Source organism: Equus caballus, chromosome 22, assembly GCF_041296265.1.
Source record: "Equus caballus isolate H_3958 breed thoroughbred chromosome 22, TB-T2T, whole genome shotgun sequence".
NCBI lineage: Eukaryota > Metazoa > Chordata > Mammalia > Perissodactyla > Equidae > Equus > Equus caballus.
This window is the reverse complement of record NC_091705.1, coordinates 34,553,500-34,623,805: the sequence shown is the minus strand read 5'-3', so window position 1 is coordinate 34,623,805 and position 70,306 is coordinate 34,553,500. Positions and strand designations below refer to the sequence as shown.

At 50.8% G+C, this 70,306-nt stretch overlaps 3 protein-coding genes across 4 annotated transcripts in view; 1 reads left to right on the top strand and 2 right to left on the bottom strand.

Moving 5' to 3' along the window:
• R3HDML (R3H domain containing like) overlaps positions 1–4,863 on the bottom strand; it is a 7,934-nt gene extending 3,071 nt beyond the window's left edge. Inside the window, exons 1-4 of the mRNA XM_014735275.3 lie at positions 4,606–4,863; positions 1,878–1,996; positions 1,619–1,751; positions 270–385 (exon numbers count right to left, since the gene is read on the bottom strand). Of these exons, the coding sequence (XP_014590761.2) occupies positions 270–385; positions 1,619–1,751; positions 1,878–1,996; positions 4,606–4,863 (626 nt within the window). The remainder of the gene's footprint in view (positions 1–269; positions 386–1,618; positions 1,752–1,877; positions 1,997–4,605) is intronic.
• A 15,336-nt stretch (positions 4,864–20,199) lies between these two features.
• On the top strand, positions 20,200–26,219 carry FITM2 (fat storage inducing transmembrane protein 2). Its single transcript, XM_023626611.2, has 2 exons — positions 20,200–20,889; positions 22,891–26,219. The coding sequence occupies exons 1-2, from the start codon at positions 20,717–20,719 to the stop codon at positions 23,504–23,506; spliced, it is 789 nt and encodes a 262-aa protein (XP_023482379.1). The 5' UTR covers positions 20,200–20,716; the 3' UTR covers positions 23,507–26,219.
• Positions 26,220–37,673: 11,454 nt separating this feature from the next.
• GDAP1L1 (ganglioside induced differentiation associated protein 1 like 1) lies at positions 37,674–64,477 on the bottom strand. Of its 2 annotated transcripts, XR_002802913.2 has the most exons (7): positions 63,995–64,477; positions 57,207–57,399; positions 56,042–56,215; positions 50,691–50,788; positions 49,762–49,876; positions 38,427–39,082; positions 37,674–38,328 (listed from the first exon to the last, which is right to left on the bottom strand). XR_002802913.2 is itself a non-coding variant. In XM_023626609.2 (6 exons), exons 1-6 carry the CDS (start codon positions 64,172–64,174, stop codon positions 38,739–38,741), a joined length of 1,104 nt encoding a protein of 367 aa, XP_023482377.2. In that variant the 5' UTR covers positions 64,175–64,477; the 3' UTR covers positions 37,674–38,738. The 2 variants fall into 2 exon arrangements, 1 of the variants encoding a protein (XP_023482377.2); XM_023626609.2 differs by having other exon boundaries at positions 37,674–39,082.
• Between the last annotated feature and the right edge of the window lie 5,829 nt (positions 64,478–70,306).

Below are 70,306 nucleotides of genomic sequence, written 5' to 3'. Positions count from 1 at the left end.
TTGTACTATTGACTTCATCAGGGAGGCTGCCTATCCTCCTGCCTCGGTCCTCTGTCTATCTCCCTAATCAATTCTGAAACATCAGAAACTTCAGAAAAAGGATTATTAACCAACTCTCTAAAACTACCAAATTGTATGGTATTGAGGTTACTTAGAATGGAGGAAAGTAGGGTGTCGTGTGTATCCTCCTTTTCTTTGAATTCTGCCCACTCCACCTCAGGGTCCACCCTCCTGCCCCGGCACCCCCTCTGTCTCGGCCCCGTACTTACTTAATGACGTAGTTGCAGACCAGGTACACCGCGTGGCGCCAAGTGCGGCCCCAGACCTTGATGCTGCCGCACGTGTGGAGGGCACAGCCCAGCCGATTGGAGGAGGCCCACACCATCTGAGAAAGGACCGACAGGGGAGGCTGTGAGAAGAACTCAGTGGGGCCCAGGTTCCTCGGGGCTGGGAGGCTCCTGGGCTTGGTTCAGGGTGGATGCATTAGCTGAGGTCTTCCTGGAGGAGGCATTCTATATTGCTAACTAATATTTCATCTTATCATGAGTGATATATGCTAATATTTTCTATACCATCCTATCAGATTTCTTTCTCTTTTTTTCCTTAGTGATCAGCATTTGAAAATCATTGTGTTGGAAGTGAAAACACAAACTTTGGAGTTAAACAGCCTAGGATCAGAGTCTCAATGTCACTGGCTGTGTGACTTTGACCAAGTCACTTAACCACTCTGTGCCTTAGTTTCTTCTTTGGTAAAATGGAAGTAATAATATCTCATGGATGTCAGGAAGGACATTTGGTTTAGGTCTCACATTTCCTGGAGGGTCTCAACTTTAGATTTTGACATTACCTCCAAATGAATCACAGAGACACCGACAGGACTGAAAGAAGACATCTGTCATACAATTGGAAGTTTCTGCCTATTTCTTGCAACATTATATTGCATGGTGTTTTTGCGTATAAGTGTTAGCATATTCAATATTAGCACTCAAAATATACTACATTTTTTATAACCTCATTTTGGCATTTATTTTTTTAAGATGGTAGGAGCCTTAGAAAACAGAAAATACTAGAAAACGTTTGGACCTATTGGATTCGAAAGCACTCTTGAACTTGTCAGACCGCACATCTTCATTTTGGGGTCAGACAATCTGGTCAGCCCACCTGCGACGCTCAAAACAAGACCCAGGTCAGTTCAATTCAACAGGCACACGGCCTTCCGGGAACATGCTTATTACGTAAAGGGAAGTCCACAGGAGCCTCTTGTTTTCTTTCTTTCTTTCTTTCTTTTTTTGAGGAAGATTAGCCCTGAGCTAACATCTGCCAATCCTCCTCTTTTTGCTGAGGAAGACTGGCCCTGAGCTAACATCCGTGCCCATCTTCCTCCACTTTATATGTGGGACGCCTACCACAGCATGGCTTGCCAAGCGGTGCCATGTCTGCACCCGGGATCTGAACCTGCGAACCCCAGGCCGCCAAAGCGGAACGTGTGAACTTAACCGCTGTGCCACCGGGCCGGCCCCTCTTGTTTTATTTCTAATTAGTCTTCCACCACATTCTTTTTATTCTAAGGTACCAGGCTTTGTTCTCCCATCGGTCCATAGTCCCAACAAAGGGGTACCTGGGTGTAGTGGGAGCAGACGGGCCCACTGCAGCGCCAGGGGCAGCGCGGGGTACAGTCTTTCGGGGCCGGAAACAAGTAATGGCGCTTCTCTGCAGACCAAGACTTCACGAGGTCTACCACCGAGCGGTACCTGGGGAGGCAGAGGAGACAGAAGATGCTGGGCGGGAGAAGGGAAAGCCACTCTGCTGCCAATTTGCTCAGTGACCTCGTTGAATGACTGAATGACGGAGTGAAGGGAGGATGGAGGGTCGCTCACCGGCCAGAATGGATGGAGAGGTTCTGGCCCACGTATCTCATCAGCTGTGAGGGCCCGTGAGCCCAGATGCACTGGGTGGCCCAGGCCTCGGCAGACCTGGCCAGGCGTTCATCCCAGACCTGGGGAAAGAAAGGTCATGAAATTCCCCAGGGAACAACCACCACCGTCTCAACAGTGTAGAGATGCACATACACATGGCGCCATTACTCCCCCATCTCCTTGGAGCCCTGCCACAGATCTCTTCTGCAAATTAAAAGACCGAGGCTCAGAGAGGCCAAGGTCAACAGCAAGTCCACACCAGAGCCGAGATCGGTACCCAGCTTGTTGACTCCTAGTCTGGTGCTCTTTCCCCCTCACTGGACTTCAAGCCTGGGGCTCTCTGCTCTGAGTGGAGTCCCAGGGTATTTGTCCAGGCGTTCTCAGCAGTCTCTAGAAATGACTGAGTCCTGGGGAGATGGGAAGATGACTGACGTCTTATTTTATTTGTTGTATTTTTTAAATGTGTTTATTTTAACATTAAAAATTTTAATTCAAAATGGTTTTTTTGAATAGTGAAACATGCACAAATTTAATACATAAGCTGTTCAAAAGAGGAAAAGTGGAAAGCCTCTCATTTCTGTCCTCTATTGTCCTTCCAGCCACCCTGCCCCCAGAGGCAGCCATCACTGAGTTTCCTGTGTCCTCTTCCAGAAATACTCTATACTTGGACAAGCATATATATATAGTTTGTACAAGTATACATATGTAGTTTTATATATAATTATATATGATGTATAGAAATACAAATATCAAATAATTATACGTAAGATACATAATTTCTTTTGACAAGTGGCAGCATGCCAGACATTCCATTCTGTACCTCCGCTCTTTTCACTTACAAGACAGGTTATCTTAGTGATTATTCCACATCAGTACACAGAGAATACCCTCCCCATCCTTCTTACTGGCTTCATAATTTTCCAATGTATGAATGCCCCAAGTTTTATAGCCTGAAAATCATCACTTAAAAAAATACTAGTTCCCTTCTCCTCTGACTTCCTGGGACCCTCTGAGATACTATTTGCTCATTCATTTCATTTGTTTATTCAGCAAATGCTGAACAACATTTCTAGGCACCAAGGACTCATGGTCTAACAGGGAAATGAGACCTTAAACAATCACTACAATCCTGGTGGGTGTGAGAATGTGAAACAGGGAACCAGAGCTTTCTTGGGGATATGAGAGAGAAAGGGCTTCTTGAGCAAGGCGTGTTTGCTCAGATTCCTGCCCCGAGGGCAGAAGCCAGCTAGTGAAGAAGAAACGGGGGTCCCAAAGAGAGGTCAGAACACCTCCCCAGGGTCGTCTGACTCACACTCTTTTAGGGAATCCAAGGAATGTTTCCTTCATGCTCCAGAGGGCAAAACTGAGGGAAGGGCCATGCTAACATGAGACCCACACTCACTGACCCTCCCTGGGGTCCCTGGTGAGACATCTAGCTCTCTCTGTTCCATACTACATGCAATAATTAAACACCTGTTGGGATGAGCGCCTTGCACACACAACTGGTGCTTAATAAATGTGTCATTGTTTGAGAAATACAGGGCCTTCCCTGTGCAAGGTGCTGTGTTAAAAAATGAATGAGTCAGTCAATGGACGAATAAAGGCCCTCCCCACGTCCACTGCCTCCATTCCGGTTCCTCCCCCCCGCGCCCCTCCCCCACAACACCTTATCACTACCTGACACTATTCTCTATATTTTGTTGTTGATGTTTGTTTTCTGTCATCCCCACTGAAACATAAGCTCCATGAGGGAGGAGAGCTCGGCCCTCCTGTCCTCGGCTGTGTCCATGAGGCTTAGCGTGGCGCCCGGCTCTGAGCAGGAGCTAGTCCATAAGCAAATGGACCTGTTGCAAGAGGATTTTCAGACTGTTGAGTAGCACGCTCTTGTCTGGAGGGGGTGGACCGGCCGGCAATCTCTTTCCCTAAAGGGATCTGTGGGTGGGCTGGGAGCCTATCTCTCCAGGCTGGTTTGGGACAATAGTCTGAGGGAGGAGCTGTGATGAAGAGAAAGTTTCCCTCCTCCACTCTGGCAGTCTGGCTTCTGGGGGGCTGGGGTGAGAACCCCCGGCCTGTTTCTTTGATGGAAGACATCCCAGCTTCCTCCGCTAGTCAGCTGCCTGTTTTCCTCTGTCTGAGACCCCCAGGTACAGTCCCTACCGCTCCAAACGCTACCTCCACAGGCTTGCTGAGGACTGTCCATCCCGATGTGTCCATCAAACTCCCGGGGCAAAGAGACAATGGCACGGAGAGCTCCAGCCACTCATCCCCTGCAGGTCCCCAGTGGGGAGCCAGAACTGCTGGGCAGCATATTGTGTTGGTTAGGACCACAGCCTTTAGCCGCAGGCAGAGCTGGGCTGGAATCTCAACGGGGTGACCTTGGGCAAATTCATTGTCTGCATCTCAGTTTCTTTATTTGGAAAGTGGAGATGACGATTCCTACCTTGAAGGAAAGAGGAGACCCGCCTAGATGCTCCATAAATAGCAGTCCTCTGCCCCTGCCTCCCAGGAGGACCTACGCAACCACCTTCATTTCCTCATCTGTAAAATGGGCAGACAAATTCCTGCCCTTTCCACAGGGCCCAGACAGACACCCAGATACTGGCTGGTGGGGCCAGGCTGGCGGTGGTCCAGCCCTTCCAGGTCACACTGAGTTGACTGGCATATGCCAGAAGAGGCACCAGGCACTCACCATATACTCCATGTTGGCAGCAGGTGGGTGCACGCTGGCCCGGAGGTGGTTGTGATAATCCAGTAAGGCACTCATGTCCCGGGCAGAGATGTGGCGCTTCCGCCGGTAGCGGGGCACCCCCAGCCCGCTCACGGGCCACACAGCTGTGCCCTCGGTCCGGGCCAGTGCCAGGGTAGCATCGGGCACCAAGGTATTCACTGTCTGGCCCGCCCAGAAGAGCAGGCCTGCCAGGCCAACGGTGCCGGGCAGCAGGGACATAGCTGGCTGGAGAGGTCACGTGTCTACCTCGTGCAGTCAGAGCTGGCTGCCTGGAGGGGGTGGGCATGTGGGCACCAAACCCTGAGTGTTTTCCAGCATTGCCGCCCCAGGGGATGCTAACCCTGGGAACTTGGCACAGACCTCCTGACTCAGCTCTGGTCCAGGTGCCCGACACCCCATCCTCCCCACCTCAGTGGACTGAGTGGATTGGGCAGCCCAGACAGTGGCTAAGCCGGACCAGACCCTGGAGTGAGACGGTGCTATCGGGTCAAAGCCAGGACTCCATCCCGCCAGCCCCGGAGACAGACACCAGGCCTCTCCCGCCTGGACACCCTCTTTACCGATCCTGCTCCAAGCGGGCTCCGTCCACCCTCTCAGCGGGGCAGGGCCGACCTTCCCCAAGGCATCGAGCGGGGGAAAGAACCAGAGGGCAGAGAGTGAAAGATTCAGAGAAAAAGAGGCAGAGAGAAAGAAAAACGAGAAACTGAGAAAAAGAAAATGAGAGAGACTAAAAAACTGACTGAAAAAAAGAGATACAGAGAGAAGGAATGAAAGACATAGACAGTAGGAAGCTGTAAGAGAGACTGAGAGACAATGATGGGGGAAAAAAGAGGAAGCACATGGGAGAGACAGAAACAGCGGTAGAGAGAGAAAGACAAAGAAAAAAAAAGAACAGAGAAGACGGAGAGAGAAATAGAGCTGAAGAGAAGAGGCAGAGAGAGGCGTGCGGGGGACCAGGCAGCAGGCTCCCGGGGGTTGCGTACCCAGGACGGGCAGCCCAGACGGGTGGCAGGAGGTGGCTGAGGAGGCAGGGACCTCTGCAGACACCCCGGCCTGCCTGGCAGTGCGGTGATTTTAACGGTCCCTTGGGAGCTGATGGCATCTGACGTCCCGGCCCCACAGCCCCCTCCCCTTCCAGCCAGGCCCAGCATGGACCGGAGGCTCCGCCTGCCTGTCTGTGGGCTCGCCTCTCCCCCCCTCTCACCGCGCCTCTGCTGTTCCTGCGTCCACCTGGAGTGCGCAGGGTTGGGCTGGGCTGCTGGTCAGGGTAGGGATGCAGCAATGGCAGGCACTCCAGGATGAAACACCACCCCCTTGTCAGGAGACCCCAGATCCAGAGGCTTCTCTCTGCCTTCCAGACCCCAACATATTAAAGCCACCTTTCATCTGAAGATTATTTTCTGACTGTTTTCTCTACAAAGCTCTCCAGCCTCAGAGCAGGCAGTTAATATGGCTCCATTTAATGAGGCCTACTACGTGCCAGGCCCAGGCTGAGTGCTTTACACACACACAAGCTCAGCCAACCCTCAGAATCAGATGTGATAGGTCCCCATTTTATAGGTGAAGAGACCGAGCCCCAAAGAGGTGCAGGAATAAGCCCAAAGTCAGCCAGCCTGTCTGCAATAGAGCCAGGATCCGCACCCAGGTCTGAGCCCAGGGCCCTGTGAGTATGTAAAAAGGATGCCATTTTTGTAACCAAACCAATCTAGATGCACAGGAAAAAAGCCCGGGAGGATATCCACAATCAACGCCGTGTAGCCTAATTAGTAATTAAACCTGTGAATCTGGGCTCAAATCCCCATTATTTCACTCACTGAGTGCCCTTGAGCAAGTCACCCAATCATTTCGTGCCTCATCTATAAAATGGGAGTAATAATGGCACCCACCTTACAGCATTGTTTTAAGGATTAGATGAACTCACATCTGTGGACCGCTTAGAACAGTGTATGCTTTGTGTGTGCGTGTGTGCTTGTTTGTATACATGTACTTGAGTGAGTATGTGTGTGTTTATATGTATTGTGTGTGTAAGCAGATGGGTTCATGTATGTGCATATGAGGGTTCGTGTGTCAATCCTCACGTATGTGTATAGATGCATGCATGAACACGCAGATGTTTGTGTGTGTGTGTGTGCTGTCAAAGCCCAGTTGGTCTCTGAGTTGCTGAACTTCTGGGTTAAGAAAGAGTTTAATTTCCTCCTCTCTGATTACTTGTATTCTCCGCAAATAACAAGCAATACTTTTCTCATGGGAGGAGGCAGACTTACAAGAAAGGTGTTACAAAAAAAACCCAAAGTTGAAGCGTTTGCAACCCTCCAGCCTCCTCTTCCAGCGACCTCCAAGCATCCCCAGGCAGCAGCCAGTCTCAGGGCGCCAAGCTGAGCCCTGGCCCAAGTGGCAATGCAGGGCTGGGGGCTGGAACTGGGCTACCGGAGTGGGGTCCTCCCCAGACACATGGAATTCCCGCCCCAGGCGGCCGCCCTGCCTCAGCCTCCGCGGCCCAGACAGTGCTGCTGCCAAAGCACACACCTTCCCGCTGGAGCGGCTTTCCCCAGCCCAGGCGGCTGACCGCGGGATGCTGGGGCTGGGGGGGGGGGGGAGGGGGAGGTGGGCAGCAAGGGATGGAGGCTGGCGTCCCCAACCTCTACAGGGCTTTCCCATTACACCAGAGGGACAATAGGGAGGGGCTCCAATCTAGCCCCATCTCTGCCTCCAGTATGCTGGGTGTCCTGGGGCAAGTCCCTATCCTTCTCTGGGCCTTGGACGCCCCATTAGAGAAACTGGACTAAGGACTCTTCTGCCTACGGCTGGGCTGGGATCCACGACACACCTGGGGGAACTCTGCAGCCCAGGGGAGGCAGACACAAACAACCGTGGCACTTAGGAACCCAGGAGTGTCAACAATTATGCCCTGCTCTCTCAGATGCTTGACGCGAACTTCTCCCATGTAACCCGGCACTGGCGTGGTTCAGAGCATCGCACCCATGACTCACTGGTCCTCACAGCCGCCTTTGAGGGAGTAACCCCAGCCACTGCACAGACGGGGACCTGGAGGTACAAGGAGCCTCAGTGACTTGTCCTATGACATGGAGCTTGTTTGTGTGGTACCTGGGGTTCTGGCAGTGGACATCCTCGCACATATACAGAATGCACACGCATCCTGGGTGCACACACCACACTTACATTCACACAAGCATTTCTTCCTCCCACAAATCACAGAGACAGCTCGTTCCCCCAGCCCCTCAGATCCTTCCTACTTACACCCTCTGGTGCCCTTACGTGAATATCCAGAAACCCACTCTTCACACGTCTAACCATATTAACGCGTATAAACGTAAGTATCTGTTCTCAGCACAGCACTGCTCAAAGCACTTTACACGGACGAGCTCATTAATCTTCAAAACAACCCTATTATTATCATCATATCCATTTTTGTATATATGAGGCACAGAGAGGTAAGTCATTTGCCTAGGGTCACACAGCCAGTGGGTGGCAGAGGTGGGATGAGCACCTGGGCAGGCTAGTTATGCTGCCTCTCCACAGAGACAAAGAGATAGACACGGAGAAAGGCACAGCCCCCAAGTCCAGCCGCGCAGACAAAATCACCCCCTCCTACCCCACACGTTCACACATCCACAGAAACCCAGATATTGCACTGGTGACAAGCACACAGCGATGCCCCAGGCCAACCCCCGAGTGGGAGTTTCTCTGCTGTCCTCCGTGACTAGCCCTGTTCCCAGTTCCCTTTGGCAGGTTCCTAAGTGGATAAAAATGTTGGGAGGACAGGAAATAATCCCCAGTAGCCCAGATTAGTGCCCGGGGCTGGGGTCTCACTTTAGGGTAGGGACACTTTCTCACCCCCGAATTTCATCCCTCTGGATTCAGCTGTCGCTCTATTCTCATCCCTACCAGAATTCTCTCTGGGTGAGCAAAAGGGAAATTATTCTGGAGAGTAGAAATATTCAAGTCAGTGTAGCTCAGTGGCTATAGCTCTGGATCCAGACAGCCTAGGTTCGGGGCCACCTCCACGGCTTACTAGCTGTGTGACAGTGGGCAAGTTAATTAACCTTTCTGTGCCTCAGCTTCCTCATCTATAAACTGGGGCTACCTCACGGCATTGTTGTGAGGACTAAATGAGTTAGTACATGTTAGACACTTACAATGTCTGGCACAGGGCAAGCAGTCAATAATGTTAGCTGTAATAATCGCTCACAAGAATAATAATAACAGGCAACATTTCTTTAGCATATCCATTTAGTGCCAGACACCAAATGCTTTATGGACAAGATCTCATTTAAGCCTTGCTCCAGATCCAGGGGTCAGGTATCAGGATCCCCATTCTACAGACGAGGAAGTAGAAACTCAGAGAGGTTAAGCAACTTGCCCAAGTTCACAGAGCTAGTCCCGGTGCAAATTGGATTCCAGCAGGTCTCTCTGATTCTCATCCCAGTGTTCTTTTCGCCCAGTAAAGTTGCTTTTAAGAAGAGACTGTGAGACAGGAGCCTGGTGCTTGAGAGATGAGACGGAGAAAGCTGGAAGGCCCTCAGAGATCTTTTAGGTCATCCTTTCATTTGCCAGTTGAGGAAACAGGTTCAGAGAGGTTAAGGGACTTGTCCAAGGTCACACAGCAACTGGAAAAACAGTCCTATGTCACTATGCGACCCAATCTATGTCACTTCAAATCCAAGCACAAAGAGGGAAGGAGCTGGAAAGAGGGAGCTGGAGGGAAGGGAGCACATATGAAAAATAACAGCGGTGATCCAGACTCTTGAAAACTCTTCCCGTCAAATGCTCCAGGTTCTTCCAAAAGACAAACTGTAAGAAAATGAAAGGGATGGAGGGAGAATCAACAGACTTGGAAGATTTTTTCTACGGACAAGACTAAACTCTGCTGTTTAAGGATGTGCACTTGGGCGATAAAACTATAAAGAAACATCCAGAAACACTTTAAAGTCAGGCTGTGATTGGGGTGGGACATTTGAGGGGCTGCTATTTTTTAATCTGACCGGTGGTTACAAGGGGTTCACCTCATTGGGTTCCACATTTATTTTGTGTGACTGTGTATTTGTGCTTTATTTTATAATAAAAAGGATTAAAAAAATAACAGTGGTAGTGATTTATCCAGTGACACCTTCCATCTGTTACCGCCTTAACCACACATGAGGATCTTCATCTTCTTTGAACAGTTGAGGACACGAAGGTTCAAACAGGAAGCCAGCGTGCCGACAGTCACACAGCAAATAAGTCTGGGAGCCAGGCCTCGCCCCCTGTGGCTTGGTGTGTCTCCACAGCACAGCGGTGGCTGGGCTGTCTGAGCTGCCGATGGTAGTTCCTGATCCAGCAAGGGGAGATTCAGGACAGATTCAGAGAAACCAGCTCCTCCGAAAACAAAGCCCACCCAGACGCACCTGTGGGCTCCCCAGTCTGACCCCCGCTCTCTCGGGCCCCAGAGAGCAGCGTCCACTCTCTGGCAGGTCATCCAGGGGGAGGCAGGATGGTCCAACAGCAGGCAAGGACCAGAGCCGTGGAGTCAGACAGCTCGGGAGGACCCGATGCAGGTCACAAGTCTTCTCTGAGCCTCACTTCCCTCATCTGTAAAACGGGAACGATGTCCATAGGTGCTACCTTATCTGGCTACTACGAGACATTCAGTGAGATATGGAAAGTGTTAGCCCGCAAAGCAAGGTTTATTCAGCGTCAGCTATTAACCCCCCCAAACAGAAACACTGTGTGATTCCACTGACAAGATGCTCAAGAACAGGCAAAACTAACGAGGGTGGTGCAAGCCAGAACCAGGGCTCCTTTGGGGGTACCGACTGAGAAGGCACCAGGGAGCTCCTGCTGAGGGTGCGCATCTGCCTTATATGTTGATCTGGGTGGTGATTACGTGGGGGTACACGTGAAAATTCATCTAGTTGTACACTTAAGACTTCAGCATTTAACACTGTTAAACCTTAATAAAAAATTTAGACTAATATAGGGTTTAAAAAAAATCTTTGCTTGAGTTCTGTCAACAAGTATAGAATTAAAATCCTACATAAGAAAAAACACACACACCAACAGAAATACTCCCTTCTTATCTCCCCAAGACATATTTCCTACCCAGTACACATAAGTACTCTCCCCAGTACACCCACTAAAACCCCCAACCCTGCACACACAGCCAAAGGGCCCGACAGCAGCACAAAGAGAAGCCTCTGTCCAACAGAGCAGGCACATCGCCACCCCTCAACCCCACAGCACATCCGTCTTCAGTATAGATGCTTTTCCACTCCGGGTGCCTGGAAACACACCCTACATGCAAACACACAAGCAGACACACACAGACCAAACCCACAGACCAAACTGATTCAACGGGCAGATTTGTGAGTCAGATGTGGGTGAGGGTCTTGGCCCCACCACTTCCTCACTATAAGACCTGGGGCAAGTCAGGCGTTTCTTTGAGCCTCTGTAAAATGGGCCCAATAAGATCTTCTCTCACGAAAGGAAACAAAATATAAAGGAAGACCGAGCGCAAATAAGCTCTTTGAGAGACAGAGCCGTGTCACTTGCCTCGGCATCCTCAGGGACTCACGTCATGGTGCTGTTGGTTAAACTTGCACGTGTCGTAAAGGAAACTTGTGTGTGTTGTCAGTTGTCACCAGATTAATCTATAGATTCAACGTGATCCCAGTAAAAATTCCAGCAAGCTTTCTGGAGGAAGTTGGCAAGTTGAGTCTAAACGTCATGGAGAAGAGCCAGGGCCCAAGAACTTTCGAGACACTCCATTAGTCAGAATGTTCATAATATGTGATGATTAAGCAGCAAACAGAAAAAGGAGTGGAGGGTGAAGCTGGGACATAGGGGTGAGGGGGCGGGGGAGGTACAGCAGGACAAGGAGAGGGAACAGCATGGGCGACAGCTCTGAGGCTGGAGGGAATTTGGTTCATCTGAAGAACTGAAAAAAGGCAGGCTGGGGAAGAGGCAGAGGGTGCAGAGAGGGTAAGAGGCAGGATGAGAGATGGGGTCAGAGGTGAGCAGAAGCCATTTTTGCAGGCTGGAGGCCCTGAACATCACCCAGCCACAGGGCTGGAGAGGACCCAGATTCTCCTGCTTTGCCCAGTGCCCCATCCTGGCACCCTATGGGAGCATGGGGCTGGGGGCTGGGAGGGAGGTGGGGAGAGCAGATGGGGCTTAGCCCTCCAGGGAGAGGGGGCACATCATCGCAGTCCCACCTCCTAGGGGCTGAATTTCCGCGGACCCCCAGAACTCTGAAACCAAGGAGTTGCCCCTGAGGGGTCTCTCCCTGTCTTCCTCTGCCCGCGAAGGATTCTGAGCAGGGTGTTCGCACGGCTGAGCCAGGGAACCCCTCCCCTTCCTGGGTGTGGGAGAGGACCAGCCCCCTCCCAAAACAAGGAGGGGTAACTAAAGGGTGGGGCTGGCCAGCGCGTAGACCCCCGAGGGGCGCGCTGGGGTCAAGGCGGTGCCCTCAGGGGCCGGGGCCGGAGGACTGGGGAATCCGCGACCCGGTCCAGCTCGGACAGCTGCACGGCCAGGTGTGGCCGGGGAATCTGCTGTGTCGCCGGCCCGCGCAGCCCGAGCGGAAAAGGCCCGGCGTCAGCGCCCCCGCATTCCTGCGCTGGGTGGGAGTCGGCCCGCAGCCGTCACCCGGCGGGGACTGGGGCCCACTGGGCTCCCTGGGCGGAGTGAGAACTGAGCCAGACTCCCCATCTGGTCCATGGGGACGGTGACCCTTTGCCCTGCCTAGCTCACAAGCTACGATGAGCAGCCAAAGATGAGCATCTTTATCTTAGAGATGACCACTTATTGTGCACCCACTGCATGCCTGACATCCAGCAAAATCAGGTTTCACTTGCTTATCCCGGCACACTGTTCTCTTTTCTCAGGTGAGGAAATGAGAGAGATAAGTGACTTGCCCTGGGTCACACGGATCATAAATCCTGAGTCTAGGCTTGAACCCATGTCTGTCTCTGTTCTGAACCAAAATGCTCATGGCCCTAAACCCTGTCCACCATGCCTTGGTGAACTCTGCAGAGCATTGTGACCATGTGAGTGTTACTGGTGGCAGGCTGGTGAGGTCAGAGTGGCCCTCCCCAGACCCCGGAGGCAGTGTGGGCTCCTGGGTAAGCGCTTTGCCCCGTGGGGCATACCAAGCCTGGTTTGAATCCCAGCTCTGCTGGATGTTGGCTGAGTTTCTTGGCCTCTCTGTGCCTCAGTGATTCCATTTGTAGAATGGAGTAGTAACTACCTACCTGTGGGGTTGTGAGAATGAGAGTCACGTACAGTAACGCACCTTGCACAGTGCCTGGCACTTAGCTAAGGCCCAAGGAAACAGTGGTTTTCTTAGAACCAGGCATTTTGTTCCCAGTTTGGTGTTCCATATATGTACATAAATACATATAGCATTTCATAAATTGTGAAATATAACAAATGTGCAAGATTTGTAAAATATAGAAATATAGTTTAATGAATTTGTTTGTTTGTTTGTTTTGGGTTTTTTGAGGAAGTTTAGCCCTGAGCTAACATCTGCTACCAATCCTCCTCTTTTTGCTGAGGAAGACTGGCTCTGAGCTAACATCCACGCCTATCTTCCTCTACTTTATATGTGGGATGCCTGCCACAGCATGGCTTGTCAAGCGGTCTGCACCCAGGATCTGAAACAGCGAACCCTGGGCCGCCAAAGCGAAAGTGTGAACTTAACTGCTGCGCCACTGGGCTGGCCCCTAGTTTAATGAATACTTTTAAGCAAACATCTGTGTGGCTACCCCTGGTACATTGCCTACACCACCAAAACCCTGTGACCCCAGTGCCCTCCTCCATCCTGCAGGGAACTGCTGTCCTGACTCTGATGCTGGGAAACTCAGTTCCTTGCTTTTCCTTCTTCCTTCCAATTTTCCCAACACTCTTTCAGGCAACAAGAGCCCCCTCCTCCCAGGCCTCAGCCCTGTGACTGCCTGAGACAGGAGGGTCTGGGGTCTGCAGGAGACAGCGGCCGGAGGAGGGAGTAGGAGTGTCCTCCAGCTGCTAGGGGTGGTTTAGGGTCCCGAGCGGCCCCTCCTGCCGCTCGCCCTGTGGCCTGCAGAGGAGCAAAGCTGCATTCCTGCCCTGCTGCGCCAGCCCTTCAGACCCTGTCCCCAAACGCACCCAGATGATGGGCAGCCTGGGGTTGTGTGTGTCGGGGGGTGGGCACTGCCAGTGGATACAGCCCCTCCCAGTTAGGCAGTCAGGCAGCCTGGCCTCGGGTAGACACCGGCTTTGCTCAGCTGCTCACCCCAGGGAGTGGCTAGCCATCCCCTCCGGCCAGAGAGAGAGGTGGCTGGAGGTTAAGAGTGGGGGAGGCATGGCAGAGGAGAACTCTGGAGGAACGCCTTGGTGCTGGGGATGAATACTGCTCTCTGGCCAGGAGCTGTGGACGAAGAGGGCTGCCCCCCGGGAGAATTACTGGGCTGCACACCCGCCCCCCAACCCAGAGTGAATTATTTCACTCACACCAGCCAACAAAAGGGCACCTGCTGGTTGCTTCTCCTGGAATGACCGATTCCCACTGTTCCTCTGGACAACCCCAGGCCCATCCTTCAGACATCGGCTTAGACAGAAGTCGCCTCTTCCAAGAACTCTTTCCTGGCCCTGTGGGGTCCTCTCCTCATGGCTCCAAGCGTCCTCTACTTAACCCATTATTATTCCGCCCCTCCATCGTTCAGACTTTAGGGGCCGGAAAATCTCTTTCACAGCGATTTATAAGCTCGGGAACCTCTTAACATTTGAAAAATGAATTATTTCATCATTATTATTTTCTGTTGTTTCTCTTCTATTTATAAAGAAGTAATTTAAATTTAAAAATAATCTCCTTTACATTAGCATATTAATAACAATCCTTTAACTTAACAACAACAAAATTTTTTTTAAGTGTTTCGTAGGTGCCAGACACGGTTCTAGACACTTAGGAGGCATTAGTGAGCAAAACAGGCCCCACTCCCTACCTTCTGGGGCTGACATCCAAGAAGGGGAGACAGAAAATAAACAAATGAATAAACAAATTACAAAGTACATTTAAAAAGGAATCTTTGATGATTCTCCTAATCCATTAAGACCTCCTACCTACTTTTTGCCACTTAATCAAGTGATTCTGAAGGCCAATTTACTTTAAAACAGACCAAGATCATTATCAAAATAAAGATCTCTTTTCCAATGGAAATAGTCACATTTTTTCTGGATTCTACCCCAGCAGAATTGAATCTCCTTATGAATCAGTGGCATTAGAATGTAATGTGGTTATAAAGAAGAGAAATTCTTTATGAGAAGGCAGCATCAACTTACGTTTCCTTTTCTTTAATCTTTAGTTGACATAGATTCACGTCCAACCCGGGCAAAGCACAACATTAACCTCAGATGATTTCTGTGCAACCATTCCACGAATTTAGTGATTTCTACATTTTTCAAAAAACTCAAACTTACTTGTCCAAGAGAGTCTCAGACCAAGATAAATTCTATAATTTCCAAACTGCTGCAACAAAAGTCACATATATATGGGGTCGCTTATGAAAGTACATTTAGCATTCAATAAGGAATTGTTACTTTTTTGTAGCAGACATATTTTTGGTTACAGTTTTCCATTTCTGTAGTTAACATGAAGCCATGTGCTTCTGTAAAATCTGACTCTAAGAAACCTAAAATATAAAATTCTGAGCAAAGGTCAAAATTGTGATAACCTGATTTTAAAATTTTAAACCTTATCAGATGGATTTTTGGAGATTTAATTGGAAATCCTGCTGAATATTTACTTTATTTATTTATTTATTTTTTTAGGAAGATTAGCTCTGAGCTAACTGCTGCCAATCCTCCTCTTTTTGCTGAGGAAGACTGGCGCTGAGCTAACATCCGTGCCCATTTTCCTCTACTTTATCCGTGGGATGCCTACCATAGCATGGCGTGCCATGTCCGCACCCAGGATCTGAACCAGCGAACCCCAGGCCGCCAGAAGCAAAACATGCACACTTAACCGCTGCGCCATCGGGCCAGCCCCTTACTTTATTAAATTTTCTTTTTATGAATATCTGCAAAGTGAGTCTTTTCTTTAATGAATGTGACTCACCAATATTTCAAACCAACATTTTTACTTCCACATTACTTATGATATTTTAACTCTGTCCTCCCTTCTTCATTTATTAGTTGAGATTTTTCTTTAACAAGAAACTCATCTACTCCTTGGTTATTGGTGGTTCAGTTCATATAGGAGAGGCAGGAAAAATGCTTGATTCTTTCCCTTTGTTTATAATGAGTTTATTCCTCCAATGGTGCCCATTACCTTTTTTTTTTGTAAAGATTTTATTTTTTTTTCCGTTTTCTCCCCAAAGCCCCCCAGTACATGGTTGTATATTCTTCGTTGTGGGTCCTTCTAGTTGTGGCATGTGGGACGCTGCCTCAGTGTGGTTTGATGAGCAGTGCCATGTCCGCGCCCAGGATTCGAACCAATGAAACACTGGGCCGCCTGCAGCTGAGCGTGCGAACTTAACCACTCGGCCACAGGGCCAGCCCCTGCCCATTACTTTTTAAAGTACCATTATGAACCCATATCCATCCATTGCAATTATTATTCTTATTTATGCTCAAACTGTCCCATCTCGGCCTGTGGGAGACTTTGGTTTTTATTTATTTATTTATTTATTTATTTTTAAGCTTGGCACCTGAGCTAACGGCTATTACCAATCTTCTTCTTCTTCTTTTTTTCTTCTTCTTCTTCTCCCCAAAGCCCCAGTACATAATTGTATATTTTAGCTGTAGGTCCTCTGGTTGTGGAATGTGGGATGCAGCCTCAGCGTGGTCTGATGAGCGGTGCCATGTCCGCGCCCAGGATCCGAACCGGTGAAACCCTGGGCCGCCGAAGTGGAGCGCACGAATTTAACCACTTGGCCACGGGGCCGGCCCCTGGGGGAGACTTTCAGTTGGCTCCTGTGTCCTCCTGAAATGACCTTAGCAGTCTTTGATAGCTTTTAGCTTCCTTGCTTTCTGGTTTGACAAGCTGGTCCGGCCTCATCTTGAACATTCTGCCTCAAACCTGGAAATTGTGTTTTTCAAGGGTGATAAATCTGTAGTTCTTAAGAAAACCCACCTATCCAAAACACTGGCGGGCCTAGCATCCGGCCCCATGCTTGGTGCATAGTAAAGAGTTAATGCATGTCAGCTGGCTGAGTAAACCAATGATTATCACCTTCGCTGGATTTTAAGTTCCTTGAAGCCAGAGATCATATACTTCTGATGGGTATTTGTTGAACAGGTAAATGAAGGCATGAAAACCAACAAGGAGGTGGTAGCGCTGAAATCTCAAGAGGGCAGAGCCCTGACACTTGTGGTCCTCTGTCACCCTCTGGTGGGGAGGCAGGGCCTCGTCCTCCAGGGCCATAAATCGTCAAACTACAGACCCCACCACGTTAGTCAGCTGTACAGTTAACCAGTGGGCTGTGCCCAGCCTTTTTAGCTGAATTTATAATTGAAGAGAATTATCAGAGTGCCTCACACACACTAGAGGCAAATTCTGTCATGAACGGTCATAAAGCTATATTTATAGCTATATCTATGTCTCTATTGGCATTATACACACACACACATATATATACACATTCATTTAGCCCTTGTGGTCTAGTGGTCAAGATTTTGTGCTCTCACCACCACAGCCTGGGTTCGTGTCCTGGTCAGGGAACAGCACTGCCCATCTGTTGGTTGTCATACTGTGGCGGCTGTGTGTGGCTGTGATGCTGAAAGCTGTGCCACCAGTATTTGGGATACCAGCAGGGGCACCCACGGTGGACAGGTCTCAGCAGAGCTTCCAGAGTAGGACAGACCAGGAAGAAGGACCTGGCCACCACTTTGGAAAAAGATGGCCATGAAAACCCTATGAAGAGCAGCAGAGCACTGTGTGATACAGAGCCGGAGGGTGAGAGGATGGCGCAAAAAGTCTGGGCAGGGTTCTGCTCTGCTGTGCAGAGGGTTGCTAGGAGTCAGAATCAACTCCGCAGCACTGATAATAAATCCATTCGCATGCTACAGATATATTTTTATGTGTCTACTCTATCGCAACCAGTGATTTGTTGATAAATGTTTAACAACTAGCTCTCTATGGGAAAATGTACAAGTATATTCGTACATACGTTTGTTGCAAATGTTTCTGAATGTGAAAAATGTGTAGCACATAATTTATAAATTACATAAAATATATGATACTCTTTATTGTAAATTCTGTATGGTGAAATGATTCTCACAAATGCTTTCATTGATTTTTGCTGGACTCTTCTATCCATAGCCAACCTATAGTTTGAGTTCAACCATGTTTTGACAAACGAAGTTGCATCCCAATCTAGATCATCAACAAACCAAATAAAGCCCTGATTTGTAGCACTTGCCAATTTCCTGAGTGGAAATACTGTCACCACGGCTGACTTCAAGCTACCAGTGTGACATCACTGAACACGGTTTGGGAAGAGTCTCACAGTAGCATACTTTACAGATACAATGGATGTAAGCAACCCCGAGAGCATAGATAATAATAAAATATAATAATTAGGAAATGATGATTTGGGGGTAATTATTTTGAGTTTGTTAGTTTATATAGTATAATTTTTTTTTCCGCTTTATTTCCCAAATCCCCCCCAGCACATAGTTGTATATCTTAGTTGCAGGTCCTTCTAGTTGTGGGATGTGGGATGCCGCCTCAACGTGGCCTGACAAGTGGTGCCATGTCCGCGCCCAGAATCCGAACCCTGGGCCGCCGCAGCGGAGCGTGCAAACTTAACCATTCGGCCACAGAGCCGGCCCCTATAGCATAATTTTTAATAACGGCTGTGTTTGAGGATCAGTTTGCAAAAGTCTGGAAATCTAACAGTCTGCTCTCACAGGCCTGTATAACCTGGCTCCAGCACACCATTGGACTCACAACATAAATGTGCATTTCCTAAAACGGGTTGAAATTAAAAAAAAAAAAAGATGAAAACTTCTCTAGGGACTTCAAGTTTTCAGGCCTGGGTTTAACCCCGTCTTTGAAAATCTCCAGGGATGAAGCTGAAGCATCTCAAATGGAACAACCCCATTTCCTTCCTACGGAAATAGAAATCTGCAGCTTTCAGGAGGTACATTTCTGATAGTTCCTCTGGGTGATGTCTAGAGTTTCTGTCACCCAGCACCCTTTCCACTCTTCCTGAGGTGGGGGATCAGCATCTGGATTTTGATCGGGGGAAACTCTTAGCTAATAATGTCCATGCACCTCCCTGTTCTTAACATGATGCAGCTACGGAACTAATAACTGAGCACCTGACAATCTTCAGGAGATAAAGATGGTTTCAGATACTATTTACAAGCTGCCTTCACAAATAACATCTTTCCGGCTATGGAGTTTCTATTCCCAATTAGGAAAAGCCAAATTGGTATAATCACCACTGTATTTTGTTTTTTAAACCTAGCTTTTTGAAGGCCTTGCTACAAAAGACCTCTAATTGGATCAACACAGTTTATGGATATGAAGATCATCTTGAGATGGTTTTAAGGAATTAATACTTTTATTCTCGCTAGTTTATTGACTCTCTACATAAGAGATTTTAAACATTAGTCATTACAGGCATAAATCAGGCCAGTGGTTCCCAAAGTGTGTTAGCTACCCTTGGTTTAGGGATGTGAGATTATTTCAGGAAGCTGGAGATGATGAATATTTCAATAGACACGTTTTATTTGTAACAGAAGAAACATAACCGGCATGCAGAATCCATGATTCCATGGATGTTTTTGCTTGCCAGGCTATTCAGTAGGTGTCTAAGTTCTAAACGTGTATCGTTTAAAGAAAAATGTTAAGTAAATAATAGTGCTGGTGGTATATGGACATAGCAAAAGCAGTTAAGGTGGTTGTAATGGGTTGAATGGCATCCCCCAAAAAGACACATCAAAGTCTTAACCTTTGGTACCTGGGAATGTGACACTATTTGAAAATAGGGTCTTTGTAGATATAATAAAGGGTGTCAAGATGAGATTATTCTGGATTTAGAGTGGACCCTAAATCCAATGACTACTGTCTTGTAAGAGACAGAAGGAGAGAAGACACGCAGAGATACAGAGGGGAGAAGCCACATGAAAACAGAGAGAGACCGGAGTGATGCAGCCACAAGCCAAGGAATGCCAGGATGGCCGTCAGTCACCAGACGCCAGGAGAGACCCACAGCTGGGCTTCTCCCTCAGAGCCTCCAGAAGGAACCAATCCTATTGCCAGCTTAATTTCAGACTTCTGGCCTCCAGAGCTGTCAGAGAATAAAGTTCTGTTAAGCCACCGAGTTTATGGTCATTTGATATGGCAGCCCGAGGAAAGGAACACAGTGGTGAAAAAATGACTCAAGGCCGGGAAACACTGAATTAGACACTCAGCCCTGACAGGGGATGAGAGCGCTTGACTCTGTGATGAACTGAGTGACTCAACACCCTCATCTGATCTCATTAACCCCCAGCGTCCAGCATTTTCACTCAATACAGTTGTTTTTAAAGTAAAAATAAATCTAATAATTTTACAATAATTATTTTATGCATTTATTTTCTCATGTCCCTATACCTGGACCACCGTAATGAACCTCGAGTTCCTAAACTAATTCTTGGGGGAGGCTGATCTCCTCTTGTCTCCCCATTTTACAGATGAGAAACTAAGGCTCAGCTGGAGGAGGTGTCTCCAGGAGAGACTAAAAGATGCTGTACCACGGCTCCTGTTCCTACGGTGTGACATTTATTCTTCCCCATCTCAAGCACACACTCCCGCAGGCGCTTTTTCCCCGGATCAGAGGAAGACACAGTGGCTGAGACACGAAGCTGCTGCGTCGCCCAGCGGCCGGAGGCGAGAGTTGAGAAACAGGGGCGCTGCAGAGGCCGCGAGCGGCCAGGAGGGGGAGCACGCGGGCTCCGGGGCGTGCGCGCGCGCTCTTCAGGGGTGGGGCCCGCGGGCGGCGCGCATGCGCCCGAGAGGAGGTGCCGGCGCCGGCCGGGCGAAGGGCCAGACGGTGTCCGAGAGGGCCCGGGAAGGCGGACGGTGGCCGACGAGGTCCGCGAGGCCGGCATGGAGCATCTGGAGCGCTGCGCGTGGTTGCTCCGGGGGGCGCTGGTGCGGGCGGCCGTGCGGCGCTACCTGCCCTGGGCGCTGGCGGCCTCCATGCTGGCGGGCTCCGTCCTCAAGGAGTTGTCCCCGCTGCCCGAGAGCTACCTCAGCAACAAGCGCAACGTCCTCAACGTGTGAGTGCGCCCCGCTCCTCTCCCGTCCCCGCCGCGGCCGGCCCGCTGTCGCCTGGCTGCCCCGAGGGACGAGTGGTTGGAAGGGGAGGTCCTCCCAGTCGTGACATCAGCATCTGCACGAGTGTCGCGACTCAGGGACCCCGGGATGGTTGGTGTCGTTCGCAGTTCGTGTTTGCACACCCAAACCAGACAGCCTGAGCTCGCCTGGGCAGGGGGTGAGGAGCAGGGTTGTGTATGCGTGTGGGGGGGGTGTGAGTGGGAAGGGGGAATGACCCAGCCTGTGTCGCTGCTCCCCACCTCCCCTTGGAGTTAGGAGTTGGCCCCTGCCCCGAGGGAGATGCCACCTCCCTCCTGCCTGCCTGTGTCATACCCCGCGCCTCCACCCTAAGCCCGATCCCCCCAGCTTGTGACAGAATCCCATCTCCACCTGTGAAAGACCTGCCTTCTGACCCCCACCTCCCTTGAGAGCCCTGTCCCGACCTGTGATATCACCCCCGCTGCAAGATAGTCCCGGAGGAGTGGAACCCTCCAGTCCGTGACCTTTCCCCTGCATCTCCGTGGACCTTCGCAGTCCCTCAGAGGCATGGCAGTGGCCCAGGAAAGCAATGCCAGCTGGGTTCTTTGAGACATCTCCTTAACTCCGCCCACCCACTCCTTTTTTTTTTTTTTAACTCCTGAATTTTTAAGTTTATTGCATAAAAACACTGTTGCAATAGTAAAGGGAAGCTCTGAAAGATAAAACTTCTGCCTTGGTGTGAGCCTAGATTCTTCTGCCAAATTATGGTGTCAGCGGTGTCTCCCCAAAGTCAGCCCAACTTTGGTTATCTTCTTAAAACCATGGCTTCTCTCCTAGGCAGCTTCGCCAGATGCCTGACAGGTCCTGGCTCTGGCCAGTCCTTTGCATAAGTGGTCCCAGGGAAGATATCAGTGACAGGCCCTTGAGTGGGGTCTGGGAATGCTTTGGAACCCAGGAAAGAATCCCTCTGTCCTTGGCCCACCTTCGTTTCTTAGCCTGCGCTAAGAATAGATTATGAGAGTGGTAGTAGCCCCGAGTCTGTTGCATGTGTGTTCACGGCAGGTCCCCGGCTCAGCCACCTTTGGTGAGCACAGGGAGGCAGACAAGGCAGCTGCTGCTTTATCTGGCCTGGGTGAGTGAGAGCCAGGCAGCCTGGCAGACAAGTCCCTGCTGTTTGTGGGTAGCCGTGGATTCTGGCGTTTTGTTCCAAGCCTCTGTGGTAATTATTGGAAGGGAACTAGTGAATCGCTGGCTCTGGAAGGGATTTTAAAAGTCATTTGGTCCCCTCAGCTCTGTGTAACAGCTGAGGGAACTGAGGCCTAGAGAAGGGTGGTAGCACGTCAGAGTGAGGATTTGAACCTGGGTCTCTGAGCTTGAAGTCAGGCTCCGTTCCAAGATCATTTCTGCCGTGGAGGAAAGAGCCGTGGTGTAGGAAAAGCGTGGGCTTTGGGGCTGGCCAAGCCCTGGTTTCATCTGTGCTTGTGGTTGTGTAAGTGTGACGCTGGGCAAGTTATTGAACTGTTCTGAGCCTCAGCTTCTTTATCCATTAAATGGGGCAAATGAGACCTTCCTCCCAGGGTAGCTGTGAGTGTCCTATAGGAAGGTGAAGGTGAGTGAAGGCTCCTGGCATTTGGTAGATGCTCGGGTATCATTACTTTCCTGAGCAGATAGCATAGTGCTTAAGATCACAGACCCTGGATTTGAATCCCAGCGCCGCCACTTACGTCCTCCACTTTGGGCACGATACTTCTCTGTGCCTCAGTTTTCTTCTCTGTAAAATGGGGATAATAACAGTACCTACCTCATAGAGTTGTTTAAGGATTAAATAGCTGATACGTTTAAAGTACTTAGTAAGTGAAGTTGCTATCTGGAGCTTTTATCCGCTTTTCTCATTTTCCCTCCCTTGCGAGTCTAGACCTGAGCCGTGACATTGTTTCCTATCCGCCATGTCTCCTGTCTTCACTTCCGCTTTCCTCCTCTGCCAGGTATTTTGTCAAAGTGGCCTGGGCCTGGACCTTCTGCCTCCTCCTGCCTTTCATTGCCCTCACCAACTACCACCTGACGGGCAAGGCTGGCCTGGTGCTGCGGCGGCTGAGCACCCTGCTGGTGGGCACGGCCATCTGGTATGTGTGCACAACCCTCTTCTCCAACATTGAACACTACACGGGCAGCTGCTTCCAGTCGCCGGCCCTGGAGGGCGTCAGAAACGAGCACCAGAGTAAGCAGCAGTGCCACGGCGAGGGGGGCTTTTGGGATGGCTTCGACATCTCAGGCCACTCCTTCCTGCTGACCTTCTGTGCCCTCATGATTGTGGAGGAGATGGCGGTGCTGCACGAAGTGAAGACGGACCGAAGCCACTGCCTCCACGCCGCCATCACCGCCCTGGTGGTCGCCCTGGGCTTCCTGACTCTCATTTGGGTGTGGATGTTTCTGTGCACGGCCGTTTATTTCCACAACTTGTCCCAGAAAGTGTTTGGCACCCTGTTTGGTTTGCTGGGCTGGTACGGGACATACGGGTTTTGGTATCTGAAATCCTTTTCCCCAGGACTTCCTCCCCAGAGCTGTAGTTTGAATTTGAAGCGAGACAGTTACAAGGAATAAAAGAGAAACAAAAGGGGTGATAGCAGGTCAGTGACTAATCTATTCTCATTTATTTTTCTTAGTTATTTGACTAAATTATTGGTCCTACTTCAGAGAGGAAGCTCGTCAGGCAGTTTTAGGGGGTGACGGTGGAGTCCGAGGAGGGAGTTCAGTCTCCAGACTTCTTGGCGACGTGACCCTGTGTCACAAGCACCACCATTTCCAAGCAGGCACTTTGCATCCCTGGCAAGACTTGACCTTAATCTAGACCGTCCCTTTTGTCCCTGGAGCGCAGAGCTGAAGCTCAGCGAGAGGACAGAGTCAGGAAGGCCTCTGTTGTGTGGCCGGAGGGGAGGCCAGGGCCTCAGGACTCCTCTGCTGCCATCATTCTCCCTGACTCCTAGATGTCTTCTGTTTAACGGCTGTTTATGCTGTTATTTACCAGTATTTCTCTCTGGTCAATTTTTCATAAGCATTTATTTCCAGCAGGGTTCTCTATAAAACAGCCAGCCACCTGAAAGACACTCTCTGGTTGTAGTGTTTGTTTCATCCGTGGAATGTTAAATATTCCAGCTGGCTCGTGATTAGCTCCCAAAACTGTTAACCTGGAGTGTCTCTGCCTCTCAGTACTGGATGATTTTTATCTAAGGAACATTGATAATTTTCTATCCGTGTTGTCTATTCTGTGTTGATTTTTGGAGCAATAAGGTTACCTTTTTTCTTAGTGAATGCTTTATGGTTTTTAATAACAACTATGGCATTTGTTCTTTGTCAACAAAACTGAAAATAACTCCCAACTTCAGGGCTGCACTTTGGTACGTGTATAGAGTGCTTTGAGTTTTTTTTAGAACACTAATTTACTTTTTATAAACCAATGTCTTGGCTTATAGTATTCAATTCCACCTCATGGGGCTGTTTTCTCTGTTAAGAGTAAAGCTGGAAAGCGGACATTTTAATAATAACTTGATGAATCTTAAGCTGAGTGAGAGTAATTTTGCAAAATGTCTATTTGCACTGAAACTTTCCTCACCATACATTGGTGGCATAGACTCAACAGTGCCTCAGAGTCATACGACAAGGACACTGATCAGTCTGCCGTGGCCCAAGGCATTTTTACCTTTTGCACAAGATTGTGGTTAAGTCAGAAGTGAAGGAAAATATCTTCCATTGCCTCTGATGGCAAGAAGCCAAGCTGTTTGCAAAAATGTCCTTATTAAATGGTGGCATGACTTTGGCTTCACTCTCTACCACCAAGAAAACCAAACCAGACCTGGGCCTCTTCAACTGACCTTGAAATCGACCTTTTGTTTCTCTTGCAGCTCTTCTCAGTTTCCATCCTTGTCCTTCTGTGGCCTTCACTGTGAGTGTGCTGGGAAGGGTTAGAAATCCTGTCACCTCCCACCACAAAGGCGTGGTTACATGCTCCCTGTTAAGATACCCCTCCCCTCTCCCAGCTGTCTCAGTAAGCCTTTCAAACCAAGCCCCTTGCATTTTGGATAATCATCCTGGAAACTTCTTTGATGTCCCTCCCCCCAGTCAAGCCTGATAATAGCATTAGCTGATAAGCACTACACTTGACTGGCTTAACTCAAGCTTAGGCTGTTAGGAGCTTGGGGTCGGAAAATCTTCAGGGTAAATTGTATTTCATGTAAAGATGTATTTAAAATATGTAGTTCGTATCCTGTCAGGCTGTGGGTTGACTTGTATTGATCAAAACGTGAGATGTGATATGTGGTACCCAAAGTGCAGAAACACCTGCGGTGAGAGTGCAGAGGTGTCGCCATGGTGCTTTGGGAGCACTGGCAAGATGGGACAGGCCCCATGGGGACTTTTGTCCCCTCTGGAGTTTACATCCCTAAACTGGGGGTGGCAGTGGGGCTGGGGTAGGTGGTGGGGCTTGTTGAAGGGATTGACATCTCTCCTAAGCTTCAGGTTCAGCACCAAAAGGCAACAGGCACAGGGTGGCTTCAGAAGTTCATTCGTCACACTTAAGTCTCCAGACGTCTCTCTCCTGCAGGTCTGAGTCAGGCTCAGCGGTGAAGGAACTCTGTGGAGTGTCGGGTAGTGAGCCTTGCGTGTTGACTGTCTTCCACCATTGCCGGTTCCGTCCTGGCCCCCTTGCCTCTTTCTTGGGAGCGTGCACTCTCTCCCTGCTTGGGACAGCATGGCGCAGCTCAAAGAGTTTGGGCTTAGGCTCCCGTGAGATGTGGGCTCAAGTCATGGCCTCACGACTGAGAGCTGTCTGACCCTGGGCAAGCTTCATTTTCCCCCTCTGTAAAACGGAGGTGATCCTGTTAGGATTGAGGGAAACTATGCATGTGAAGTGCCCAGCACATGTGCTTAGCAGGCCATAATCCCCCGCCCATTTTTCTCAACTAAGCCTTTAGAAATTTTTGACTCCTCTGGAGAAGGCAGGGAAACTAACACCTTCTTTTGAGTGCCGTTTGGGGTCTGGGTCTCCCTGTGAAATAGGCTTGTTTTGTGTTTTGAAGAGTGTCTGTTGTCCCAGGTGCTGAACAAGAGGCTTTTGAGGGCTTCCGTGACCACAGAATACTGCTGTGCTTGTTTCCCTCTCCACGTTGAGAGGTTCATTCACTGACGCCTCGTTTTCCACGTGCATCTGTCATCGTCTGAGTACCAGATTGTGTTTAGAGAATGGCTCTTGCCACTGTTATGTGCACACAGATCGTATGTAAACAAGCAAATTAAGTAAACTGGAGATAATGAAATCCCACATTCCGGCATTTCGTGTGTTCCTTTCTAAAACCCTTAAGAAAGTCCGGAACCAGTAAAGCTCAGCCCAGTTTATGAAAGTAGGGTAATTCTGTCTTGAGCTACTCGTTATATAGAGGCTGTTTCATAGCTGTAGTTACTCTGATTTTTTCTCCTAAATCCTGTAAACTAAACATGTGTTCAGTCATACATTTCTTAGCTTGCTTTACTCTTCCCTCCATACCCACGTCTTAGAGTCCTGAGGTCTGGATCAGCCAGATTCGGGAGCAGTTTTCTTGGCAGAAGGAGAAGGGGTAAGCCCACGGAAATAACGCTGAAGAGCACTTACAGAGTTCACTCCGGCAAGGTCGTCTTTGAAAGTGCCATGTAGCCCCGGAGGCCTGTACACACATGAGGCTCTTTTGTGCTGTTAATGCCCACTCATTTGTCAGCCTGACCTGCTTGGCACCTCCAGGGAGTGTGTGTCGAAAGCTCCGTGGCCCAGGATTAGGATCTCCTCATTCTGCAAGGCTTCCCTGTACAGATTCCTCCAGCAGCAACAAGCCCTTCTGGAGTTCATGCTGTGAGCCAGCAGCCGGGCTAGGCTGGTAAACTCCCTCCCTCGTGGAGTTTATGGTCCAGAGTCCATCCCTTCAGGGTTTAAGGTGTGTGCTGGGGTTGCAGAGGTGAATTTGATGCATCTATGTGTTCAAGGAATTTTCAGTCTTGTGGAGAAGACCCATAGGACCAGTGTCACTGTAAAGTGTTCTGAGCACCCAGGGCAAGATGAGGGCCTGAGAACAGGGAGGAGGCAAGCACCAGCTGCCCTGGGGTCTTGGGGAGTGTTTTTACTGAACAAAGCAATTCTTTTGGGTTTTGAAGGATGAGGAGGAGTTCAAACAGGTAGGCAGAGAAGGGAATCCAAGGAAGCGAGAACAGCATGCGCAAAGGCACATAGATATGTTCCCATGATTTTTGTTCATATATCCCTTCTTAAGAAACCTAACTTTCGCATCGTTTTCAAGAGCAACGGAGATTGAAGAAAGGCAGACTTAAAGAGGGACTGTCGATGGAGATCATGGGCTCACCCTGCTGTAATATAAAGAGCACTCAGCTAGAGGTTGGCATACCGTTCTGCCACTGCTTTTCCTGCTTTTCTGTGTGACCTTGAATTAGTCACTCAACATCTCTGGGTCTCCATTTCCTTATCTGATAAATGGTGGGAGTGGACTGGATAATTTTACCAAATCGTCTAGCCTATTCTGTTTCTCTGTTCTGCTTGATGAAAAGTTCCTCCCAAGCTGGTTGTCATTTTTATTTTAGGAAACAACCTGGAAAGAAACTCATACTTGGAGCTGAGGTGGCAGCTGGTTTCCCAGTGAGTGATGGAGAAACTGACCTGGGGGTGCACTTTACCACCCTTCCCCCTTTTCTCTGCATTGACAGCCCGGTGTAGTTCAGACCTGACTGCCTGGGTTCCTGTGGACTCGCTGGACATGGGGAGCAGAACCTTGTTCCCAGAGGGATGGACTGCAGAAGCCTTTAAAAAGTCTCCAAAATCAAAACTTCTTTTCCTCCCTAAAGCCCCAGTATACGGCTGTATATCCTAGATGTAGGTCCTTCTGCTTCTGTGTGAGCTGCAGCCACAGCATGGCTACTGACAGACGGGTGGTGTGGCTCCACGACTGGGAAGTGAACCTGGGCTGCTGAAGTGGTGAGCCCTGAACTATAACCACTAGGCCATCAGGGCTGGCTCTCAAAACGTTTTCGGTAGCCATTGAGGAGAAGGTAGGTTCTGTCACAAGAAACCCTGTGCGGTTACAAGAAACCTTCAGATATTGTTCCAGAAACCCCTAACACAGTCTCTGGCGAGTTTTAAAGTTGAACACAGTGCAGAAAACGGGTCCTCTCGTACCTTGGGAGGAGGGGGCCAGTAAATTGGTGCTCCCTGTTTAGATGGTAATGTGGTAGTAGCCAAACTTAAACTGTGTGGACCCCACAGTCTCAGTCTGGGGACCTGGGTTATGGAAATGCTTGTAGAAGTGGACAGAGTGTACGAAGATGTCATTGCAGCTCTCTGCAGTAGTGAAAAATTGCCAAGAACTCAAATGCCAGTCAGATAGATTATGGTAACTCTATATTAGGAATAAAATGCAGTCGCTACAAAGAATAAATGATGTTCTGTTTAGCAGCAATCTGGAGACAGAAAGACGTGGGTTTGTGCTGTGACTGACGGTGTGCCCTCGATCCGGTCGGTCTCCCTGAGTCTCTGCTTCTGGCGTGAGATGGCGACGATGGGGCTCACCTGCTTCAGTGTTTGCTGCCCCGGTGGTTGAGGGCACCGGCGACCAGGCACAGTGCAGGGCAGTGTTAATTTGGAGAGACACGGTCCTGCTCTCAGCCGTTTACAGTCTAGCTGGGCACAGACAATGAAATGAGCAACCCCACACTGCGCTGGGCGGCAAGAGCAGAGTGTCCCCCAGCCTAGCCTGCCACTGTCACAGCTCGGGCAGAGACGAGTGACAGAAAGCACTTAGAAAAGCAAAGTGGGGAGGTTAACATGGGCTCAGTCAGACGGCCTGCTTCTAGTTCTGGCTCTGCTGTACTCGCTGGTGTGTGACCTTGAACAAGTTCCATAGCCTCTCGGCTCAGTTTCCTCATCGGTAAAATGGGGATAATATAAATACCTCCTAGACTTGTTGTGAGGATTAAATGAATTGATCCTTGTGAAGTGCTTGGAACAGGACCTCGGATATGTGAGGTGCTATATAAATGTCTTTCAAGTACACAGTAAGTCCCTAACGTGCCATCTTTACCATAACTTATTTTATTTTTTATTTATTTTTTTTGAGGAAGATTAGCCCTGAGCTAACATCTGCTACCAATCCTCCTCTTTTTGCTGAGGAAGACTGGCTCTGAGCTAACATCCACGCCTATCTTCCTCTGCTGTATATATGGGACGCCTGCCACAGCATGGCGTGACGAGCGGTCCATGTCCGCACCTGGGATCCGAACCAGCGAACCCCGGGCCGCCGAGAAGTGGAATGTGCGAACTTAACCATTGCACCACCAGGCCAGCCCCCATAACTTACTTTAAAATCAGGAAAAAGAACCCCCATACGTGTTGGTGTTTCGATTTGATCGACTCAGAGGTGGTTAAAATGCGCAGTCAGTGGATGTGGAAGGCCGCGGCCGTGTGCAGTGACCTAGTGTGGGAGTGGAGTCTGGGAGCACAGTCTGGGCTCAGGGTGAACCAGGGGATGAGCAAACGCGAGGGAGGCGTTTTCCAGGAGAGCTGAGAGGAAAGGACATCCATGTGTCTCTGGGGTCCTTTGGGCCAAGGTTAAGTAGATCCTGCTGTTTGAGATGCTGTCCACTGACAGGCGAGCTCAGGGCTGCTGACCTGGTTTCCAGGCTGCTTGTGTTTGGGGACTGGGCTGGGAGCCCTCTCGCAGAGCCCTGCTGCTTCCCCTGTCTTCTCTGCCAGGGTGTGGCTGCTGGAGGTGGCTGGAGGTGACTGAGTCCTGGGAGGTGAGTGGGCGGAGGAGCCTGGGAGCCACCCCTAATCAGCCTCTGAATCTCTGGAGCAAAGTTATTAGGGTCCTGTCCAGACAAGCTGTTGTCACCCATGTCCCAACTCCACTCCTTTCATCCCTTCTTGCCTTCTATTTGTATTTCCCGTGCAGGTTGCCTCTGCTGGATACCCACGCTCTCATGTGCTGCTGCGGAGTGATGCAGGGGTGAGGGGGTGGGGGCATAAACTGACTCTCATCTGGAGTTATTAGCGGCTTTGAACTAGAGCAAGCAGACTATTCAAATCCTGCCTATCAACTCCTCAACTGTGTGATCTTAGGCAAGTCATTTTGCCTCTCTGGGCTTGTTACTCATCGATGAAATGGGGATAATTCTTTCTACCTCACTGATTTGACTGGCTTAATGAAGTCATGGATGGGAATATAATTTATAAGCTTTATAATGTTGGGCACCTATGAAGGCAGCTTATTATTGAAGAGATTGATTTTGCCTGATGAATGTTTCTCTCAGAGGCCTGGGCACTGTAACTCCTACATGTCCCCAATAACCCTGGAATGACTTGGTGTCATCAATATAATAAAAAAGTGCAACACAATAAAATTGATACCAGCCAGCATTTGTTCTGAATTTTTAAATCTGGTGCTTGCCATTTTTACCAAGTCTTCTCACCTGTGGTCCCCAACAACCTAGGCTTGGAGAAAACAGGAGGGGCTTTGGCTTCTAACGCATTTGGCTTCCTATCCCAGCTCTGCCACTGTGTTAGGCAGCTATTGCTGTAATAGTGCTTTGTAACAACCACCCTTAAACTTGATGGCTTACGACAGCAAATGCTCACAGGTCAACGGCACCTCTGGTGATACGGTGAGCTCTGCTCCAGGCAGTGGGTCAGCTGGGCTTGGCTCCGGCCGACAAGCTGGGTTCAGGGCTGTTCCACTTTCGGTCTAGGGTTCAGACTAAATGGGCGGCAATTCCCTGGGGTGTGCTCTTCTTATGATGATCACGGGCACCCAAGCCTCAGCCAAACCACACAGCACATTTAAAGCCTGTACACGCATCACATCCTTCCACCAGCATTCCACCTGCCGGAGCAGGTCACGTGGATAAGCCGCACTGATGGGGCAGGAATAAACTCCACCCCAGTGGGAGGCGCTACCAAACTGCATGGCAAGGGCTGTGACGTATGATCCTAGTAGGGAATCCAATGACGCTTGTACTTTGTCTACTTAACTCTCTGAGCCTCTGTTTCCTCATCAGTGAAACAGAAATCTCTGCTTTGCAGAGTTAGACCTAATTTATGTAAATTTCCTACTGCATAGTTAGTACTCAATGGATGGGAGCTATTATCAGCTCCATTTTAGAGATGAGAACACCGAGGCCTTTAGGCAGTGTGGGCCCAGGTTGCTAGAGAAGGACCACACAGGTCTTTGGAGATATGTTGGAGTGACGTGGGCGATCGATTCTGTGACTTTGGCGGTGAGGAGCCGATGAGCTGAAGAAGGTGAGGACAGCCCTTACCGTCCTCCCCGACAGGGACCTCTCTGTGAGTGGTCAAGGGACCCTTCTTAACAGTGTAAACTTGGGGGTGCCCGTTACCACAGTCCTGCTGGTGGCGGTGTCCGTCTTCCTCACTGGACTGAACTCTGATGCCCCACGTCCTCTTCATCCCTGGCTCCCTGGAAGGCACCTCGTAGAAGGCTCGGCAACTGAAGGATTCTGAGTAAGTGTTTGCACACTTTACTTGTCCTCCACGCTGTTCTCTCCGCGACATTCCGAGAGACAGAATGGGACCAGCGAAAGGACTTTTGGCTCACCCACAGTGGGATCCTGACCAAACCAGACACCAGCCCATGCAGGGCCTCGGTTTCCCCATGTGTGGAACAGGCAGGTAGGGCTTCATGCTGTCCTGCAACCTGGACTTTCTGAGTCATTCTCATTCACAGTTACTCCTTATGACAAAGGCTGCTGGCTGGCCACCACGATGTGTTCTCTTCCTCCTCAGCAACGGGCTACCCAACCAGGGACCACCTTTCCAGCCTCCTGTGCAGCTGGGGGAGGCCCTGTGATTAAATTCTTACCCCTGAGAAGTGAGAAGAAGTGACGTGACTCTTTTGCAAGGCTAGGCCTTGAAAGGTTGGACTTGTGCTCTTCTGTCCTCCCTTTCCTTCCTATCACATAAAACCTGGGTGTCGCATGACCATGCAGGTGGAGATAACGCCCTAGAGGAAGGTGGAGCGACAGCGTGGAGGGAACCTGGGGCCCCGAATGAAGGCGGGGAGCAGACTCCCGGCCACTCCACCACTCACCCAGTGATGGGAGAAAGCTGAGCTTTTACTCTCTTAAGTCCCTGATGTCTTTTCCTTCTTGTTAAAACAGCTCCGCGCTCACCCGAAGGATTCCGCACTCCCCACCCCCGGTACTCCATCTCCTGTATTCCCATTTCTCCGGGCCTGACTTCCTTGCTCTCTCCGTGCAGATGCCCTTGGAAAAGCTGCAGTGTGTTAGGCACTTGGCAGAGACACAGCTCACTTAGGCAACAGTCTTTCTGCAGGTTCTAAGGAGAGTTACCAGCTCTTCTAACAACCAAAGACCCTCCCTGTCTCCAAGCCGAGGTGGGGCTTCTCTGTCTTTGCTCTGGGTGCTCGTCGCTGAGTCTTGGCAGGACCAACAGACCTCCCCTCTTCCTGCTGGTCAGTCGGCCCCACCCCCAGCCCCAATAACCCAGGTCAAGCCTTCGCTTATCACTCCAGCCAAGGTTGCTTCCCATCCTGCTCCCTGAGGTCCCCTTATCTTCAAGCAACATTGCTCATTACTACAGCCCCCAAGGCTGGAGGCTCCCTGGGGGCGGGGACTGAGTCCTATTTAATGATTCTGGCCCATGGTAGGTGTTTCAGGAGCATCTCGTTCGTTCCGGCTGCTGTAACAAAAAATACCAGAGATTGGGTGGCTTCCACAGCAAACATTTCTCTCTCACCGTCTGGAGGCTGGGAAGTCCAAGATCAGGGCGCTGGCAGATTGGGTGTCTGGTGAGAGCCCGCTTCCTAGTTCATAGACGGCCGTCTTCTCACTGTATTCCCACGTGGTGGAAGGGGGGCGGGAGCTCTTTTATAAAGGCATGAATCCCATTCATGAGGGCTTCACCCTCATGACCCTTGGGAGTTAGGATTTCAACATATGGGGGAACATGGCGGACACTAACCTTCAGCTCTAGCGTCGGAGCGTTTGTGAACACATCCTCCTCCTTCCAGTCCTCCTGCTAGGGATCCAGAGCTCCTTCCCCAGCAGATAGAAGAAGTCGATGTGGCATCCTCCCAGCTCAGAGCCTTGGGTCCCCCAAACAGCCATCAGTCATCTCTCCCTTCTCTCCAGGGGTGAAATGGTCAAAACTGCCCTGACTTCATGGGCAACCTTGGGCAAGTTACTTAGCCTCTCTGAGCCTCAATTTCTTCCTCCGAACCAGGAGTATGTTACACTGGCTGCCCCTTCTACATCTTAGGGTAGCCTCAAGAGTCGAGTGGATGTGAGGGTGCTCCAAGTGCTGCAGTCATTGCCTTGGGTTGGCTTCCTCAGAAGCAGACTCTGAGATGCGACTTGCACGCAGGAGGCTGACGGGGGCATGCTCTTGGGAGCCGCCCCTGTAAGGGAGTGAGAGAAGCAGGATGGGCAGGGGCATCCTGAACTGTGGTGCAGCTGCTACGGAACCTCAGCTGATCCTGTGGGGAGCTCTGGAGCTGGGATGCCCCTTCAGAGATGTCCGAAAATGAGGCCGGGGGCAGACCTTTCTTTCCCCATATCTACCAGTCGTGGATGCAAGCTGCCCTCGGGGAGGTGGAATAACCTTGACTGCAGCAGCTCCCTTCTTGAGGCAGTGCCCTGAGAGGGACTCAGCTGTGAGCTGTCAACCGCCAACTCCCAGCAGCTGGGGGAACACCACTGCCTCGGCCCTGGAAGGGGACATATAGGTGGCACACCACAGGATCCACTACAAGAATGAAATTAATGACCCATGCATCTGTATCAATAACCATAACAGTAATAATCTATCATAAATGTACAGCAATTAACAGTTTACAAGGTAATTCACAACCATCATGTTAGTTCCTCAGAGCAGTCTTTGAGGTAAGGAGGGTGTGAATTTTTAACCCTGTATTTGAGGTGAGGGACCTGACGTTCAGGTTAGTGTACTAGGCAATGTCTGTTACCTCTAGCTCCACCCTTACCCTTCCACGTGCACCTCTGTATCGCAGGGATGGGAAGCCTGCAACGTACATTTCTCATCCTGCTTCCCTTTGGGTTCTGCTGTGGTGGAGGTTAAAGTAGGTGAGAATGGGCAGAGCATACATCATTGAGTCCATCCCAACATTCTTATCTCCCTATTTGGGGAGAAGGGCTCTTCTCTAGGTCACAGAAAGCTTCCGGGACTTCCCCCCCAACACAATAGTTACCATACTGTATGGATGGGTCTGGGAGAAGGATTAGGTTCTGTTGTGAACTCCATCAGGTGGTGACTCAAACTGCAGTTTTATCCGATGTGGTTTCTTCATTCAAGCAAATCAACCCAGTTTCTGGCACTTTGTATTCAGCTCTTGGTCTGGAAAATGTTATTCTCTGTATCAGTTGGTAAGGACCACCAAAAGCCGTTTGCCTTTACTTGGCAGGGCAGCTGGGCATCTTTGCTTTCTTACTGTGGGGCTGTGTCAGCTTTTCTGTTCTCTGTCATAACCTAGTCTGTAGAGACCTTGATTATCCTGATGTCCCCATAACAAGACACTGATCCACTACATTGATGCGTCCTGCTGTACCCGGGGAGCAGGAAGTAGCAAGCACACCGGATGCTTTCATAAGACCCAGGCATGCCAGAGGGTGGTATATAAACCCCATGAACATTCAGAGGCCTGGCACCTTGGGGAAGTTTCTGGAGTCCCAGGGGTTAGGAGATGTCAGGCTATCCCCTCCAGGTCAAAGACAAGTTGCTGTACCCACCACAAGAAAACAGCACGACAAGTGGTGGCGCTCTTTGGATTTGTGAGGCAACATTACGCCCATTTGTGTGCTGCTCCAAACCGTTTACTGAGTAGCCCAGAAGAATGCCAGTTTTGAATGGGTCCCAAAGCAGATTCGGGCTGCAGTGCAACATACTCTGCCGGTTGATCCTTATGGCCCAGCAAATCCAAAGGTGTTCAAGTTGTCTGTGAGATAAGTGTGCTGGTGTGGAGCCTTCAGGAAGCCTCCGGAAAATCTCAGTGCCCACCCCCAGGATTTGGAACAAAGTCATGTCCTCTTCTGTAAATAACAATTGTCCCATTGAGCAATGGTGTCTGGCTTGCTGCTGGGCCCTGGTAGAGACAGTACATCTGACCACGAGGCACCACGTGACTGTGCAACCTGAGCCGCCCAGCATGAGTGGGGTGTCATTCTGATCCATCAAGCCATAAAGCTAGGCATGCACGACACCATTCTATCATCAGGTGAAAGCGAAACAGCTCAGACTGTGTCACCTATTCCTGCCACATTGTCACGCCACCTCTCCCTCAATTAACACCTAAGGCCTCGTGGCAAGTTCCCTATGATCAATTGGTAGAAGAAAAAACTCAGGCCTGGTGCTAACTGGAAATGGAGGGTTGCAGCACTGCAGGAATGCCTGAAAGACGCTGGAGAAGGGGAATCCTTTCAGCGGCCAGGACTTCAAGCAGTACATGTGTTTGTCCACTTTATCTAGGTGGAGATGGAAGTCCAGAAATGTGGATGGTCACATATTCATGGGATGGATAGTGGCCGGCTGATCAGGAACATGGAAAGAACAAGACTGGAAGGCTGGTAACAAGGAGGTTGTGGGAGAAAGCATGTGGATTGACCTCTAACAAAGGGCACAGAAGGAGAGGATATTTGTGTTCCATGCGGATATTCCTCCAAAAAGTACTCGCTACAGAGGAGACAACAAATGGATGGACAAGATGACTGGTTCTGTGGATGTAGGTCATTTCCTTTCTATAGCCACTCTAGTATGTTTTTAATAGGCTCACATACAAAATGGCCCTGGTAATCGAGCTAGAAGTTATAAGTGAACACAACAACATGGACTGCAAGACTGATTTAGCTAATACTACCAACTTGCACAGAATTCCTGATATGGCACCATTCCCCGTAGGACTAGCCACCTAGTGGCAGGCTGATTACATTGACCTCGTCCATCATGGAAGGAGCAGCACTGTGTGTATTCTGTATATGGATTTGCCTCCTTTGACCACTACATCCGTGAATACCTTGGTTCCAGTATTGGTATTCCATACAACATGCTTCTGACCGACGAATTGATATTAGAGCAAAAAAAAGACAGCAATGTGATTATACCTATGGAATTTTCTGGTTTTACTATGTACTCTATTATCTAGAAGCAGCTGGACTTAAGGAACATTGAAATGGCCTATTGAAGACTCTATTATAGCAGCAGCTGGGAGACACTGCCATGTCGGGGCGCTGTCCTACAGGATACAGTATATACTTTGTACCAACCACACACAGTGCTGTTTCTCCCACACCCAGAAAACGTGGATCTAGCAACGCTGAGGTAGAAATGGAAGTGACTTCTCTCACTATTGCGCAAAATAACCCATTCACAAAAATGTTGCTTTCCATCCCTGGAACTTTGGAATTTGATGGCTTAGAGCTTATAGTTCCCAGGGGAGGAATGCTTCTACTGAGGAATACGTCAATTGACTTAGAGGCTGAGATTGCCGCTCAGCCATTCTGAGCTCCTCATAACATTGAAACTACGGGCACAGAAATAGGTTATTCTGCTGGCTGGGGTCATTGGTCCTGATCACCAAGGGCAAATTGAGTTGCTGCTACAGTGATGGCATGGAAGTATGGGAGCTCTGGGTGCCCCATAGTGCGTCCATGTCCAACAGTAAAGGATTAATGGAAGACGACAGCAACCCAGGGACCACCAAAGTCTGAGTCATTGCAACAGGTAAAATATCCCAACCGTGGGGTCCTGGCTGAAGGCAAAGAGAACACAGAATAGCTAGTGGAAAAGAGAGAAATTATCAACATTGACAGTGGCCTTGGGCTCAGTTGCAGCAACGAGGACTGCAGCAGCCAGGAGTATTTTCCTCCTTGCATATTTTGTGTGCACACATCGTATGTAAGGAATGCTGGTGATGGTTAAATTTACATTTTAATCTGTGTTTACAGTATATTTGGGTATACCTGTGATCTCTAGAACTAGGAGAGGCATGAGAAGACAACCCAGCATCATCTGGAGTGATGTTGCTGACTGACGGGGCTCTGTGAGCCTCATTTTTGGAGAGAAGGTGAGCATGCCCTCGTTTCAGGAGAGCAGCTGGTCCTGTGAGGATTAAGCATGATGTTATTGTTCTCGAGTGGAGCTGAATTATGAGTGGCAGGGTCTGTGTGGATGTTTGAGCAGCCAAAGGAGTGGACAGTGCCAGGGTGTCTCTCGTCTCCGAGTTCCACGCTTGCCCTATCTTGTCCCTGGCTACTTTCCCTTTCATCTTGATGAAAAAATGGGCAAAGTTATTTTTGCAAAATAAATAGAACTATGCCTAAGGTTCCACAAATTATACTCCTGGTTTAATGTTCTTTGGGCATCTTAACATGTTTTTTCCTCTGGGAAATTGTGGCGGCATGTGCCCGGGGTACCCCCTGAACGTCCATGTACACGTTGACATGAGCAAATGGTTGTGGACATGCTCTGTAAACTGGGAAGCCCTGTGTCCAAGCGAGGTGGGCTTACGTCAAGGTCAGAACTTCGCAAAGTCTGTCCAGAAGCCGTCCCCACACCCAACAACTTGAGACCTGAACTCAACTCTGGCTTGCTCTTGCAGGGCACTGAGTCTGAACCTCAGGTCTCCACCCCAATGCCCCCAACTCTGGCAATGAGAGCTGGATGGACAACGTAAGTTTACAAATGAAAAGCAACTGCTCCTCCTGGATGCTTTATTGGGGGCTCTCCGTGGTTTCTAAGCATGAGTGGCAGTGACACCTGGACCCTCTCCCAACATGCAAAAGGCACAGGAAAGTGAGACACAACCAGGGTGGGCAGTGTGGATGCCGAGGCCCCCCTGTGTGGTTTGGTGGGGCACAGGGGGACCCCCACGAGTGATGGGAAGGTGGGAATTAACAGAGATGGCTTGGGCAGAGGTTGGGAGAGGGACTGAGGCCCATCCACCCCCAGACACACCCCTGCACTCGGGCCGGGGCAGACCTGAGAAAAGGTCAACATGACTTTTACTGAAAGTCTGCCTCACGTGGTGGGAAAACTCAGCTCCAGGTAGGAAGAGGATGATGGATGCTGCCCTCAGGGATTACTGGTAAAAGTGCCAAACCAAACACACTGGCCAGATGAGGAGGAGCAGGAGAGGGTGTGCTCAGGGTGTGGGTCCCAGACACGGCCTGGTGGTTGGGTGCCACTGCCTTGGCTCGAGCCAGGGCTGTCTCAGTCCAAGTCCAGGAGAAGAATGAATCCCCTTTTGGTCTTCAGGGGCCTCCCGTGGGGTCTCCGGGTCTCCAGCCCCACCCGGAGGTACCACTTAGAAGAGTCGAGTCTTGATGTTGGCTTTGTCCTGCGGAAGAGTTCCCTGGGCAAGAGGGAAGGGGAGGCGAGGGGTCAGGCCCTCCGAGCCCCCAGCACCTCCCAGAACCTGGGCCCTGGTGGATGAAACGGCCCGGGACTCACCTCAGATCCTAACCAGCCCCCACAGTTCCAGCTTGAGACCTCGAGTCGAAAGAAAAGGCATTTGTGTTTTGTTTCTGTTCTCTCTCACACACTTACTCTCTCTCTCCTTTAGTAGGAGCCGTGGCCTTGACTCACGGCATTGACGACGTCTACTTCTAAACTATGGAATGTTTTCACATTGACGATAGAATTACTCCGAACAGGGGGCGGGGATGGGCTGTCCAGTGTTCGTGAGACAGTGCGTTACTGAGAGCTCGTCAGGAATCACACAGCACAGACAGCGACCGTCGGACTCCGAGCCCGGGCCTGGCTCTAGATGTATTTTTTCTTGAGGTACCAATAGGCAAAGTAGCCCATCCCGCCCAGGGAGCCCATGAGGAAGGACGCCCCAAAGAAAGATGGGGGTTTCCGCTTGACCAGCCGGAACGCATTGGGGATGACGGCTGACAGCAGGGTGGTGTGGATGTCACCGAGAACTTTCCGGAAGGCAAAGCGCTTCTGGACCCTCTCAAAGAAGGACTGCAGGTTGGGCCGGCTGCCGTCTTCCCAGTATTTCTTGGACAGTCCCAGGAACTTGAGGCGGTGCAGGGTGGCCCCCAGGAGGACGTCAGCGAGGGTGAAGGCGCAGCCACAAAGCCACAGCTCACATTTCTGCCCTAGAGTGGAAGGGGCGGGGCGAGAGGGGTCAGCTCATCTCCCCCATACACTCACTCCTCCCTAGCCAACTCCTCTGGCTTTTGTCCGCCTGCCACAGGGTTTCCCCAAGGACATTCACTCCTGATTCTTGCCATATGCTTATACTACCTCTATTATTATTATTTGTCTTTAAATCAACTGACATATTAAGTGCAAATATGTGTATTTAAGCCCTAGACTCATATATCTGACTGCCCATTTTACGGCCTCACTTGGGTGTCCACCATGCATTTCAAACTCGACACGTCCCAAACTGCACTCCTGATCATCACACTCATCCCGTGTCAGTAACAGCTCCTCCATCCTTCCAGCCGCTCAGGCCAAAGCCTCGTGCCACGTCGAATTCTTCTCCATCTTTTATACCCCACATACAATTTGTCAGCAAGTCCCAGAAGCTTTATCTTCAAAATATATCCAGGGTTTGATGTTACCGCCACTGTTACCATCCTGGTCCCAACAACCATTATCTCCTACCTGAATTATCACAACGTCCCCTTAAAGGTGTCCCTGCTTCTGCCCTTGACTCCCTAGAGTCCATTCTCAGCACGGCAGCCAGAAGGATCTGACTTAAGTCGGATCATGTCACTTGTCTCTGCTCAAAGCCCTCCAATGGCTCCCTGTCACATCAGAGTAAAAGCTGAAGCCCTTCCAGTGGCCTAGAGGCTCTATGTGATCTGGCCCCAGGTGCCTTTCAGACCTTGGATTCTACTTCTCCCTCCTTAGCTCACTCTCCTTCAGCCACACTGGCCTCCTTGCAGTTCTTCATCCCAGGCACGTTCCCACCTCAGGGCCTTTGCACTTACTGTTTGCTCTACCTGGAACAATCTTCCCCCACATAACCACGGGGCATACTCCTCCACCAGCTTCAGGTCTTTCTTAAATGCCATCTTCTAGGGGGCTTCAGTGACCAACCAATTAAAGTTGAAACCCCAATCCCAGCCGTTGCTATCCTCCTCCCCTGCTTGGTTTCCCTCCATACGACTTACGCCCACGATTAGATGATATATTGTGCATTGTGCCCATTATGTTTATTGTCTGTCACCCTCTACCAGAATGGAAGCCCCATGAGGGCAGGAATTTTGGTCTGTCTTGTTTGCTGCTGTATCCCCTGCAGCTAGAACAGTGGCTGGCTCACTACCTCCTTACTGAACGATGAAAGAAAAAAGAAACTGTATCATTAACAGTATCATTTGCCACAAACTATATGCAATGATAAAAGTATAACAAAAACAAAACAAATGCTATTAAATGCCAGCTGGATGCTACCGCCCATCAAAAATCTCCGAGCCCAAGACTTGTTTCGTTTATTTATTTGTCTGTTTGAAGAAAGGGGCAGATATTAACATGTAACCCCTTTCTAGGGGTTCACTGCTAGCATCATGCTCATACTCTTTCTTTAATCAAAAGAATTGAAAAGAGAATAATTCTCACTACTTGGTTTTATGTTATTTATGGCCATTGTCATGTGCCATCTAAAATTAGCCTGCGTATTTAGGAAACACTTGTTTGTGCAACATATTTCTCCTAGTGGTTTATTTAGACTTGAAATTCTGGAGCTCCTTTGCTCTCCTGCATCACCTCAACTCTCCCCACTGACTACACGTCAACACCCAAATTTCTCTGCCTGGCTTTTAAGCACTTTCAATAGTTTAGCTCCCAGATACTTCTCTAATCTTGACTTCTCATGAACTGCCCACTTGCCCACACTTCCCCCCTGCAAGCAAGCCTGCCCATTTCAGCCTCTGAGCCTTTGCCCCTGCTGAACCCCATGCCTGGAATGCCCCCCACACACTGCCTGTGAGGGCTACTTTCCTGGGAAGCTTGCTTCTGTGCCTTTGAAGAGGTGTTCCTTTCAGTTCAGAAATTCCATGAATTGAATGCCCTCCACCATCAAAGCCTGAGCACCCCCCCTTCACTGTGTGTCCTCTCGTTCATTCGTTTACTCATTCATCCAACAGATGTCTGTCTAGTAGTATGTGCCGGGCATGAAGACATGATAAGATGCAATGTCTTTCCTCAAGAGGCTCGTGGCTTCATGGGAGGAGGTAAAGTGTAATGAAGGTCCTAATCAGAGGTTTGTTCTTGAATATGCAACCTTCAGGATGCCCATCAGACATCCAAGGGGAGAGGATGAGTTGGCAATTAGAGTACAAACACCTAGTTCAGGGGTGTGTCATCCACACGGAGGTGGGAAGACACCACTGAGGGCATGAGTGTAGACAGATCTGAGCATAGGACCAAGGGCTGAGCTTTGGGGCTTCAAGATTTAGACAGTGGGCAACAAGGAGAAACCAGCGAAGGCGCATGAGAAGGAGCAGCCTGTGAGGTGGGAGATGACCCAGGAGAGTGTGGTGTCCCAGAAGCCAAGATAAGACAGTGTTCCAAGAAGAGAGCGCTCCGCTGTGTTCAAATGCCACACAGAGGTCAAATAAGAGGAGACCTGAGAACTGGTGATTGCGTTTGGCCGCTGGGGACCTCGCCAAGAGCAGCTGGAGTGGATGCTGACAGTGAAAGCCCGGTGAAAGGGAGATCAAGAGACAAAGAGCGGAGAGGAATTGGAGACGCTGAGCAAAGATCACGCTTTCAAGGAGTTTTGCTGTAATGGGAAGGATACGCCAGTAGCGAGAGGCAGGTCAAGAGTGTTTTTGTTAAGTTGGGAGGAAAAAACCCAGCATGTTGATGGGAATTATCTGGTAAAAGAGGGGAAACGATTCTACAGGAGAGTGGGGAGAAATACCGAGAGTGGAGGAGCGCGGATGGCATCTAGCACACGAGGGAAGCGGCTGGTCCTGGCTAGTTCAAGGACAGTTCACCCTTGGTAAGAACAGGGAGAGCTGGGTACCGTATTTCATCAGATGTAAGTTGCCGTCAAATGTAGGACATCCATTCCAGGGAGAAGAAGTGATGCCACTTAAACTATTGATTGTGAGAAACATTCCCATTTCAGAGATGCTAAGATGTGATGTAACAAAGAGGCGTCTCAGAATTGATAAGATACGGTGTATGTATGAACACTAATGCTGGTGGGTGGGTAGCTGTGGGGTCAGCTGTGAAGATCTCCTCCTAATGCTTTGATTTTCTCAGTGATGTAAAAAGAAAGCGTCAGTTCACAGTGAGGATGTGGGGGAAGCGGCTGGAGGGTTGAGGAGAAAGGAGAAGGTATTAAGTAGTCATCCGGAGAGGGGACAGTGGGCGGCCTGGGGTGGCAGGAAGGCCATCTAAGGCCAGTGATCATGAATGCAGAACAAGACCAGCCAGCACCCTGGTGTGTTTCTCCAGCCACCTTTAGGTTCACAGGTGCAGGCGCTGAGCAGGTGGAGAGTTGGGTTTAACCAGGTTTGAGGTTTTGCAAAGTACAATGAAGCAAGAGGAGGGCAAGGGAGTGGAAGGCGCAGGCAAGGCAGTGCCCACAGGGACAGGTCAGGGGATTACCGCTAGGTACTAGGTCCAGAGAGAGGTGAGATCACGATGGGGGTGAGGAACAGTGAACGGAGGCAGGATCAAGGATGGAAGTCCCAGGTCAGACTGGGTGAGTGTTGACCGCTTTGAGAACAGGACCAAGGACTGAGCATGGGGCACACCAAGGTTTAGACATTGGGCAACAAGGAGAAACCAGCGAAGGTACATGAGAAGGAGCAGCCTGTGAGGTGGCAGACGAACCAGGAGAGTGTGGTGTAGTTTCCTTAACCCTCACAACAACCCTATCAAGTAGGTGCTATTATTATACATGAGGAAGCTGAGGCACAGAGAGGTTAAGTAACTTGGTCAAAACCACACAGCTAGTAAGTGGCAGAGCAGAGTCTGGATTTGAACCCAACCCATCTGGTTCCAGAGTCTGTGCTTGTTTACATTAAGCTGCTTCTTTCCACGTGCAAATGAACACGGGCAAATTCACGCCTCTCCACAGACACCCAAGCCCCTTTGGATAGGCGCATTCTTTACTTGGGTCTGTGTGCAGATCTGTCTATGTCTGCATCATGCATCGTGTGTATGTTTACCCATGTATGTGCCTGCTCGAAACCACGCAGCTGACTGTGCACCTGCATGTGGACATGCGCCCACGTGGGCATCTGGGTCGATGGGGTGTGGGGATTCCCGCATGTATAAGTGGAGTGTATGCCCACATCCATTTGGCTATTTGCCTGCAGACAGATGTTCACAGCATGAATGCGAGAGTCACTATTCAAGAATGTCCATGCCTGCGTTTGTATGTATGTGGACACGTGTTGCTATCTGGCTGGCATGTCGCCGGAGGGCCTAACCCCTTCGGTTTCTCCTCTCCTCCAGCTGTGCGTTCTCTTCCCAATCTGCAGCCCTGGACGAACCCCGTCTTGAGCCCTCTCTGAGTCTGCCAGCTGAGTCTGCTGCAGACGATTACACGGACCACTTATGCTTTAAATGCATGACCACAAAGCCCCAGAGGGCACTCGGCATGGCCTGGGTCCTGTAACAGCTCGTGGGTCGGCTTGCTTCCCTGCTCCCTGCAGAGAGAGTCACACATCTTTCATCTTCCCTCCTCATACCTCAGCTGATGATGTCACCTCATGCTTCATTCAGAAAACAGGAGCCTTCAGACGGGAAAGCCCTCACTCCCACTGTGAAACCCACAAACCAGGCACGTGCATCTGCGTTCTTCCACCCCACGGGCACAATGGAGGGTGTGACCTGCTTGCTCTCAAGGGCAGTTCCCCGCGTCCGTCTGAGGCTGTGCATCTTTCCTTCGCCTTCTAGATCTACTCTCCTCCTCCTCCACGCTGCTCTGTACCCAAGCAGGCCGGCTTGATGGATACACCAAAGGGCTCCATGCCCTCTGGCTCCAGTGGGGTTGGTGACTGGGGAGCAGAGGCAGGAGACAGGGGGGCGGGTGAGAGTGAGGTCAGAGTCTGTTTCCTCTCTGTGGGTTGCCATGGGCTGGCGGTGTCCCTGACTGAAAGTCACAGCTCCTGTCAGGTGGCCCTCTCCACACGCCTTTCTGTCCAGGTTCCTAAAACTGCTCCCACCCTCACCACCCCAGGCCCGGGGGACCGTGCTTTTCCTGTCATCCCCCTGCATCCTGCCCACGTATTTGTAAACGGTCCCTTTACCAAGCCCTCTTCAACTTACCCAATTTGAGGGTGCCCTCTGTTTCCTGTGGGCACTCGGCCTGAACCACGCCCCTCCTGTCCTCTCACGGACTTTGCACCATCGGCCCTGCATCACGATTTCTCCTGTCCGCTGGGCCTTTTCCACCAGCCTGAAAACACACTCTTGTTTCTCCTGTCTCAAAATCCATTCCTCCCTTCACCCCACATCCTTCTTCAGCCGTCACCCCATTTCTCTGTTCGCTTCTACAGCTCAGTTTCTCAAAAGGCCTGTCTACACCTGCTGTCCTCACTCCTCACCTCCCATTCACTCGGCAGCCTTCTGCCCCCAGGTCTCAACAGAACTGCTCTTGGCAAGATCACCACCAACAGCCAAGGGACAAAATCCAGGGGACATTTTCCTGTCCTTGGTTTACTCAGCCTCCCAGCAGCACTTGACACTGTCCTCTCTCCTTAGAACACAATCCTTTCTGGGTTCCTCTGGCACAAGGGTCCTCATACCTCACTGGCCACTCCGTTGGTTGGCTTTGCCAGCTCCTCTGCCTCTACCCCCCTCTCAATGTGGGGGACCTCAGGGCAGGCGTGGCAGTTTTAAAACACGCCCACAAAGTACTTGATACTTCTCTCCTTGGTGGAGCCCAATTTCCCTCTGTTTGAATAGGGGCTGTATTGTGTGACTTGCTTCTAGTGAATAGAATGTGGCAGAAGTGACAGTGACTTCCAACGGGATGTCATAGAAGCCACTGCAGCTTCTGCTTCCTCTCTCTCTCTGGGATCACTTGCTCAGGGGAAAGCCAGCTGCCACGTTGTAGAGAAACTCAAGTGGCCCCATTGAGAAGCCCAGTAGTGAGGGACTGAGGTCTGCCAACAGCCAGTGGGGAACTGAGACCTCTAGTTAAGAACCAGGTCAATGAGCCATCTTGGAAGTGGATCCTCCAGCTCACATGACTTCAGTCCCAGCCAACAGCTTGAGTGCAGCCTGCATCGCGCAACCCTAGATTAGATCCCCACTAAGCTGTTCCAGAATTCCCGATCCACAGAAAATGTGTGATAGAATAAACGCTTTTTCGTTTAAGCCACTAATGTGGGGGCAATTGATTATGCAGCCATAGATAATTAGTACTTCCGGTCCTGATTGCTCTTTCTGTCTCTCTTCACTCTCTTCTGGGATGAAACAATCCAATTCTGCAGCTTTAAACACCACGTATATGCTGAAGCCTCACACATCTCTATCTCCAAATCGTGGCCGCTCCTTTCAAAGTCAGACTAGAGTATCTAACGGCTTGTGTGACATCCTCTCTTGGGTGTCTGAAAGGCATGTCAAACTCTCTGTGTCCCAAACTGAATGCTCGGTTCCCCCTTGCTCATATCAGGAAAGGGTACCACTCAGCAGCTCAGACCCAAACCCCAGGAGTCACCTTTGATTCCTTTCCCTTACTCTCCCCAGCCCCAACTCCTCAGCAAGTTTCTGTCCATTTTTTCTCTAAAACACTTCACTGTCTTCACTGCCACCACGTCATCCAAGCCGCCATCATCTCACCTGGGCTGCTGGGACAGCCTCTGTCTGTCTCCCTGGAAATCCATTTTCACAGCAACCAGAGTGCTCCTAAAATCAGAATAGCTCGCCCCTGTGTAGATTGCAAAAGTGGCCACAAATTCCTCCCGTTCCCGTCTGCACGTGGCTTTGCTGCTCCCGCCGTCGAGAGGCGGAGTTTAACCCTCCACCCCATCAATCCGGGCTTCACCATGCCACTTGCCTCAGTCAGTGGGGCTTTAGTAAACAGGACACAAGTAGAGGCTTGAAGAGTGTTTGCTCACTGCATCTTTGCTCTCCTGCTGCTCTTGGTGACCCTGTGACTGCCACCATATGAATGAGCCTGGGTTAGCCCGCTGGGTAATGAGCAACAGGTGGCCCTGTTACTCTCATTGGCCCTGCTGACAGCCAGCCAGCCACCAGACACACCAAGCAGACCAGCAACTGCCAGCTGGTCACAAATGCATGACAGAAGCCAGCTACCACCATGTGGGACAGAGTCAAGCCATCCCAGCTGAGCCCAGCCCAAACTGCCACACCACAAACCATAAACTAATAAAAGCTCTTCTTTCAACTCACTCATATTTGGAGTTTATTTGTTATGCAGCAAAAGCTAACTGTTGCAACCCCCTTCTCAACACCGTCCAGGGACTTCCCATTGGAGGGACTGTAGGCAGTATAAAATCTAAATTCTAAAGATCGGTCCATGATCTCACCTCTTTCTCTCCAGCTCTTTCCAGCTTCATTGGTGTCACTCTCCCCAGTGTCACCACACAGTAAGCAGTTTCTTGAGGCTTCCTAGCTGTCCTTACCTCCATGGTATCCTCTCAGCCTGAGACACACCTGTCCTGGTTCTTCACTAGACTGGCTCCTTCGTATCCTTCTGGTCTCATTTTAAATGTCGCCTCCTCAGAGAAGCTTTATCAAAGTTGCCCTGGCCATTTTACTCTCCATCTTAACACATATCGCTGTTCACAATTCTGTTGTTACTTATGGGATTATTTGATTAATATCTTTCTTCTCCACAGGACCTGGCACATAGTAAATATTCAATATATACTTGAATAAATGAATGATAATTATTAATTAATAGTAATCATAATTATTTTTTAAATTGCTATTTCTAGAACATTCTACCTTGAGCTAGGCACTGTGGAAAGTACTCAACACCCACCATCTTCATGAGCCCTCGCCACCTCCCTATGGGTTAGATTCTATTATCCTCATTTTGGAGATGAGCTCAGAGAAGTGAAGTGAATTCCACAAGGTCACAGAGCTAGGAGGTGGTCGATCAGGACTCTGCATCAATGTTGTCTGGCTTCGTGCTTTAGGGGTCTTCACTGTGACACTGTCATGCCTCCCAGCCCCGGGCTCTGCCCCACAAGGGGAGGAGTGGAGGGTGTTAGCATTCCCCCCAGACAGGTTTGGGGCTCCTGGTGGGTGAATGAGGTACAGAGACCACGTGAGCCCAGCCAGTCAGAGCTTTAAAACCCACAGCCACCTCCGGGCCTCTGCTGCCTCCACCAGCCCTGGAGGGACACAGGACTGCCCACATCTCTCCATCGTGAACACCCCCAGTCATCTTGCCATGGGGCAGTGCAATGCTGCCTCCTCTTGGAAGACCTCAGGACCAAAACAGAGTGAGGTCAGGAGGCTTCCAGTCTCGGGATCATGAGGAGTGTGTGTCCACAGCTATTTTCCAGGACCACCAACTCTGGCCTCTATCCAGGTTAGACCCTGTGTCTCCCTTGATTGTAGCAGCAGCTAATATTCCAGACTCTTCCATTCCATGTGCCAGGAATGTGCTGAGCCCTACATACATTTTCTCATTGTTCCCCACAACAGCCTTGTGAGGCAGGCCTGCCTTCTGTCACCTTTCACAGAACAGAAGAAGCACCAGAGCTAGTGCTTAAGAACTCAGACTCCAGGAGCCAGGGTTTGAATCCAGCCTCTACCACTTGTATCTGTGTGACCTTGGGAAGGGTACTGAACCTCTCTGTGCCTTAGTTTCCTCATCTGTTAAGTGGAGGTACTCATATTACCCACCTCCTAGAGTTGTTATGGGGATTAAATGAGTTGAAATATGTGAAACACTTAGAACAGTGCCTGGCACACAGTAAGTGTTGTTGAATATATAAATTGTTATGCATTGAATTGTGTTCCTCCAAAATTCGTACGTGGAAGCCCTGACCCCCAGTATCTCAGAAGGTGACTGTGTTTGGAGAGAGGGCCTTTAGAGAGGTGAGTTGAAGTGAGGCTGTTCGGGCGGGCCCTAATCCAGTAGAGCTCATGTCCTTACAAGAGGAGGAAATGTTGCCACACAGACACCGGGGCGCGCACACAGAGGACGGACCCTGGGAAGACACAGCAGGAAGTGGGCCATCTGTAAGTCAAAGAGAGAGACTCCAGGAGAAACCAACCCTGCCCACACCTTGATCTCAGACTTCTAGCCTCCAGAACCGCGAGAAAATCCAGCTCTGCTGTTTAAGCCACCCACTCTGCAGCATTCTGTTACGGCAGCCCCAGCAAATTCACACACGAACATGTAAGACATGCCTGAGAATTAAGGTCACCCTGTGAGGGAATGGCAGAGCTGGGACTCTGCCTGACCCCAAAGGCCAGTCACAGAACCCTCAAGCCTTTTGGCCCCTGGGCACTCTTCTGTGATGGCTCCCCTCAAGCAGCCTCTCCAACAGAAATGAGAACGTTCCTCCTTGAGATATGTGTTATTTGTACTCACTTAGCCATACCATGCTTTTCTCCAGAAAAGATCGAAGGCAGCTGGCTTCGGTACACATGACAACGTCCCTGTTCAGGACTTTAGGCATCTGTGCTTGCCTTGTGCTTGAGGCCTCAGCTGTGAGATCCTGGAAGGACACTGGACCCATCCAGAGGGAACTCGTTCTTGCCCTAACTATGCCCTTTATGAGCTGTGTGACCTTGAGCAAGTCACTTCATCTCTCTGAGCCTCTGTTTTCTCATCTGGAGAACGTGTGTGCCTTTAGCTGTCAGATGTATTAAACTAGTATATTCCAGGCAATGTGCTGAGTGCCTTTAATTTTTACAAGAGCCCAACAAGATGGGGTTAAGGCTTTAAGTTGTATTATTATCCTCCCATTTTACAGATGAAGAAACTGAGGCTTCAGTAGGGAAAGCAACTTGTCAAGTCACATGTACAAGCAAGAAAGCTGGAACTCCAACTCACATCTGTCTGACTCCAACCCATCTTTTAGAGCACCATGCTCCCACCTTCCCATATACAGAGAAGTGGGTGTGTGTGTGTGAAGCTGTGAGTGGAGCAGTGCCTGTTGCGAAGGCCCCACGCATGTGCACTGTTGAAGAGACAAGACTAACAGGCCACCCAAAACAGAGCAAGATGGGAAGGTCCAGAGTTAAATCTGAAGAAAGGCAGTGGCAAAGACGGTGAGTAAAAAGAAAAAGGAGCAGAGTGGTGTGGAGAGGGTGCTCCAGGCTGGAAGAGCTGCAGGAGCGAAGGTGGGAATGAAGCTGGCATGCCCAGGGTCCAGAGAAGAGAGCTGCTTGAGAACAGGAAGAGTCAGGGTCAGAGAGTCTGGGTGAGCTTGGATGTCTGACTGCAGCATGAAGGAGCCATAACACAGCCTTGAGCAGGAGAAAGGTGAGATGGTGTGGTGGGCAGTGGTTACAACCACCACCACCACCACCAGCACCACCAGCTTCACCAACCTTTATTAAACACCTACTATGTGCTCAAAGCTGATCTAAACACACTACGGTGTTATTTCGTGGAATGTCTCAACATTTCGCTGAGGTAGGTCTTCCTACTATCCCCATTTTATAGATGGGAACCTGAGGTCCAGGGAGGTGAAGTACTTGACCATGGTCACTCAACTAGTAAGTGGCCAAGCTAGGCCTGACTCCATAGCCCATGATCCTAACCACCTGGGAGGTCCTCTGAGATCTTTGGGGAGAAAAGAAGCTGGGACGGGCAGGGGCAGGGGCTGAGTGGGCTCCAGCACCCACCTACCCCAGGGCTGGCACCCACCCTGGTTCTCGAGCTTCCTCTTCTCCAGCTCCGCCTCGATCTGGTCCAGCATCATGGCCAGCTCCCCGAGGATCTTCTTCAGGTAGCTCACGTCGTCGTGCTCCAGGATCTTGGCCTGGGGGCAAGACAGGCAGGAGCCAGAGGAGCTGAGTTGCCCTCAGGAGAGCTGGGATCATCAGGGATGGAAGGATCTTGGCCCAAACCCCCTTCTTCAAGCCCAGTCTCCAAATATCCCCTCAAGTATAAAGGTTGCCGCACTGTTAAAAAGCACCTCCGTTTGGCGCTCACCATCCTGTGAGCTTGGCTGTCCTGGCAGGATCCCTCACATCAGGCTGATGTACTCATACACCAGCTGCCGTGAGAGTTGGCTGAAAGGGGCTCATAACTGCTCCTTCTCCAGAGCATTGCTCTTGGCCAATGAGGAGCTGCCCAGAAATACTTGCAAGGTTATCCCCCACCCCTCAGCCACCTGCCAGGCAATCTGTAGGCAATGACCGACTGATATAGGGGTATAAAACGCTGGCCCCTTGCCTCAAGGTGGATCACCTTTGTGGTACCACTTATGCTCCAGAGCTTCCTGTGGGACTAGGTGAACTTGGCCCCCTCCTCTTTCCTATCCTTCCCATCCTTACTGGGTTCTCCTCAGAGCGCTCCCTCAGTACCACACTCACCCAAGAACCTCTGTCCAGTGCTTTGCTTTTAGGGACACGACCTCAGACAGGAAGGAACTGAGGCTCCAGGAGGACAGTGGTCTCCCTGAGGTCAAACAGCCAGTAAATGGCAGAGGAGACAGGATTGGAAAAGCAAGCCGGAAGTGTTTCGATTTCATGTCATCAGCTGATCCTCTACCTAGAACCCTCCTCTCCCAGTTGTTCTTGTCCATGGAAAAGATGGCGGGCAAGAGGGAGGGGAGGCCCGGTGGCACTCACCATGAGCTTCTTCTGTTTGGAAAGGTAGGGCTCGGAGAGCTGGGGCTCCTCTTCATGGTCTAATTTCATGAGGTCTGTGGTGGCGTTGGCTAAATGTCCTGGGGAGAGAACAGGAAAGGTCCCATTCTTCTGATCCCAGTGCCACCCCCAAGTCTTCCCCCCCAAACCTGGAGTAGGTCCCATCCAGACATTGGGAAATTACAATATTGACAGCGAACACTTAGTAGGCACAACAGGCCACAGCACGGGGATGGATGAGATGCCATCCTGCCCTCGGCTCAGGCTAGTGGGACAGACAGACACACAAAGACATCTCCACAACACAGCAGATCCATCCGTAATGAGGAGTGAAGAGAACGCTGTGGGACCCAGAGGGCCCCTGCCTGGGGCACAGGCATCAAGAAGCCTCACTGAGGAGGACACTCCACTCTTGGGGCTGAGTAGGAGTTTGGCAGAAATGGATACGAGTCTCAACTTGGTTAAACTCATACATCAGTGAGTGTCTCCATCAGCCCCTCTCTCGAGCGAGGAAACAGGTTCAGAGGCCACGTAACGTTCCACGCTCGTAAATGACAAGCAGGCTGTGAAGCTGGACCTCTCTGATTCTTGGTCTAGTGCTCCTTCACTGTACCCAGCAAGCAAAGGCTTGTTTAACGCAAGAAAACCTGTAAGAGACATTCTGCGTCTTGAAACTTCCACTTCTGTGAGGCAACTTCCCTGAAGATTTAGGGACTCGATGACCCGTCTTTCCTGGGAAAACGGGCCTTGATGCCAAAAAGGCAAGGGTGACAGGGGTGGGTCAATGGTGGCACTCAAGGCAGCACCTTGAGAACTATTCTTAATGGGAGAAAGGAAGGGGCCTATAATCTAACTTGGAAAATCTCTGACTTTGAAAGTCAAACTGTGGGTTTTACAAAAGGAGGTGGAAATATTAATTGGGATAAGATCCCGGGGTCTTTTGCCTCACTGGGGCAGGATTTCTCTGGAATTCTTGGCCAGTATGTGGGACATGGCAGGTCAAGTGTGTGGCGGTGCCCCAATCTGGCCTGCCCGCTCCCCTCGGCCTCAACTCCACTGGGTCATCCCTTAGGCTCCTCGAACACATCCTGGCCTGACCGGCCTCATCATCTTCCCCGCTCCACCTGCTCCTCCCCTGCGTTCTCCCCACACTGTGGCACCCTCCCAACGCCCGGCCAAGTCCGAGGCCTGGGGCTGTCCTCAATTTCTCCTTCTCCCTCCCCATGCCAGATAGTCCTGGGTCCTGTTGACCCTTCCTCCTTCCTCCTTCTCATCTTTTTTTTTTTTTTTTAAGATTTTATTTATTTTTTTTTACTTTTTTCTCCCCAAAGCCCCCCAGTACATAGTTGTATATTCTTCGCTGTGGGGCCTTCTAGTTGTGGCCTGTGGGACACTGCCTCAGCATGGCTTGATGAGCAGCCCCATGTCCGTGCCCAGGACTTGAACCAACAAAACACTGGGCCGCCTGCAGCGGAGCGCGCCAACTTAACCACTCGGTCACGGCGCCAGCCCCCTCCTTCTCATCTTTGACGTCTCCCTTTCACCCCTCCGACTGTCCCTGTTAATCTCTTGCCTGGATGATTTTGACTCACCCTGTCGCCTGCACTCACTCCCCTCCGAGCCCTTCTCTCTACTTCTGCCAGAGATCCTCTTCAGATGCACACTGGACCATGCCACCCCCTGCTTAAACTGCCCCCACCCCGGCTCCTCACTGTCCTCAGATGCCCAGCAGGATCCATGTCCTCTCCCTTCACTGGCTCCACCTTTCACTGGGTCCCCCCAACTGTCCCCGTGCCCAGATGGTAACATTTCAGCCACTCCAAATGCTTGACATTCTCTGAATGAGCCAGACCACCCCAGACCTCTAGGCCTTTGCTCACATTCCTTCTTCCTCCTGGAAGAGCCTTCTCCTGTATTCCTAAAAGTCCCCTCTAGATCCAGCTCAAGATTGCCTCCTCCACCAAGCCCTTCCTGATCCTCTAGGAGGTCTGACCACTCAGTGCCTTTGTCCTCCAGTGTCCATTGTACAGATTTCTGCCAGGGAATGTAAACACACTAATCAGAGCTGCCACTGCACAGCTCCATTCACAGTGCAGTCTATGTGAAAAGCGCCCCAGTGGACTTGTGCAGTGCACAATCTGTACTGATGTACATGAAGATTTTGATACTAATGTACTTATCTCTGGATGTATATGTCTTCCATTAGAATTTGAGCTTCTAGAGAACAGTGGCTATGTCAGATTCATCTCTGTTCCCTTAAAACCCAGTACAGCCACATGTTCCTTAATGGCGGGGATACATTCTGAGAAATGCATTATTAGCCAATTTCATCACTGTGCGGACATCATAGAATGTACTTATACAAATCTAGATGGTATAGCCTACTACGCACCTAGGCTGTATGGTCCTAATCTTATGGGACCACCGTCGTATATGTGGTGCATCATTGATCGAAATGTCGTTATGTGGTGCATGACTACACAGGCCTGGTAAAGACAGGAGCTCAGGGAGTGCTGGATGAATGAATGAATGAATGAATGTAACGAGTGAGTGAGTGACTGCAGTTGTTCAGCTTCTGCCCTCTGGGTTCTCACCCCTCACCGCCCCATCTCCTGGCCTGATACAAACCCGGTGAACACACTCCAGACCTTGCAGCGTCAGGGCGATATTAAGTCTCATTGATGTTTTATGACTGTGAAGGTCACACCTCTCTTGCCAGTCACTGGGGCTGCTCACATGGCTCTGTTTAGACTCCGGGAGGGCAGACTAGGCCAAGGAAAGACTTTGGACTGGTTGGGAGGCCACCGCAGGATGATTTCTGCATCCTGTGTGGTCCCTATCCCCCACCCCCAGCTGGACTGGGGTCCTGAGACCCTCTCTCCTCAGAGGGGAGAGCAGGCTGGGCCCGCTCTGGAGCCCCGACTGCCTTCTCTGCGCCTTCAAATGGCTCAGGACAGGATGGGGGAGCACCTCCGGCCCCCAGAAGCACTTAGGGGCTGCCTCCACCTGGTCCAGGCCACCATCACTGCTCACCTAGGTGACAGCCAGGACGTCCTGACTGCCCACCCACTGTCCTCTGGTTGAGGGATCTTTGTGAGACGCAGGTCTGATCATGTCACTTCCCATCACCGTTTGTCTCTGCTCTCTGGAGGCAATTCCAGTTCTGCCAGACCCACTCCCCAGACTCCCCCTCCCCCTCGGGCTACTCGTCAGCCACACTGAACTTCCTTCGGTCCCCGGAACACACCACGACCTCTCCTACCCGCGAACCTGGAAGGACTCCCTCTCCTTCCCCTCTAATTCCTGGTCATCCTTGGATGCTGCTGCATTTCAGAAGCCTTCAATGACCCCAGGGCCTTGGATGGGCATCCCCTGTGGTCCCCTTATCATAACACTGGTCCTAGGTCAAACATTTTTGTATATAAATATCAAGTCATTATGTTGTACACCTGAAACTAACATAATGTTATATGTCTGTTATATCTAAGTAAAAAAGTTTCAATCAATCTTGTTTTGAACGGGTTATACACGCATACCTTTTTAAAAATTCAAGCAATATTAAAGACTGTAGAGTGAAAAGGCCACCTCTCTCCTCTTAGTCTGCAGCCCCTTACTTCTGCTCCCCCACAGCAGCCACTACTGGCAGCTTCCCACGCATCCTTCCAGAAACACTGTGTTTGCAGGCACCTGTGTATCCATTTAACCCCCTTTTAAATATATTAATGATAGCACACTAAGTGTATTGTTTTGCCCTTTACTTTATTCCTAGTAACTAACATATCTTAGAGAGCATTCCATATGCTTATTACTTTTTTGTGTATGAGGAAGATTGGCCCTGAGCTAACATCTGTGCCAATCTTTCTCCACTTGTATGTGGGATGCTGCCACAGCATGGCTGATGAGTGGAGTAGGTCCAATCCAGGATCCGAACCCATGAACCCGGGCCACCGAAGTGGAGCACACAGAACTTTAACAACTTGGCCATGGGCCTGGCCCCCATATGCCTATTTTTTTTTAAAGAGATGCACAGCATTCCACTGTATGGAAATACGAGAATTTATTTATCCACTTCCCAACTCAGGGACAGCTGGCTTGTCTCCAGCTTCTTGCTATTCCCACCTACACTGCAATGAACGTCCTTGTACACACTTCTAGGCACCCACGTCCCGTGTAACTGCAGGGTGATCTCCATGTGTGGGCCTTCTCCTGTTTGACACAGAGTGCCAGACTGCCCTGCTGAGAGGTGGCTCACTTCGACTCGGTCCCAGACTGCCATTACCTGGTCACTTGACTTTCTGCCTCCACAGAACTGTGACCCTGTGATGGTAGAAGCTGTGACTGTCCCCAGCCCGCTGCCCAGGGTCCGGGTCGTAGGCGACCTCATAAATGCTGTCGACTGAATGGGGACAGGACAACATAGACAAATCCTGAGTCTTGTTCAAGGGCGCTCTAAAGGGGCGAGATGGAATTCCACGGGCTGCCCCTGCCCGCCTTTGAACCTCAGCCTCACTCCTTTGAGAGGCAGGAAGCGACCATTTTCTGAGCACCTATTATCTACTTAGAGTCGTCACGCCTCGTCTGTCTCTCGGCCCCCATGGCGTCTGCACAGAGCCTGGAGCAAAGTCTGTAAACTGTCGTTGATGGATAATCTGATTTAATTCAACCCCCGTTTACTGGGTGCTGGAGACAAAAGGATGAACTAGGCTGGGGGCGCGTCCAGGCTGGCAGTTAGGACAGTGCACGAGCGACACTTGAATCAGAAATCAGAGACCCCACGGGGGGCCTCACCATCTCTTGGTGGCCTTCCTTGGTGACGCAAACCCTGATGTCACTCAGTGCCCTGGACTGCCAACCACCGCCCTGACCGCCCTGGGCCCCCACCCCAGGTGTCTGGGGCTTGGACTCCTGTGTGGAGGTGCCCAGCTCCCCACAGACAAGACAAGCCTCTGCACGGACTGGCAGGACAAGAATAGGGTCAGGACAGGGACTGAGACACAAGCTGCCGGAGGGAGAGAGACATAGTTGGAGACGGGGTGAACGAGATGGAGGGCCAGAGAGAGAGGTGGAGAGAAAGCAAGCGGGAGGCAGAGAGACAAAGAGAGAGATGCACAAAGGTAGGAAGAGAGAGCCGGAGGCACCCAGATGGGGAGAGAGAGACAGAAAGGGATAGAGAGAGGCAGAGACAGGAAGAGGGAGAGAAGGAGAACTGACAGGAAGAGGGAGAGTTAGCGAGCCGGAGCGGGAGGAAGGAGAGGAGGGAGGACTCCTCTTGAAAGGGAGGAGGTGGACAACGAAGGGAGTTCGTGAGCGGGCTGCCGCCACGCGGGACTCACTGCGGATCTCGGCCGTGGCGTACTTGGGGATCATGGAGTCGGTGGTGAGCTCCGGGTGCAGGATGCAGCCGTGCGTGTAGGCGTCCATGGGCAGCGCGTCCAGCAGCTCGCGGTACTGCAGCACCCGCGCGTGCAGCGGGCTGCCCGCCTCGGGCATCAGGGCCACCACGTGCTCTGCGGGGCACGGCCGGGCGGGGCTGGGCGGGGGCTCGCCTCGGCTCGGCCCCCCTGACTCAGAGGCCAGCCTCTGGCACCCCATCTCCCGACCCCAACGTCCTGGAACCCCAAAATGTCGCGGCCCAGAGGTCTCGACCCCTCACCCCAACCTGGACTCTTGAGATAAAGTCCCCACCTGGCTGGCTGACACAGGATCCCATGGTCCTGGCTGCCCACCTCTCCTCACTGGACCCCTGCCAAGCTGTCCCTTGAGGGGACAGCTGGGGGTCTGGGCCCAGTGTTGCCAGACTTCAAGAGAAGCTGGAAACCTGGATATTTGAAACTAAACTCTTTGGGCTTTAAATGTTGGTAACTAATTCATGTTCTTGTGACACAGCGCATGTCTGGACTCTGGTCCCCTCGCGGCGCTGTTGGCAGCCTCTGCCGTGGGCAGGAGCAAGGCTGCAGGGATGGAGGAAGGGGACACAGGGGTCTGGGGAGTTCTGGGGTGTCTGGGCCCTGTGCATGTCTGCAATGGTCTAGGGTATCTGGGCTCACGTCTGTGGGGTTCCCGGGGAGTCTGTGGCCCTGACTATGCTTACAGGGTTTCCGGGGGCTGGGCCCTCCAGGTGCCTGCCATCCCTGGAAACCTGGGCCCTGTCTGTGGGGACTTAGAGGGGGTCTGGGTCTCTCTCATGCGTGAGGGGCTCGAAAGGGTCTGTGGTCCTGCCTGTGACTCCAGAGCTTCTGGGGAGAGGCTGGACCCACAGTGCTCCTAGGGGGTGGCTGGCCCATGCTCTTTCCCTGGAGTACTGGGGGGAAGGTCCGTGGGGTCCCTGGGGATCTGTGGCCATGCCGGTGGCTCTGTGGTTCCTGGGGGCATCTGAGCCTCCCCGTGGCTCCTTCTGGGGGACCCTAGGCCCTGCCCATGCCCCAGTGGGTCTCCCCAGGTTTCCCGAGGTCCCGGGACCTGTGTGAGCCCGTGGGCCGTTGGCGGGGGCGGCCGTACCTCCCGTGAAGGTGCGCTCCACGTAGTCGATGATCTGGTCGTAGTCGCTGATGATGTTGTCGCGGTGGATGATGACGGGCACCTCCTCGCCCAGGTTGAGCCGCATGAACCACGGCTCCTTGTGCTCACTCTGCGGCAGGCTCACGTCCCGCTCCTCACACGCCAGCCCCTTCTCCGCGATCACCAGCCGCACCTGCAGGCGCCAGGGTCAGAGCGGGGAAGGCGGGCGGACACACGGGGGACACTCTGCCCAGGCGGGGTGGGGCGTGCGGGGAGGGAGGTCAGAGGTCACACACAGGAGGGGACACTGTTGCTTCCAGCCCACTCTTGGGCCCCTGGGAGGGGGCGGATATCTCCCAGGGGCCTGGGGCCTGGTGGCAGGAGGAACACAGCCCTGCTCTGGGGACAAGGGGCAGTGCTGCCTGCTGGTCACGGGCTGGGTTTCACAGCTGGAAATACCTGGGGTAGGATTCCTGGCTCTGCTCTGTGAGTTTGGGCAGATTCCTTAAACTTTCTGAGCTTCAGTTTCCCGATTTGCAAAATGGAAGTATTGGTAGTACCAACCCAGTGCCTGCCGTCCAGACGTGGCACTCAATTCGAGATTGTCATGACCACGACTGAACTCGCGGCCTGGCCTCCAGGGTGCATTTGGCCGGGAAATTTGCAGAAATTCTTATTATCATCATGATCAATAGCTAAATTTCTCGAAGTACTTGAGAAACAAAGTGAGGTGAAAAATAATTTGCCAACATCGCTCGAGCCCTTTATTGTCCCCAATCACCTTCCTGTCCTGGAGTACTTCATGCTGCACCCTCACAGCTAACAGGAACACCCTCTCTGTTCCGTGGACTGTCAAGGTGAGGGGGGAGGTGATTAACCCCGGAACCCCCAACTCTCGTTCTCAGATTCATTTGCTCCATTAGCCAAAAGCTAAGGGGACTGTCCTGCAGGCAGGACTCCTGTCCTGGCCCTGGCTCTGCCACAGCAGTGCTGTGTGACCTTAGAGCTATCACTGCCCCTTCCTGAGCCTCCTTTTTCTCATTCATAAAACGACGGGCTGGACCCCGTGTTCATGGAGTGCCTGGCAGCCCTGTGTGAGCTGATGCCACATTCACATGTGCAGGGGACAGGCCTGGCTCAGGGCTGTGGGAAGGACCTGCTGGCTCTGTGTGACAGAGGGGGAGGGGCTGTGGCAGAGAGCACACCAGGGATGGCGCCTGTTGGGTCTGGGCGTGTGAGTGTGCGAGTGTGAGTACATGAGTGTGAGTGGCAACTACGCGAGTAAGCAAATGTCTGTGTGTGCATATGTGTGCCGGAGTGTGGGTGTGTATGGAGGAGTGTACAAATGCGTGTGAATATTCAAGCAGTGTGTGAGCGCATGTGCATTAGTGGGGGTGTGAGCGTGTGCCTGTGTGTGTTGGTGTGAGCGGGCATGAGCGAGGCCGTGTGTGTACACGTGTATCTGAGCATCCTCGCGGGTGTGCCTGTCCCTGGAGGAGCCCAGAGCAGCCGAGGCTGGAGTGAGGCTGGAGTGGGCCATCATCTCCCCACCTGTCCCACATGTCTGGCCTTGGGGACAGGGCACCCCTGCCGCCCCGCCTCTGCCGAGTGGGGCCCTCTGAGGGGATGGAAACAGGGCCCAACCAGCCCTCCGCTCTGGCAGGCCACCTGCCCCCAGAGACCACCCCGGGCCCTGCCCTGAGGCTCCAGTGAGGGTGCCAGCGGGGCTGCTGCCACAGAGGGGGCGTCTTCAGAGGCAGAACAGCCCTTTGGAGGCGCCTCAGGGTCACGCCTGCTGGCGGCCAAGGAGACTTTCTCCTTTAGCGGAGCCGCAGGCCAGAGCCATGAGCTCTCCTGTGAGGGAGGGGGTGCGGGAGGAAGCCGGGCCCAGGGGAAGGGCACGCCTCCACCCAGGCCATCTGCCACCTCTGCCTCCTGGAGCTGGACCAGACTTAGGAGTCACCACTCTGCGTAACAGACATCATCTCTGGGCAAACGCTCTTTCCTGCAGGCACCTGGAATGTGCCCACTGGTGCTTCGTCCTCACTGTTAAGCACAGTCCCTCCTCACCCGGCCCGTGTTATGAGGCAGCTGTGCTGGGCTTGGTTGGCATCTCTGTCCAGCCACTTAGTTGCTGTGTGACTTTGTAAAAGACACGTAGAGTCTCTGAGCCTCAGTTTATTTATCTCAAATACCTTATTTTTTAATTAACAAACTTTATATCTTAGAGCAGTTTCAGATTTACAGAATCAAACACCATTTTTATGTAACACCTCCTGGCTTACAAATTCGTCACTTTTCAACACTTATTTATCAAGTATCTACTCTGTGCCAGGCCTTGTTCTAAGTGCGGGAGACTCAGCAGTGAGTGAAACAATGTCCCCAGGGAACTGACATTCTAGTGGGCGCAGACAGATGATCAGTGGAAATGATATGGTATGTCCAAAGATGGTGAGTTCATCAGAAAAAAAAAAAAAAACAGAGCAGAGTAAGGGGATCTGGGGATGCTGGAGGATCAGGTGACAATTCTAAATAGGGCGGGCCATCAAGGCATACCTCTCTGAGAAGGTGACATTTGGGCAAAGGCTTGAATGAAGTGAGAGAGTGGTCCACACACAGATCTAAAGAAAAGAGTTCCCGGCAGAGGGGACAGCCAGTGCAAATGCCCTGGGGCAGAAGCATGTCTGACATGTTTGAAAAGGTCACATGTGAGGAGGCCAGCATGGCTGGAGCAGGGTGGACAGAGGAGATGAGAGGGGAGGCGGTCAGAGGGGTTAATGCCCAGGGGTTTTTTAACTCCAAGCCCCAGGGGCCCATGAATAAACTCAGGGAGTCCTTGAAATAGGATGGGAAAATTGCATGTTTATGTTCAGGCATCTCACACCGACATTTAGCATTTTCTTCAATTATGCGTGTAGGCGACAAAGCATGGTCGTGTTAGCAGTGCCTGTGATGTTGTCACCACTAGAGATCTGATACTGTCATCACTTCACAGCTGTGGTAGCTACATGCAGCACAACTTCAACATCACCGCGGCTGTCAGCCCTGCCCCTGGATCGCTTATATAAGGGGTTAATACAAAAACATACATTATTATGCAACGAGTTTGTTTAAAAATATGTCAATAGCTGTCCTTCAGGGTGACTCGTTTCTCTTCTAATCTAAGAATCCTAGGTGTTTCATTTTATTCAGTTAAAAGCACTATTCTGAGAAAGGTCCAGAAGCTTCCCCTAATTGATGAGGGGTCCATGACCCCAGCAGGGTTAGGGTCCCGCGGCAGGGCCGGGCGCCACGATGAGGACCCTGGCTTTTCCCTGGAGGGACCTGGGGAGCCGGGGCAGGCTTCTCAGCAGAGGAACAGTGAGCTCTGCAGCTCCCACCTGTGGGCCTCCTGGAGGTGGTGGGGGGCCGGGGGCAGCACGGACAGGGCTGGGAAGCCACTGCTCAAGAGCTTGTAAGGCCAGGGTGGGAGGTACTGGAATCACACTTATTTTACAAAAGAGGAAACAGGCACAGAGACAGTAACTTGCCAAAGTCACACAGCTAGTAAGTAGCAATCTTGGTTTTTAAAAAACTGGCTGGTGTGAGGACAGAAAGATGCTCAAAGGGCTGGGGGCCCACAGAGGTAGGGAACTTCTTTCTGCCTGAGGAGGGAGGGAGCCAGGACTAGAAACATCTAGTTCATTTTCCTGTTGAGGAAACTGAGGACCAGAGAGGGTCAGGATTTACCCGAGGTCACACAGCCAGTACTGGGAGTGTCAGCACTAGAATGGTGGTGTCTTGACTCCCTGCACTTTTTGTCCCTCCCAACCTCATCCCCTTGAAGAAGGAGGCTGGGGCCAGGAACAGCCTCAGATGCACACTAACACCTACGCCGGGCACTTAGAGCCTCCTCTGACCCCCACGGCCCCAAACATCCCCTGTGATGGTGCCTGAAATTTGCTCAGCATCCAGGTTTTTCAGGGCTTGTGCGAAGTGTGTGGCTGGGCATGACGTCATTCAGCCTTCACAGCCGCCCAGGTAGGTACCGCGCTGGCTCCCAGACAGACGAGGGAGCTGCGACTTGGAGAGGGGAAGACACTGGCGCGAGCCACAGAGCTGGGGAGTGGCAGAGCTGGGTTTGACCTCGTGTCTGTGCGTGTCAGGGCACTAACTGGCACTTGCCATGTGCCGGGTGCAGCTCCAGGTGGTTTATATGACACAACTGCTGAATCTGCACAACGCCCCTCTCCGGGAGCTGCTGATTATTTCCAGCCTACAGATGTGATAACTGAGGCACGGAGGCGAAGCATGCTGCCCAGGATTACCCAGCTGCTCAGTGGTGGGGCTGACATTGAGCCCCCGGCACTCCGGCCCCAGAGTCTGGGCTCTGGCTCCCTCTCCATCCTGCTGCCCTTTGGCTCTGCAATGGTCCTCAGAGGCCCCATGGAGCCACCACCTGGTGGGCTGTGCTCCTTTCTGCTATTAATAGTTCGTGTGCCATTAAGGACAGGCTTCTCAGATGCTCCGCAGAGGGGAACTGATCCCCGTGGGCCGGCAAGGCCCTTCAGGACTGAAGGGAAGGAAGGAAACTTGCCTGCTAAGCTCCTACTACGTGCCAGACACTTAACATATGTCCATGTCCTCTCAATCCCCCAGGAAGTCTGCAGGGTGGGATGCAAAAGTCCTTTTTTCCAGATGAGGATATGAAGGCACAGAGAGGTAAAGTGACTTGTCCAAGGTCACACAGCCAGTCAGCACTCAAGATGAGACTGGAACCCAGGACCATCTGACTGCAAAGCCCATGCCCTTTCCACCAGGCTACACTGCCTCTAGAACTCACCCTGGGCCCCTGGGCAGGGGGAAGGCCCCGGCAGGGAGGCAGGAGGATGCTCAGGCTGGCTTGGTCAGAGGCTTGGTCACATGGGTTCCTGGTGGGCAGTCCCATCCCTGACTAGGGGGCCACCTTAGGCCTGAGCACAGGCTGAATGGGCAATATTCCAGGAGGCCCCCTCGGGGGATGGAGGTGGGAGGTGCCATCCTCCTGCCCCCTGGCCAGTCCCAGCCCCTGGGTCCTGACTCCTGAGGTCCTGAGTGGGAGGAGATTCTGGAATCTGGAGGTCAGTCTGATTCATCTCCAAACCCCCAGCAACTTGCATTGAGCCTGGCACGCAGTAGGCGCTCAGCATGCACGTGTAGAATTCATGGGTGAGTCCTAGCGCGACCTTGGTTAACCTGACCCCTTCTTTCCTAGCCCTTTAGTGACATCATAACACCTATTATTATCAGAGCCTTGACCTCGTGCCAGGCACTGCCATCAGCACTTTTTGTGCATCTCATTTCACCCTCACAATGGCCCTCCGAGGAAGGTACTTCCACCAGCTCCATTTTACAGGTGGTAACACTGAGGCTTTGGAGGGGCAAAGTGACTTGCTCAAAGCTCCACAGTGAGTTATTGGGGAAGATGGCCCTCCCACGGGGGACCGCCTGGCCTCAGAGTCTGTACTCTAAACTGGGGCTGCTCAAAGAGGGGCCAGCTTCATCAGCATCACCTGGGAGCTTGTCGGAAAGGCACATCTAGGCTCCGCTCCAGACCTGCTGAGGCGGAAGAGCCGGGCAGGGCCCGTCAGTCTGTGTTTAACCAGGATCATGCAGCGGTGCTAACGTAGGCTGAAGTTTGAGTACTGCCAGTCTAGAACACTAAGTTATACCGCCTCTTCAGCAACCCTCTCAGCAACCCTGAGAAGGGGTTGGAAGTAGAAAAAGTAGCTATTGTTATTATTCCATTTTCCAGAAGATGAAACTGAGCCTGGATCAAAACCCAAACCCAAGTCTTTTTGCTCCAAGGCCCTTTCTCTTTAAGGGATCTGTTTCTCCATCTGGAAAATGAGTGAATGGAACAAAAGGATCTTCCAGGGAGGAAGGGTCCGGGAGTCAGGCGGTGGGCGCCGCTTAGGCCACAGCAGGACCGGTCGCTGGGCCCTGGCCATGGTGCTGAATCCGTGCCCCACAGGCAGGACAGCCACCCAGGGTGGGAGATGCGCCCCTAGAGCCGGCCGTCTTACAGGCGCAGAGCCTGGCCCTCACCCCGAGGAAGCGGGAACCCCGATAACTCAGCACCAGGCTGGATCCTCAACTGCCCTCCAGCTCCTCTGGGTCTGAAAAGGGGCCGAGGGGCCCCCTGTGCCTTTAAGAGCAAAACACAGCTCTTACAGGGCCGAGCCAGCTGGTCTGAGGAGATGGGTTAACTCCTTCCTTCTCAGTGAAGATGAGGGGAGATGGGAGGAGGGCTTTGAAGAGACCCTCCAAGCCCCAGCCAGAGGAAGGCCCCCCTGCCGGGCAGAGGGGCAGAGAAGGTGTAACCTGGAGCACCTGTCTATCAGGATGGCTGCGCTGAGGGAGGGCCTGGGACGGGACCAGCGTGGCTGGAGGCTGGACCCCGGGAAGCGCTCCTCCTCCCTCCCCACGGCAGCCGCCCCCTCCAGCAGGCCGCCTTCCCAGCAGTTCCCATTCCCTTCCCCTTGCCTTTGTCTCTCTTCTCAGCCCTCCAACAGAGCGGGTCTTTCTGGGAGGGAAAGAGGCAGAATGGATGGTCCTAGAATTGGGGACGACGCTCCAGTGGCCCAAGACAGGGCCAGTCACCTCCTGGGAGACAGCCTAGCATCCCCTGTCCTCCTGGCCCCAGAAACCCCAGATTCTACCCTCCAGTCTTCACCAGGTCTCAGACCCCCTAAGCTCTCCTCCATCCCCTCCCCCAAACCTCCCAAGCACCAGGCGCCTCCGGGTCCCCTGCTCCCTCCGGGCTCTACCTTCTGCGAGCTGAAGGACTGGGTCCAGTGGTACAGAACCAGGCTCTCCTTGGGCCAATGGGCGGGGCTGGCCGCCTCGGGCGCGGCAGGGGCCTCCACCGGCCTGGCCGCATCGCTCTCCAGCGCCGAGATGGGCCACCAGCTGCAGTTGGTGGGGGTCAGGTTGTTGGGGGTCGCCATGACAGCCCGGAATCAGAGGCAGGAGAGAAGGAGGCTCCGGCGGCGGCTCTCTCGCCGAGCATCACATGGCCTCGCCGAGCCTGCCCCTCTCCCTCGCTCCCGCCCTCCCCTCTCCGTGAATGTCATTACTCACTGGGCGAGTGGGGGAGGGGCGAGGGGATCCCGGGAGCTCCTTCCGTCCTCTTCCCCTTGGCCCGCCCCTGGCCAGTCCCAGAAAAGACACCAGTCCTCCCTGGCAGGCTCCGTGGAGGGCTGCAAGGAGCCATGGGCAAGTGGGCCATGCGCCCCAAATAGCTCATATCTGGCCGGTCACCTGCCGAAGATTCCATCATTATAAATTCATTTTGCCTCTCAATCTTCTAAGAAGCAAATACTTAGGACAACTGGTGTTTTAGAGATGTTAGTTTTATAAATTAGTGTCTGGAAATAGCTTGTCTCTCTTTGAAGCTGTTTCCTAACTTTTCTCCTGAAGGACCTCTAAGGGCAGAAGGGAACAAACTACAGTTTGTTGAACAAACACTTACATAGCACCTACTGTGTGCCAGGCGCCATCCTAAGGCTTTATAACTATCAGCTCATTTAGCCCTTACAATAATCCTGTCAGCCTCATTTTACAGAGGAGGAAACTGAGGCACAGAGAGGCTAAGAGACCTTGCCCAAGGTCACCTGGCTAGTAAGTGGTGGAGCTGAGATTCAAACCCAGGCTGTCTTGCTCCAGAGTCTATGCTCTTAGCCATAAGGTTATGATAGTATGGTAATAATACAAACAGCACCATAAACATTTATCAACCCAAGCATTTTACATGCATCATCACATTTCATCTGCACAGTAATCATTTTTATCAGATGAGGAAGGTGAAGCTCAGAGATGTCAAGTCATTGGTCCAAGGTCACATCTTCAGCCCAGGAGACTGAGGCATAACTAGAGGAGCCCAGGGAAAGCCTGTAAGGCCTTTGCTGTCACATAGTCTATCCTAAACATTCACAGGAACCTTACACAAAGTTCCTTAATATACTCTTGCTTCCTTTACTATAAATATTGTGTTTTAATTTACTTACCATTGAGCAAATCAATGCACCAGGAAAATAAGCACTCAGTTTACCCCCTCTCCCAATGTCATGCTACCAAGGACTCCTGGGCACGTCACCCTCCCAGACTGATAAGCATGGCTCTTTAAGGAATCAGTATCCTTCCTTTACTATATGACAAAAGTTCTGTGGCCCACGGGTTTCCCTTTTTGCTTTGGTAGCCAGGAAGCTTGGAGGTACATTTTTCTTTTAAGTCCCAGTTGCCACATTAGCCTCCTGGGTTCAGCAAATTCTCCTTTTATGAAATCTTTATTTCTTCTTTCTCCTCAGAGTGGCTTGTTGTTCAGTTTGATTTTGCAAAGAAGGATTTGGTGTGTCTTGAGGGAAAAATTCAAATGTCTGCGAATTCGGGAAAGCGAGACCTTAGAAATTTGATCAAGGTAGAAAATCTGGCCCCTTCTGTGTCTTTGACCTGAATGCATTGAGGGAGACAGACTCACAGGAGTCACACTCCAACAGGAATTCTTTCTCTCAGCACTTATTACTCATGCACTCACTATGTGCAAGCCGCTTTGTTAGGCACCAAGATATGGTGATAAATAAGACAGACGCTGGCCTGTTATTTGCATTTTTCACTTAGCAATACATCTTGGAAAGAGTTTTCTGTTAGGCACACATCTAACCCGTACTTTATAACAGTCTGCACTTTCTGGATACATCATGATAAACTTATTTAGCAACCCCGATTGATGGACATATAAGCTGTTTCCCGTCTTTTGTTCTAACAACAATGCCGTAGTGCATCTCCTTATATTTGTGGACATGTTTGGGTGTGGTCTATATGATAAATTCCTACAAGTGGAATTGCCAGATCAAAGAATACGTCTTTGCCAAAGTTCCCTCTGAAGAGACTAACAATCTACGAAAGTGTCCATTTCTCTACACCCTTGCCAACACAGCATATTTTTTAATATTTTTTTTCTTTTTGAATCTATGGGTGAAAAACGATGTCTTGTAGTTTTCATTTGCTTTTCTTTTTTGACTTTTTATTATAAAAAAATTTCAAATATAGGAAACAGCAAAGAAAATAGTTCAATGAACACCCATATATCCATCACCTAGACATAATCATTGTTAAAAACTCGCCATATGTATTTGTTTAATTTGGGGGGGAGAGTTTGAAGTATTTTGAAATAAATTATAGGCATCATGATATTTCACCCACTAAGTACTTTAGTATTAGATACTTTATAACTAATGTACATTTTTTTATATAAACAACACAATTTTCACATTTAAAAAATCGAGAATAAGGCTTTAATATCTAGTTCATATTCAAATTTCTCCTGTCGTACCAGATATAACTTTATCGCTGGTTTTGACCAGGATCTAATCAAGGACCATGGGATGAATTCTGTTGTGACATCTCAGGTCTCCTTCAGTCTAGAATGGTCCCCACTCGTTTTCCCCTTTATCCCATGACATTCACTCATGAAGAGACTGGGCTGGTTGTCTTGCACAGTGTGCTACTGTGGGATGCGTCTGATTCATCCCTGTGGTGTCCTTCAACTTGTGCCACTCTCTCCTGTCCTTCCTAAACACTAGTCCTTAGATCTAAAGGACAGATTAGATTCAGGTCCAACATTAATACTTCATGGGTGGTGCCATGTGCTTCATTTGCCTCATGTCAGGAGGTCCCTAGGTCTTGTTGTCTTGCTATCAATGATGCCAAGCTTGATTACTGAATTAAGGTGATAACCACGTCTCTGCATGATAAATGTCCATTTTTCCTCTTCCCACCAGAATCTTGTGGGTAACCTGTTCCTCATCCATTGATGGCCCTTGACTGAATTAATTATCAGAGGTTGTAAAATGATTTTCTACTTTTGTCCTTTCATCTGTATTTAACGGCTGGCATTCTTTATTTGAATTTCATTAATTATGAGTGAAGTCGACCATCCTTTCAAATGTTTGAAAGCCATTTTAATTTCTTTCCCAGAAAATTGTCTGTATTTCCATGGGGACCTGGGCAATTACAGTGCAGCACGATAACTGCTGTGACTGGGGAAGGACAGGGGCTATGGTCGAGCTGAGAAGGGACATCGGGGTTGCCCTGCTAGATGCTGAACATGCTGTGGAAGGCTCTCAGGACATGGTGGCTCTCTGGCTGGGTTCCTCCAAAGCAGACCCTGAGACAAGAATTCAAGGACAGGCAGTTAAGTTGGGAGACGAAGGAAATCCTGGGAAATGAGACAGGAAAGGCAGCCAAGGAAGGTGTGTTGTCAAGTAACTTAGCACTGCGGGCCACTGGAGCTCAATCCCACAGGGACATCCCGAGGCTGGTGGAAAATACCTCGGCATTAGCCCACCTGAGGAGGAAGAGAGCCAGGGTGTTTATACATCAAGTCCTGTCAGTCATGGCTTGAGGGTTGCTGCTTGGGGACAGTGTTAATTCTCGAGCACTTCAGACCTGCCCTGCAGTTGGTGGAGTGGGTTCCAGTGACAACAAAAAGCCCTCAGTCAATAAATGTCGTGCTGCCAGCTGGGGGTCAGCCAGTGTGCACTGAAATGGGAGGTGGGGGACACAGGTGGGGCACCTCCAGCATTGCTCAGCTGCCTCAAGCAGAGGCTTTAAGGATGAAGAGAAGATGGGGAAAGGGATGCATGGTCCAGGCAGAGAAAGGGGCATGTGCAAAGGCCCGGAAGTGAGAGTGAGGGGGTGTGTTTGAAGGGCTGATGGCCGTTCATCCAGCTGGAGGCAGAGGTGAGAGATGAGGCTGAGTGGTGGTGCCAAGCCTGTTAAGCCCCCTTTAAGAGTTCTCACATCGTGCTGAGGGCACTGGGAAGTCACTGCAGAGTTTTAGGTGGGGAAATAACATCGAGTTTGGGTGCCAGAAACCTGAAATAGCCTAAAGTACATATATGGACATTCCAACGTATTAATTCACGCTGGGGGCTAGCTGGTCCTCGCCACTGATGGGGTTACTCTTTCCCTTCTTCCATGAGTCTGGGGATGGACTCAGCCACCAAGAGGCTGCCCTTGAGTGTGAACTCAGGGGACAGTGAGATGGGCAGCCTCCGGGAAACATTTCACCTGGGCCCACTACCGGTCGACTATAAAAGATGTGTTGTTATCATGACAGCTATGAGGTTCCCCACGTGCCACCTACTGTGCTGAGAACTTTACAGCATTATCTCAGTTGAGGTGATATCGTTCTTATTCTGGTAACAAATGAGGAAACTGATGCTCAGGTGGATGAAGCTGTTCTTAGCCCAAAGCCAGGAGCTAACAAACACCCACGTCCATAGAAAACGGCAGTCTAAGTGTCCAGACAATAGGGGATTAGATAAATAAATTAGAGTAAATCCATACCGTGGAACAAGTGATATCCACCAAATGAGGAAAGTTAACAAAAAACAGGTTACAATTATTTAAGTTACTCTAGAAATCCTATCTAGCTTAGGTTACCATAATCTTCCAAATGTAAAAAGAAAAAAAAAAAGCAGGTTACCAAAAAAGTATGTACAATTCACTTTTTGAAACAGATAAATTATAGAAGGATAGTCAGTAAAAGAAGTTATCTGGTTAGATTGGGGTCAGTGGAGACAGGGGCAAGAGGAGATCACGAGTGATTTTTTTTTCCTTGATTGGATTTTCTAGTTTTCCTGCTGTTAGGGAATTGTACCCTCATAAAATCCACATGTTGAAGTCCTCACCCTCAATGTGACTGTGTTTGGAGATAGGGCCATGAAGAAGGTAATTAAGGTTAAATGAGGTCACAAGGTGGGGCCCTCATCCAATAGGACTGGTGTCTTTATGAGAGGAAGAGACACCAGAGATCTCTCTCTCCTCGAGCAAGCACCAGGCAGAGGCCATGAGGACACAATGAGAAGGCACCGTCTGCAAGCCAGAAGAGAGGTCTCGCCAGCCTGGAACGATCACTCAGGAGGTCTTGCTCCCAAGTTCTGGGCAGGATGGATGGTTCTCCTGGGAGTTAGAAGTTGCCTGAAGGAATTTGCTGTGAAAAATCCTACCAGCTAATGCATCTAACTTCGACATCTATTACATCGGGGCCCGCTGATTCAGGAAGCTAGAGAGTCCAGAGAGATGCCCTAAATGTGAGGCCGACCACGTCTGAACCCACAGGGTGAGTGGAGACTGTGGTGAGTAGGAGAACACATGTCCCACCCCATGGGGACAGCTGTCCCTGGCTCCAGCCCATTACTGCCCTGCTGGAACGCAACCCAGTTGCCAGCTATTCTGGGTTTTCAAGAACCTGGGAATACAGATGTTTGTTGTAAAATCACTCATTTTAAGATTTGTTGACAAAAGAAAAGAAACACAACACTGGTGCAGGTGTAACAATACATATTTGTGGGTGGGATCTAAGCCCTCACACTGTCCGTTTGTAGCCTCTGCATTAGAAAATTTAATTTTTGCCACAATCCTGGAGGCAGTATGTTAATGTAGTATTAACTACTATAACAGATAAACTGCGAAATCACAGTGGCTTTACACAGTAGAAGTTTCTTTTTCATTCACATTAAGTCCAATTAGCAGCACATGAGGGGAGGAGGAGGGAGTTCTGTTAATCTTCCCATGTGGTTTCCAAGACAGCCCAGGCAGTGATATCCAACGGGCACTGATATCCAGTGGGCATGGATATCCAACAGGCACTGATATCCAACGAGCACGGATATCCAATGGGCACTGATATCAGCAAGCATGGATATCTGACAGATGCTGATATCCAACGAGCACGGATATCCAACGGGCACTGATATCCAACGAGCATAGATATCCAACAGGCACTGATACCCAACAAGTATGGATGTCCAATGGGCACTGATAGCCACTGAGCATGGATATCCAATGGGCACTGATATCCAACGAGCATGGATATCCAATGGTCACTGATATCCAACGGGCACTGATATCCAGTGAGCACGGATACCCAGTGGGCACTGATACCGAGTGAGCACGGATATCCAATGGGCACTGATATCCAACAAGCATGGATATCCAATGGGTACTGATATCAAGTAAGCACGGATACCCAGTGGGCACTGATATCCAGTGAGCACGGATATCCAATGGGCACT

Coding starts and splice junctions, on each gene's coding strand:
- GDAP1L1 (XM_023626609.2), bottom strand. CDS start 64,174: ATGGCGACCCCCAACAACCTGACCCCCACCAACTGCAGCTGGTGGCCC. Junction 57,400..63,994: donor AGTCCTTCAGCTCGCAGAAG/GTAGAGCCCGGA, acceptor TGGCGCCTGCAG/GTGCGGCTGGTGATCGCGGA. Junction 50,789..56,041: donor CGCCACGGCCGAGATCCGCA/GTGAGTCCCGCG, acceptor TTCTCTCCCCAG/GACATTTAGCCAACGCCACC.
- FITM2 (XM_023626611.2), top strand. CDS start 20,717: ATGGAGCATCTGGAGCGCTGCGCGTGGTTGCTCCGGGGGGCGCTGGTG. Junction 20,890..22,890: donor AAGCGCAACGTCCTCAACGT/GTGAGTGCGCCC, acceptor CTCCTCTGCCAG/GTATTTTGTCAAAGTGGCCT.